The 72,089-nt window shown below is 45.4% G+C and overlaps 1 protein-coding gene across 1 annotated transcript; it reads left to right on the forward strand.

Annotated features, from left to right (window-relative positions):
- Positions 1-2,547: 2,547 nt before the first annotated feature.
- On the forward strand, positions 2,548-52,375 carry ISX (intestine specific homeobox). The gene is made up of 4 exons (XM_084811735.1): positions 2,548-3,929; positions 33,774-33,925; positions 46,047-46,163; positions 50,882-52,375. The coding sequence occupies exons 1-4, from the start codon at positions 3,722-3,724 to the stop codon at positions 51,110-51,112; spliced, it is 708 nt and encodes a 235-aa protein (XP_084667861.1). The 5' UTR covers positions 2,548-3,721; the 3' UTR covers positions 51,113-52,375.
- The last annotated feature ends 19,714 nt before the right edge of the window (positions 52,376-72,089 follow it).

Below are 72,089 nucleotides of genomic sequence, written 5' to 3' on the forward strand. Positions count from 1 at the left end.
AATTCCACCCCAAGAGATACAGTCACATATCTAAAGTACTCCCAGTAACCCCCCTGGGTCCCTCTACCTCATATCTATAGCAAAGCTAAAGCAAGAATGGCTTTGTGCATATACTCTCTCTGGGCTGGTTCACATATCCATGTTCATGAGTAGATGATGGTAGCATCAAGTGGTGTCTTGCATGTTGTGTGAATGAGCCATCACAGGTCAAGTCCTTTGAATCATTTGAAACACAATGTTTGCCAGTGCAGTTAGTTCACATATTCAGTGGCAAGTCTTCAAGCATAGAGTGATCAAGCGTAGAGTGATCAAGCGATCAGGAAGAGGATTTCAGTAACTCTGCAATAAGAAAAGAAAAACCAAATCTGCTATTCCCATTTATAATGTGGGAATCTGAATCAGCCTTAAAACTGGAATAGGGTCACTAAGGGAGCAATCCTATGGCCTCTAGTCAGCGGCTAGATGGCCATAGGATAGGTCGGTCTCTGGGAACCGACCTCGGAGCCCGGACTCCCTGAGTCCAGTTCCCTGAGAACTGAGCTCCACTCCCTCCCACGCTGCCTTGTAGGCAGCCCCATGCTCTGCGCCCATAAGAGGAGTGTGGAGCAGTGAAAATGGGGCATTCCTGGGGGTGGGCTGGGGTGGGTGGATGTACCGTTCTGATGCTTCCTATGTGCCATCTGGCATCTCCCCCACCCCCGGCTCCAACTTCCAGCAGCTAGACAGCTAAAATCAGCTATCTAGCTGTGAATGCAGGGCAGCTGAAGCATAGAGGGGAAGATCCCCTCCATGCTGCTCCTGCCCTGCATTGGATAGGCAGTCGCCTCCGAGTTTGGAGGCGGCTGCCTATCCCAATAGGATTGTGCCCTCTGAGGGCAATCCTATGCCCTCAGGTTGAGGCCTCCAATATCGAAGGCTCCAATCTACCCAAATCCCTGCTGGGGTCTTATCAGCAGGGCAAAAGCCAGGGAGAAGGCAGAGTTCCCTGCTCTTTTCTCCCTCCATGGCCAGAGAGAAGAACAGAGCAGAAATGAATTTATAAATGAATGGATGAATTAATGACATGAACATTCCCACCCATTACAAGCAATGGGAGAGAATACATTTAGAGCAGTTCTTGAGCTGGTCTAAATGTTCCTCTGCATTAGGAGCATGGTTGGGGGCTGAGAGGGCTGTGGATCCATGTCTTCTCCCTCACACCCACGGCTAAACCCCCAACATGTCTCTCATCCCTCCTCTTTCAGCCTGGGATTCCTGGGAGGGGCCAGGAGGGGGCTCTGAGGTTGGAAAAAACCCTCCAAGGTTGGAGCTTCATCTAAGAGCTCAGAGGAGTTTTTCCAGTCAAACCTATGGGACGTGCTCAGGACAATAGGATTGTGTTCTACCAGTGTTGTCCCTGTTGGTTTGTACTCTTCGGTTACTACTTGTTTTTATGTTTTGCTTGCTGGTTCATATGGTGTTTGAGTATATTTTAATTTAATTTAATGTATTTACAAGTATTTGTAAGTACCTTGTGGGCCTCTTGAGCCAAAAGGTAGGCTTGAAATCATCATCATTATATAATATAGTTTGTCAAGGGGCTCCCAGGAATTTTAGGCTGCAGTCCTATATGGGAGTTACTTACTTTTGAGTAAACATGCATAAGCTTTGGCTGTTAATGTCGCACAGCTTTAAAGGTTCGCTAAACCATAAAATTCCAAATGAAATTATCTTCAAAAACACTGATAAGCTCTACTTTGGTTATCAGTCTGAAAGATGGCCTGTCTTGCCTCCTAGGGGAGAAATGTGATGAGTACATTCAAGGTGTACTTTGTGTTTCTGCAGAAGTAAGGCCAGCTGCGTTGAATGGGGTTTAGTCTCAGGAAAGTGTGTATAGGATTGCAGCTTTCAAGCGAAAGGGCTGTAGCTCAGTGGTAAAGCACCTGTTTTGCATTCAAAAGGTCTCGGGTTCGGTCCCCAGCATCTCCAGGTTTATCTGGAAAAGACCCCTGTCTGAAACCCCCAAGAGCTGCTGCCAGTCAGTGTTGACAATACTACGCTAAATGGGCCACTGGCCTGACTCGGTATTAGGCAGCTTCCTATGTTCCTATAAGCCAGGTGTGGGGAACCTGTGGCCCTCCAAGTGTTGCTGGGCTCCAATCCCCATCAACCCCAGCCAGCATGATCATGGGTGATGGGATAAGTAGTCCAAAACGTCTAGAGGGCCACAGGTTCTCCAACCCTGCTAGAAATAGACATGGGTAGGTTGGTACTGTTAGGGCGCAATCCTGCACACACCTTACCTGTGTAAAAGCCCTACCGTACACAGTGAGAATTACCTCTGAGTAAACATGCATAGGACTGTACTGTTAGATAATTACAAACACCCTGATATGCCTGACTGTAATAGGTTAGAGCTCCATCAACTTTTCTTTCCCTGAGCAGCTGTTTCACCAGTCCTTGGAAAAAGCCAACATCTTTCATCTTATCAGGTGTGTTTTATTGCCACCTGGTTACACAGTAATTTCAACCTGAGTTTTACAAAGGATCATGTGATGGTATATCAGTTCAACAGTTGTCAGGTAATTGGACAAATGCGGAATGGTCTCTCAGTACAACTGCAGGATAAAGGTAGCAAAAGACACTGCAGTGGGAGAAGAAGCCAAAAAGAACAGTCAGGAAGGTAACATTCAAAATGGAAGCGAAATCTTAGGAGACTTTACTGATTTTTTTAAAGGCACTTTTTTCGAGTGCACCATTTATTAAGTTTAAAGTAAGTAACAATAGGGATCAAAGGGAGAGGGAGAAAAAGACGGACCCCTCATGTTCTTCCTGGTGGAGGCGACATGGAACGGAAGACCTAACCTTTCGGATGTTTCTCAACTGGAACTGTTCTATTATGGAAAAGAGGACTGGGGGGGGGACAGAAAAGTCTTTCTAGATTTCTTTTTCTTTTTGTAATTTCCATTTTATTAAATGCTGGTTGCAAGGCAACAATCTGGGAACTTTTCACAGAGTTCTAAAGCTTACAGAAGATAAAATCACCAAATAGTTGCAGAAGGGATAATAATGGTGGTTCCAAGAAGCTTCTTCATTTAAGCTCAAGACTTTCAAGTATTTCTAAATAACCATAAATAATAGCATTTAGCCATATATATGGCTGTGTATATATATATATATATATATACACACACACACACACACACACACACACTCACTCTCAAGTCCCATACCTCCTATCATTCCAACAAGCAAATGCTGGTGCTTGTGTGCTGATCTCTTGGGAAGGACAACAAAGAAAGTAATTATACAGATTTTCTTTCCTACCCATATCGTATCAAGCTACTCTTTATTGGGCCTTTCTAGCAAGATCTTGGATCTGCCGAGAAGAATACTCCTCCTCTTGGGATTGTAATGAGACTGGATGTATGAAGATCCTTACAACTTCGAACACCACTGGAGGGTGGGATGTATTGTTTTTGGTATGGGTGGGGCTGCACACGCTACTTTTATTTGGTAGTCACACTGTTGCTTATGACTCAAGACTTTTCTAAACCTTGTAGTGGATTTCAGGGACCAGAAACAGAATGTGGGTTTCATTCTGCCTTCTGTCTTTTGAATGAGTCTGATAGGTTTCAGCAAGGAGAGGAAATCCTACTTGTCTTCCCCTTGCATACAATGAACAGCAGAAAGAGTGTGAAATATAGAGAGTATATTTTGCTTACCATAACACATACATTTGATGCTGAGTTTCCACCCTCATCATGGAATAAAAATGAGCAGTTCAAAGGAATGTCGTAACCAGGAGAGGCCCATTTTGTCTTTCTCTATTGAAGAGATCTTAAAAAAACCATCCTCTGAAGCCTGCTTACATAGTACAATGATCTGCAATAACCAAGCTGAGGCTGCTCAACCCCTCGGATCAGGGCCACTTTTGGAAATGTCTATGGGTAAGTAGCACATCTTCTAGTTTATGGAACTTATATGAGCCTTGATCCTCTTATGATCTTGATTTCTTAAGATGGCCACCTGCTGCAATTTATTTAACTGGCCTTTCAATGTGATCCTTAATATCCGCACATTCAAAGTTAATGTCTTTACAGTGCAATCCTATACATGTCTACTCAGAAGTAAATCCCATTGAGTTCAATGGGCTTTACTCCCAGGTAAGTGTGTATAGGATTGCAGCCTTACAGTATCAACATTGCATGCTTTGGACAGGGTGGGTAGGGGTGAAATTAACATGCATTATCCATGCAACAAAGCACGAAAATAAGGGCGCAATCCTAACTAGATAGGCAGCCACCTCCGAACTCGGAGGTAACCACCTATCCTAAGCAAGGCAGGAGAAGCACAGGGGGGTTTGTTCCCTCTGCACCTCCCCTACTTTGCTATTTTTCTCTAGACAGCCATTGTTGTCTGTCCAGCGGTGGGGGGGGTCAACCAGGAGAGGAAGCCACCATACAACACGTTGCCATACAACATGTACGACACACTCTCCCCCCCCCCGGAATCCCCCCCCCCCGGAATGCCCACTTTCAGTCGCTCCGCGCTCCTCTTCCGAGCGCGGAGGATGGTGCGAGGACTTCAGGGGAGGTTGGATTTCTGAGAAAATACTTCCAGAAAAGAGCATATCCTATGGCCCTCTTGACCTGACTAGCCTTTTTTTTATTTTTATGGAGACAGATGTGCACAATGGACAGAAGTCCAGCAGGCGCAGCTTTTTTAGCATGCAAATGCATTTATGGCATCCCTTCTATTAAGCCTTCATTAAAAAAAAAAAAAGACACACAAGGGACATTGAAATTTGTGTCATCCCCCTGCACACACACATACACAAACACACACTTTTTTTAAGGCAAGTTTGCAATCGATTATATCTATTCTATCCTGGATTTACTTTGATGAAATTAGGTTTTTGATGCCCTTTATTTTAAGGGACATACCATCAAAGATTGTCTTAACTTCTTGCATAAATCCACATCCAGAAGGGCAGTCGTATTAGTCTGCATGCAGCAAAAACAACCAATAATCTTATGGCACCTTTGTTAGGTTTATTGTGGCATAAACCTTTGTGGTCTAGAGCAGTGGTCTCCAAACTTTTTTCATCGCACACCCCTATCAGTAAAAAAAAAATGAGCACACACTCCCCAATATATGTATATTTATTTATAAATTATATACATGTACTACTACTATACTAATATATTATGTACATTATAAAACATACACAAAAAATAGAAATAAAAAAGGATGTGATAAAGATGAAATAAACAATATTTTAAAAATATTAATTTATTAATGGTACAAAAACAGTACCAAAAAAATAACATTTTTTAGTAAGAGCAATGTGATTGAATATGCTTCATTATTTTTGAATATCTTTGTTTAACACTTTGTGATAGAGTGATTCAAAAGTCTGGTTCCAAGTTCAGTTTATTTCGATACTTGGTTTTAATGGTTGTCATAGCTGAAAAAGACACCTCATAAAGATAAGTAGATGCAAATGGAAGAAGTGCATCTTTGGCTGCTCTTACTAAATCATAGAATTCATTTTTTCAATTCCATCCACCAATAATGCAAAGGGTTTTGCTAAAATTCAGCTAGTAAATTTCCATCTTCCCTGATGTCAATCAGTAGTTCTTGCAAACTAATAGGAAGGTGTTGCATGTTTATATTTTTAACCAATGGGTTCAAAACCTACTGAAACTCTTCATTTGAAAGGTTTTTAAACAGGTTAGAAAAATCTGTTTCCAAGTTTTTTAGGATGCAATCCTATGCATGTTTAGATAGAAAAAAAAAAAAGTCCTACAACTCCCAGCATTCCTTATCCAGCCATGGCTTGCTGGGGTATGCTGGGAGTTGTAGGACTTTTTCTGTCTAAACATGCATAGGATTGTGCCCTTAACTGTGCAGATATGAGAGTTTTTATAGGTGACACACCTACATCATTTTCGGCAACAAAATATGGAAACATTTCCAAACATCCATTCTCAAAAAGCTCTCTCCATAGCACGAGTTTCTTTCAAAAAGAAGTTACTTTCTCACTCAGTGTTAAAATGTCACCTTTACCTGGAAGGGACAGCTTAAGTGTGTTTATTTTTTCAAAAATATCTGCTAGGTAGCATACTACTGACAGTCACTTGTCATCACAGAAAAGGTCAGAAAATTTGGAACAATACAGAACAAATTCACTCTCCTTCAGCAGGATTGCAGCTGCTTTGGTGCCACGGCCCAGCAAGAAACTGCACCTTCCTGTGCTGTGCCTGGCAGAGACTGGCGCAGTTGCTCTTGGTGGTTGCAGCAGAGGCAGGATAGGACTGGATGCAAGAGAGGAATACCATGGAGCTTCCCTCAGCTCCCATCCCATCCTGCTGCCTCCGCCACCACCATCATTGCACACAATGACAGCTTGTCAGGACTACAGGAGGCTGCTCAATTATCAGGCAGCTTGCATACCAAAATGGATCATCTTGCACACCTCCTGGGGCATGCGCACCCCACTTTGGAGACCACTGGTCTAGAGCCCACTTTCATCAGATTTGTTGTTCAGTCGTTCAGTCATGTCCGACTTTTCGTGACCCCATGGACCATAGCACGCCAGACCTTCCTGTCCTCCGCTCTCTCCCGGAGCGTGCTCAAGTTCATATTCATTGCATCCATGATGCTATCTAGCCATCTCATCCTCTGCCGTCCCCTTCTCCTTTTGCCTTCAGTCTTTCCCAGCATCAGGGTCTTTTCCAGGGAGTTTTCTCTTCGCATTTGGTGGCCACAATATTTGAGCTTCAGCTTCAGTATCTGTCCTTCCAATGAGCACTCAGGGTTGATTTCCTTTAGGATGGACTGATTTGACCTCCTTGCAGTCCAGGGGACTTGTAAGAGTCTTTTCCAGCACCACAGTTCGAAAGCATCAATTCTTCGGCGCTCAGGTTCCTTATAGTCCAGCTCTCACAGCCATACATTACTACTGGGAAAACCATAGCTTTGATTAGATGGACCTTTGTCAGCAAGGTGATGTCTCTGCTTCTTACTATGCTGCCTAGGTTTGCCATAGCTTTCCTCCCAAGGAGCAAGCGTCTTTTAATTTCATGGCTACAGTCACTGTCTGCAGTGATCTTGGAGCCCAAGAAAATAAAATCTGTCACAGCTTCCATTTCTTCCCCTTCTATATGCCAGGAAGTGATGGGGCCAGATGCCATGATCTTAGTTTTCTTAATGTTGAGTTTCAAACCAGCTTTTGCACTCTCCTCTTTCACCCTCAACAAGAGGCTCTTTAGATCCTCTTCACTTTCTGCCACTAAGGTGGTATCGTCTGCATATCGGAGGTTGTTGATAATTCTCCCAGCAATCTTAATTCTGACCTGTAATTCATCCAGCCCGGCATTTCTCATGATGTACTCTGCATATAATGATGTACTCTTCTTAATCTCATCTGCTTCTGTTAGGTTCCTGCCTTCTTTGTCCTTTATCATGCCCATCTTTGCACAAAACGTTCCCTTGAGATCTCCAATTTTCTTGAAGAGTTCTCTAGTCTTTCCCATTCTGTTGTTTTCCTCAATTTCTTTGCATTGTTCATTTAAGAAGGCCTTTTTGTCTCTCCTTGCTATTCTCTGGAACTCTGCATTCAGTTGGATATATCTTCCCCTTTCTCCCTTGCTTTTCATTTCCCTTCTTTCCTCAGCTACTTGTAAAGCCTCATCAGACAGCCACTTGGCTTTCTTGCATTTCTTTTTCTTTGGGATGGATTTCATTGCTGCCTCCTGAACAACAAAGGATGGAAATGTAAACATAGGGTTGGGATGCTCGAGAGCCAGTATGGTGTACAGTGGCAAGAGTGTTGGACTAGGAGCTGGGAGATCCAGGTTCTAGTCCCCACTCGGCCATGGAAGCTCACTGGGTGACTTTGGGCCAGTCACAGACTCTCAGCCCAACCCACCTCACAGGGTTGTTGTTGTGAGGATAAAATGGAGAGGAGGAGGATAATGTAAGCCACCTTGGGTTCCTTGCAAGAGGAAAAAAGGCGGGGTATAAATGCAATAAATAAATAATCTAGGAATTAGATCTTGCAAATTTCAAGCAAATTGACCTGATGGGCACCTCCTGTATCTATCCATCAGATTTTGCTCTTCTCTGAATGTCACCAGTAGATTGACACAGGAGATAACCTTTTGGTAAAAAAAAAATTCTGCAGACTTATTTCTTTAGTAACCCCTGAAGAAGGCCTAAAATAAGAAAAAAAAGCTGAAACGCGTTGGGCATCTTATAATAAATTTTATAATAAATCTTGCATCCTGAGAACCTGTTTCTCTGCTTTGTGACATGCTAAATTAACACCAGGAGTGAGAGATGGAAGATCACAGAACTTCATGCAAAGCACCCCATCATTTTGCAGTGCTTTTGGTTAAATCTTTGAGCTGGCAACCCTATGCTATGCACACAGTTGCTGAACCGCTGGGCAGATGAAATGACAAGGTATGGGGAGAGGTTGGGGGATCTGACAGTATATCCCCACATGACATAACTGTGGTGATTTGGAATATGGAATTACAAACCATTTTGCTCCATGTAGACATTGCAAAACTGTCAGTCTAGGATTTCAAAGAGAAGAGGTGCTGGGAACTGAAGGGTACTGTGCCGACCCGACACACACCAAGCAAAGCAGCTGCACTTGCTTTGTGAACTGGAAGACTTCAGATGCAGTCCTATACATGATGAGACTGGAAAAAGTGCTATAGCTCCCAGCAACCCCTAGCCAGCTTTGCTGGCTGGGGGTTGCTGGGAGCAGTAACACTTTTGTTGGTCTCAACATGCATAGGATTGGGCCCTTAAGCTAATTTCTAATGCTCTGAAGATATACTTGGTCCAATTGCTATGAGCTCTGCTACTACGCAGAACGTCTGCCACATCCGAAGCTGCTATATATAGGGGGAAAAATAGGTACACATGAGTTTAATCTATACCACCATCTTGCGTGACTCCCATTCATTTTAATGAGGGTTGCTCAGGATAGTTTACCTGCAGAGGCCTGTTTGTTGGGCACGTACGAAAGGGCTTTCCCCAATGTTGCTCTCAAACTGTGGTATGCACTCCCTCAAGAACTACGATTGGTGCCCACCCTTTTGGCTTTCAGAAATGGTGTGAAGACATTAATCTAGCTGTTTTAATGGTGTAGTTTCATGTTTTAATCTTTTAGGGCACAATCTTATGCATGTTTAGACAGAAAAAGACCTACAATTTTCAGTATGCCCCAGCCAGCATGGCTGGTTGGGGAATGCTGGGGGTTGTAAGACTTTTTTTTCTGTCTAAACATGCATGGGATTGCTCCCTTACTGTTTTTAATGTTCTTGTTTTTAGATTTGATTGTTATAAGTTATTATGTACAGCCTTGATGGCTTCTTAGCAAATGAGGCAGTAAATAGATATATAGATATATTTCATAATGAATTCTGGTTGAAATCCCTTGTAAAGTTTGGGACTAGATTAATTTAGGGCTTTTTCCACACAAGATTATTTTCCTGCACAGATAAAACTCAGTGTAGGAAAAAGGCATGTGCATATCATGTCATGTCATCATACACCATAACATATTTGTTTGTTTGTTTTGTTTTAAAGATATTTAATTCACCTTTCAGGGCATGCTGCCCTCACGAGGCAGCTTACAAGACTCTAAAACACATGAAAATATCATTATAGCATCTAAGGGTGCAATCCTATCCATGTTTAGACAGAAAAAAGGCCTGCAATGCTGGCTGGGGAATGCTGGGAGTTGTAGGACTTTTTTTCTGTCTAAACATGCATGGGATTGTGCCCTAGACCACTTTCTTTTTTAAACAGCAGCAGGTCAACGTTTTGACAGGTACAGCACAATTCATCCAAATGCAAACTGGAATAAGTGTGTCTTCCGAGTTTGGTTTGAAAGCCAGCACTGAAAAGGCCATACATATCTCTCTGGAGATGGTGTTCTAAAAGTTTGGGGTCACTACTGAGAAAGCTCTGTCCCTAGACCCACCAGCCTAATGGTGCTTGCCAGAGGGCCAAAGATCAGGGCTTCTGACATTGATCTTAATGCTTGGGTAGGCTCACTCAGGTGTAGGCAGTGAGAATATGAGAAAATTCATTTAGTTTGCACATTTATGCCAATACACCAAATCTGCACTACTCAAACCCATACACAACCTGGAATACTGTTCACTGTCATTATCACACTTTTCTGAAATGTGTAATCAAAGTTTGCACATAAAAATGCATATAAAGTATGCATAGTCCAGAAAAATGTGCATGAAGTTTGATTTTAGTCATTTTCTCATTTTTTTCAAAGTTACATTTGTCCTTCTGTCCCATTCCTGCGTCAGTTTGTGATTTTTTCACAAAGTCTGCATGAATATTTGTACATATATTTATGTGCCTATTTCAAAATGAATTCACCATGAGTGCCTTTTTCTTTTCTTTTTTGGTGAAAAGGCAAGATATAAATAAAATCAATCAATCAAATAAATAAGTTATACGTTTGGTTTGCATTTTTGTACTCGTTTTTCAAATTATATGTATTTTTGCATGTTTTTTCTCCTAAGACGTAGCATTCTTTACTATTTAAAGTTTTTATTAGTTTTTCATACAATAAATGAACACCAACCAGTTTCCCCACCCCACCTACACCTCTCTAAAATTATCCCTTCCCCACCCTCAATAGTAATCCTGTGTCCTTAATTCTTAACATGTACTCTTGTGCACACATCTGTGCAATCTATACATTTTGGGGGCACATGTTTCTGTACTGTATGCAGTGCATGAACACATCCAAAGTATGTAACCTTGACTGCATAATCGGGGACCCTGTTTTTTACAGGTGTTCCAACTGTGTACAAATCCTACATACTTTCAGCTTGGAAGGCATGTGGCACAAAATCAGCTACCACAATCCCGCTCCTCACATCCATGTGTGGTCATACTACACTGATGGTTGCATGAAGAGGGCTATAAACATTAAGATAACCATTGTAAGTTCAGCTCCAGTGAAATTTGAGAATGGGCAATTTTGAGCAGAGAAATAACAGGGGGACTTAATCCTTTCCCAGCCCGGCTGCTTCTCTTCAAATTGCTCCCTCCCCCCAACCTCCTGTGAGGTTCTAAATATGTCTTTAAGCCTCACAAATGTGTTTTGAACCTGTAGGTGAAAACAGCTGCAGAGGGTGCAATTTGGAGTGGAAAAGCAGTAGACAGGGAAAGGGTTAAGCACATGCATACATACAACATACAACACTTTTCTCAAAAATTGTCTCCTCTGAAGCAGCTTTTCCTAACGGGAAAAAAATGAATGGTTGGGTTTGGATACATGTAGTTAGGTCCTCAGTGTCTACAGATTTGGCTTCACAAGTTTGCATAATTTAGACCCCGCATGACTCATAGTTGAATATGTGAACTGCCTGAAATATTGTGTCTGTAGGGCTATGAGGCAGGGATGTTAGAGAAATCCACAACAGAACCAAATGAGTTCAGATTTTTGTGCATCTGAGCTGCTTTTCCCCTCTCGGGTGGACTTGTGGACCATATTTCTAACCTTCAGTAATTTTGTGCAAATGTCATTGTAGAAAAATAAGCAAACAATTAAAAAATCCGGCCAAAACTGCACATTTGCCCCATAGGGTAAAGTGTAAAAATGTGGATTTGGGGGGAGATTTGCGCATTTTTGCACATGTGAATTTGTGCAAATAACAAAACAAAAAAACTTCAATTTTGTCAATGGGTGGCTGATGGAATGAAAGATGCCTGACAATCCGTGGAAGACAGATGGAATGGATTTTATGCAACACAGACATCCATACTATGAGGTGACATGGAAAGTTTGTCTTGAGCATGTTCTGTAATGGTTGCCATTGCCAGCCTGTGCAGATATTCTTCTCTAGATGTGGAAGGATGGAGGGATTATGCCTGTACCATACTCAAAACAAATTCCTGGACTCAGGATTCTTGAATACAGAAGGCAGAACAGGCATTACTTTAAATCCATATTGAGCAGTGATGCCTTTTTTTCATTTCTACTTTAGAGTAAGTGCAAGGGACCAGATCTGGATCTTAAAATCTGCCCTAGGGTCCCAGTTCAGATCAGCCCCTCTGCGCCTATGCTAGAGTAAAAATGAAAAAAAGCTGTAGCTCCTAGATACAGACTTAAGAGTAATGTCTGTTTTACCCTCTGTATTCAACAATTCCCCCTTCATGGATCACTGCCCTGTTGTGGTGAAGGGGCTTGTGTAACTCAGTGAAGCCATAAGCTATGCTGTGCAGGGCCACCCAAGACGGACAGGTCATGGTGGAGAGTTCTGACAAAATGTGTTCCACTGGAGAAGGAAATGGCAACCCACTCCAGTATTCTTGCCAAGAAAACCCCATGGAAAGTATCACAAGGCGAAAAGAGATGATGCCAGAAGATGAGCCCCTCAGGTCGGAAGGTGTCCAATATGCTACTGAGGAAGAGCAGAGGGAATTTCCAAGTAGCTCCAGAAAGAGTGAAGCGGCTGGGCCAAAGCCGAAAGGACACTCAACTGTGGATGTGTCTGGTGGTGAAAAGAAAATCCGATGCTGTAAAGAACAATATTGTTTAGGAACCTGGAATGTAAGATCAATGAATCAAGGTAAGCTGGAGGTGGTCAAACATGAGATGGCAAGATTGAACATCGACATCTTGGGAATCAGCGAACTAAAATGGACAGGCATGGGTGAATTTAATTCAGGTGACCATTATATCTACTACTGTGGGCAAGAATCCCTTAGAAGAAATGGAGTAGCACTTGTAGTCAATAAAAGGGTGGGAAAAGCAGTACTGGGGTACAATCTCAAAAATGATAGAATTATCTCAGTACGAATCCAAGGCAAACCATTCAATGTCACAGTAATTCAAATCTATGCCCCAACCACTGAGGCCGAAGAAGCTGAGGATGATCAGTTCTATGAAGACCTACAACACCTTCTAGAACTAACACCAAAAAATGATGTCCTCTTCATCACAGGGGATTGGCATGCCAAAGTAGGAAGTCTAGAAATCACCGGGATAACAGGCAAGCATGGCCTTGGTGTACAAAATGAAGCAGGAAAGGCTAATAGAGTTTTGCCAAGAGAACATGCTGATCATAGCAAACACTCTTTTCGAACAGCACAAGAGGCAACTCTACACATGGACATCACCAGATGGTCAATATCAAAATCAGATTGATTATGTCCTTTGCAGCCAAAGATGGAAAAGCTCAAAGATGTATAGTCAGTAAAAACAAGACCTGGAGCTGACTGTGGCTCAGATCATGAGCTTCTTGTTGCAAAATTTTGGCTTAAATTGAAGAACATAGGGAAAACCACTAAACCACTCAGGTATGACCTAAATCATATCTCTTATGAATATACAGTAGAGGTGACAAATAGATTTAAGGGATTAGACCTGATAGACAGAGTGCCTGAGGAATTATGGATGGAGGTCCGTAACATTGTTCAGGAGGCAGCAACTCAATCCATCCCAAAGAAAAAGAAATGCAAGAAAGCAAAGTGGCTGTCTGATGAGGCTTTACAAGTAGCTGAGGAAAGAAGAGAAGCGAAAAGCAAGGGAGAAAGGGGAAGATATATCCAACTGAATGCAAAGTTCCAGAGAATAGCAAGGAGAGACAAAAAGGCCTTCTTAAATGAACAATGCAAAGAAATCGAGGAAAACAATGGAATTGGAAAGACTAGAGATCTCTTCAAGGAAATCGGAGATATCAAGGGAACGTTTTGTGCAAAGACGGGCATGATAAAGGACAAAGAAGGCAGGGACCTAACAGAAGCAGATGAGATTGAGAAGAGGTGGAAAGAATACACAGAAGAACTATACAGGAAAGATCTGAATGTCCCTGATAGCCATGATAGTGCGGTCACTGAGCTTGAGCCGGACATCCTCGAGTGTGAAGTCAAGTGGGCCTTAGGAAGCATGACTAACAACAAAGCTAGTGGAGATGACAGTATTCCAGCTGAGCTATTTAAGATCCTAAAAGATGATGCTGTTAAAGTGCTGCACTCAATATGCCAACAAATTCGGAACACTCAACAGTGGCCGCAAGACTGGAAAAGGTCAGTTTACATTCCAATTCCAAAGAAGGGCAATGCCAAAGAGTGTTCAAACTACCGTACAATTGCAGTCATTTCACATGCCAGCAAGGTGATGCTCAAAATCCTACAAGCTAGGCTTCAGCAGTATGTGAACCGAGAATTACTGGAAGTACAAACTGGGTTTCGAAGAGGCAGAGGAACTAGAGATCAAATCGCCAACGTTCGCTGCATCATGGAGAAAGCAAGAGAATTCCAGAAAAACGTCTATTTCTGCTTCATTGACTACACTAAAGCCTTTGATTGTGTGGATCACAACAAACTGTGGCAAATTCTTAAAGTGATGGGAGTACCAGACCACCTTATCTGTCTCCTGAGAAACCTGCACAAGGGCCAAGAAGCAACAGTAAGAACCAGACATGGAACAACCGATTGGTTCAAAATTGGGAAAGGAGTATGACAAGGCTGCATATTGTCGCCCTGCTTATTTAACTTATATGCAGAGTACATCATGAGAAATGCCGGGTTGGATGAATTACAGGTCGGAATTAAGATTGCCAGGAGAATTATCAACAACCTCAGATACGCAGACAATACCACCCTAATGGCAGAAAGCAAAGAGGATCTCAAGAGCCTCTTGTTGAGGGTGAAAGTGGAGAGTGCAAAAGCTGGTTTGGAACTCAACATTAAAAAAACTAAGATCATGGCATCTGGCCCCATCACTTCCTGGCATATAGAAGGGGAAGAAATGGAAGCAGTGACAGATTTTATTTTCTTAGGCTTCAAGATCACCACAGACGGTGACTGTAGCCATGAAATTAAAAGTCCGCTTGCTCCTTGGGAGGAAAGCTATGGCCAACCTAGACAGCATAGTAAGAAGCAGAGACATCATCTTGCCAACAAAGGTCCGTCTAATCAAAGCTATGGTTTTCCCAGTAGTAACGTATGTCTGTGAGAGCTGGACTATAAGGAAGGCTGAGCGCGAAGAATTGATGCTTTCGAACTGTGGTGCTGGAAAAGACTCTTACAAGTCCCCTGGACTGCAAGGAGGTCAAATCAGTCAATCCTAAAGGAAATCAACCCTGACTGCTCATTGGAAGAACAGATACTGAAACTGAAGCTCAAATATTTTGGCCACCTAATGCAAAGAGAAAACTCCCTGGAAAAGACCCTGATGCTGGGAAAGATTGAAGGCAAAAGGAGAAGGGGACGGCAGAGGATGAGATGGCTAGATGGCATCACCGATGCAATAAATATGAACTTGAGCACTCTGGGAGAGAGCGGAAGACAGGAAGGCCTGGAGTGCTATGTTCCATGGTGTCACGAAGAGCCGGACACAACTTAACGACTGAGCAACAACACAATTCAAGAATTCAAACTCCAGGAATTCAGCTGGTGGGCCTTTGGGTTCTAGTAAAAAACAAAGGAGACCTGGGAAGCCTGAAGTCTGCTTATCCCTGCCTTACATGGATATCTGCATAGGATTGCAGGCATCAAGTAATGAACACAACAAATTTATGGGAATGTATGTGACTTCCCTGTTACATCCCAACTTCAGGTAAGGGCCATAGCGCAATGACAGAGTACATACTTTCCAGGCAGAATGTCCCAGGTTCAATCCCTTGTAGGGCAGGGACAGACCTGTGTCAAACCCTGGATTGCTGCTGCCAGTCAGTGTAGGCAATGCTGAGCTAGATGCTGAACATACAGGCTCTTTCTCTGCTATGTTAGCAGAGGTAAGCAGTGGAGGCTGGTGACTCCGATGTCAGTGGGGCAATGAATCCACTCCAGGTTTCAGTCAGAACTCTAAGGGAGTTATCCAAGTACAAAGCCTTGGAAAGCTCCTTTAGCATTCTGACTGGTTCTGATGGAAACCTGGAACAGATTCACCACTCCACTGACATCAGAGCCATCGGCCTCCACTGGAGGTAAGGTATGTCCTTCTGACTAAAGACATTGTAAAATGCTACTTTTTCTAGAGAAAACAAACATGACCCCAGGGAATTCCATCAGCTGAGTAAAAATGTTGGCTGTTAAGGAATAGTGTGAGGCATCTTCAAGCCAAAAAAAGAAAGCAGTTGATTTTCTGCTTCTGCCATGTGCTCAATGAGCATTATTGCCAGCATGGTGCAGGGCAGCCTCAGATGCATTTTATATAAGAATAATACTTTTCACTAGATCCAATAATTAAAAACATAATGCCATAGATATTTCCAGACCAGATCAAATCACTTATAAATCTTGAAAGCATTGATGAACTTTTTTTGACGTTTCCACCATTTATTTGGATTTTGTTGCCATTATTTTTTTCTCCCAAATTTTGACCTTCCAAAACAAAATGAAATTTTGGAAGTAAAAGAGATGTGTAGGATAGACCATAGGCCTGCAGAAGCCCTAAGGCTGCAATCCTATACCCACTTACCTGGGAATAAGTCCCACTGAATTCCATGGCACTTACTTCTGAGTAAACATGCGCGGAACTGTACTGTAGGCGAATCTTTTAAATAACCCTTCACTCCAGTCTTTCCCTTTCTCTTACTCCACTCTTTCACCTTCTGTAAAAACAAACTTCTTTAAAAAGGAAATTGTAATGTTAATTGTTTCTGTGTTTATTGGCTAGAGTTGTGTGCCACTTTTCTGCCAAAGTAGTCAAGGAGGTTTACAGTTTAAAATAATGGCAGAGGGAGCAATACTATGGGCCCTAGACAGAGTCCAGAGGGGCCATAGAATTGTTCAAGTTTGCAGAGCCGAGGCTGTAGACAGTGCTATGACCTTGGAGCTGGGAATGTGCTCTGGGCCCCCTCCTCCAGCCCCTCACAGCCGGTGTGGAGAGAACCATGCCAGCTGCCTCTCTGAGTTCACAAACATGAGCTCATAGGGGAGGGAAAGGGGGCAGTTCTGTGGGTGGGGAGGGGAGGAGACCGAGGCAGCTGGCTTATGGAGAATCTTCCAGCTGCCCCAGCCTCCTTCCCTCCCTCTCCACACAGCCCCAGCTAGAAGGGCAAAATTGCCCATCTAGCTAAAATGCATAGGATGCATAGCATGCTAAAATGTATAGTGAACAAGCACCCTATGATAAAATGCATAGGATGATCATAAGCCTCCGAGTCCAGGGGCTTATGATCATCGAGGGCGCAACCCATACAACTGTGTCCTTACAGTCTAAGAAACAGGATACAAAAGGAACATGGAGGGAAGAGGACAACCAATCCATTTTAATTTTGAAATTGCACCATGGCCCACACTGGGACTTTACTACCATGCTTCAACCCACCCACCCCGTTCAGGGCTCTTTTGTTTCACACCATATCCAACCTGAAGAAGAATGCTACAAAGCTTGCTGACTGTTCTGTAACTTTTTGGTTGGCAGTAGCCCTGGTCCCACACTCCCTGGGACTGATTTCCCAAATTACTATGGTGCTTTTTTCCATCCCACCAGCTGTGCCTCTCTCCGGGATGGGAGTTCTTTTGAGATCATGTCATAGGGAAGCATGAATTTCTCTGTCTCTCAAACTACCGGTAGTATCTAACATTAGTCCTATGTAGAGTAGACCTATTGAAATGAATAGGACTTAAGTTAGTCATGACTAACCTATGTTCCATTCATTTCAGTGGGTCAACTCTACATAGGACTAACGTTGGATACTACTACCCCACAAGCTGTAGTTTACCCACACAAGCACACTCTCTCCATTCTAGAAAAGGGCCTAGGCGAGCAGCTCAGTGTTCAGAAGGTGTCTTGTTCTTCTCTAGCACTTGCTCCAGCAAATTTCACAAGAACTGAACAAAGATACATAGATGTTGGAAAATAGGGCTGTGCAGGGACCCCCCGATCTGACTCGGAAGCTGCTTTGTGGCTTCAGAGGTGGGCCCGATTTGGCTCGGGCTGATTTGGGGAGGGCGACCCAACTCAGCCCCGAACCCAAACCCAGATTTGGATGGCCAAATCCTGCTTCACACACACACCCCTTGACACTTCCATGCAAAGCCCCAGCTCCTTACATGGGCGGCGGTGGCAGCGGCATCCCCCAACCCCCCACCCCACCTCCTCCTCTTCTGCCACTTCCTCCTCCTCTGTCGCTATCATCACCTGTTCCGTTGCCACCGCAGCAACACCTCCATCACCACCACCTCCTTTGCCACTGCCACTGTCATCGCTGCTGCCAGCTCCTGAGGCCTGGATGCACCTCAGCTCTTATTGCAGGGAGTCGCCATGGCAACTCCCTGCAATAAGAGCCGAGGCATGTCCAGGCCTCAGGAGCTGACGGCGGTGATGACGGCACCGGCAACAGCGGCAACAGTGGAGGTGGCGGCAGCCATGACAGTGGAAGTGGCAGAAGCAGAGCCAGCGGCAGCACTGACAACAGTGATGGGCGGCTCGTGTAGGGACCTTGAGGCACTGGCATAGCTGGACCGCGGCTGCCAAAGCTCCGAAGCACACCGAGGTCTGTCAGAGAGCCCCCAGCCCACTCCGGGTCATTTCGTGCCACTTCTGCTTCACCTCAGGAGGGGCTCAAAGTGGCCCGAAGCAGCCCGCTTCAGCTCAGGCTTCAGGCTGAAGCAGTGCACAGCCCTACCAGAAAATAGGCTCCCACAAATATCCTCAAGCATGATCGGCCATTTAGCCTTAATTTCCTCTCTCTCGTGGTAATGGGGTTGCTGCCTGGGCTGGGGTCCCCTGAATCTCCAAGCCCCAGCTGACTCTACCCTTCCCCCTTCCCATGCTTGGCACCTGAGGGGATGAGACAAATAGCGGTTGGTCCAAGCTGATGGAGGAGGCCTTGTTGTGGAATGCCGCCACTGCTTCCGTTCAACTTTGATCAGTCATGGATTGAGACGCACCCATTCAAGACCAGTGGATTAGCCAATCCTGGGTGAGGTGGATCACTGGCTATGGTCAACACTGCACACAGCATTCTATAGGCCTGGCCAGTTCGCGATCTGCCAAGTCAAGCCCCCCAGCCATAAACTGGGGCCAGCTTGTTGCTTGACATCTCTGTTGCCACCAAATATACATTCAGCTGCAGCCAATCACAGCTCACTGTCAAGTGTACATATACAATACATGTTTGTCATATTCATATTATTAGATGTGCACTGAAAACATTTTGGATGTATACCTAAAAACAGAATGCATGAGGTAGTCCTTAGATCTTTGTCTGGGTGTGTCCTTGCTTCTTTAAACAGTATTCCGATAACAAAAGATACGTTATTTTTCGGTGCTAAGCAGTACTTACGGCTTCCAATTTTGCATTTGGCTACAAGACACTAGTTTGTTTTGATTTGAACTAATGTTCCCAGAAGTGAGTTCAGCCATTCTACCTACATTTTTCCCCTGCATCTTGCTACAAATGCTGAAGCCAAGGCAATTTGAAACAAACCTCCAAGCCATTGCTCAACTGATTAGTAATATTTCTCTCAACCTGCGCTGGGCTAAATGTCACCATTCTTAAAGTCAAATGCTACATTTACCAAAGAAAATGTCATCCTGGCTCCAAAGCCCTCCTCTCCCCAACCCATAATTCCTAGCATTCTGTGTTTTACTGCTCTGCTTTTCCCTTTGCCAGAAAGAGCATATTTTAAGGCCTGCAACAGAAGTTAACATTTTCTTATTCATGTTTTAAAACCTTGTGGAAAGGAAGTGGCAGAAAAATGGCTGAAGATACTTGCATCTTAGTAATAGTGATGAGTTTTAATTGATCCTGGATTTGTTTTACGGTTTGGCTGATCTATCAAATTCATTTTTAGATATATGTTGTCTCTGTGTATACTGTCTGTGAGGTTTTTTATGCTTTTAAATTTTGCATAGTGCATTTTTTAAATATTTTCAACCTTTGTAAACTGCCTGGAGAGCTTCGGCTAATCAGAAAGGATGGATGGGAATATGTTGGGACACATCACAGGAGCTTTGTAGGTTTCATAGTCAACGCCGACTTATTAGGGTCACCACTTTATTTTCTAGCAGGCCTCCTGTTGGAGCACTACAGCAGAAATTCAAGAGTCAAAGCTTCTCACTGCATGGAACTGAAGCGTCTGGGTTATTTCTCTCAAACTAGGAGTATAGCTCCCTTACTGAGCGGGGCAGCTCAGAATGGTCCTCATCAGCAGCGTCTCTGAGTTTGAACAAAAAGCAGTGCTCAAACTATCCATATATATTAATGCACACATTTTTACTTAAAACTTGTTCTAGGGTGGTCGTGCACGCATAACCAAAAAACAAAGGAAAAGAAAACAGAAGAGGACACCAATTTGCATAAAATGTGCATATGCTAGTAAAATTGTATAGATGCACATTTAGAAAGAATGACTATCATTTCAATAGAAATACTGTCCATCTCATGATACCGGGGAAGATTTTGACCAGGCGACCTCTGTGTGCCTCCTTGGTCTGTTGTCTAAATGCTAGACAGTCAGATGCTAAGTGCCTCGTCTCCTGCAACACCGGCCACCCATTAAGGGCTGCTGCTGCTGGCCACGACAGCAGCAGGAGAGTGGGGCGGGGGGGAGGGGTGCTGCCACCATTGTTTACTTATGGGGCAGGGCAGGTGGCTGGTTTGTGCCAGTTTTTAGGATTTATCACACAATCCTATGCACGTTTACTCAGAAGTCAGTGCCACTATGTTCAATTGCCAATTGGGTTTCTCCCAGGTAAGTGTGCCTAGGACTGCAGCCTTGGCAGCCTTCCCAAGATCTTTGTAAATTTAATTCAAAATAAACACCCATTGGATTGCACTGTTAATTCTTGAACATTAATTTCTACAGTAAGCAGAACTGCCAAATGCAACCTCCTCTGTCAGCTACACTTTTTGGTACAAGGCTGGCATGTATCTGGGCAAACAACCCCTGGTGGAGGGAAGGGAAACAGAAAAAAATCAGTTGGGGGGAGAGGAGAAAGAAGGTGTGTGTGTGTGTGTGTGTGTGTGTGTGTGTGTGTGTTTCAATCCAGCTGGGTATGTGGACATTTCTGTTGCAAGATGGGAGATATATAATGAAGAAGCTTAGGAAAAGCTAATGGGTAATGCTGGGGCACTAAGGGAGTGTGCAAAGGGTCTGTTTAAATGAGAAGGGATCTGTCCATGAGGGCTGAGTTGAGAGGGTGAAGCTTCCATAGGGTATCATGTTTTGAAAACCTAAAATGTTTGTGTGTGAATGAGTGAGTGAGTGAAAAAGATTTAACATCCCTGCATTTTTTCTCATACATCCCACTGAAATACCCTTGCCTTACTCTCAGCTGCACTGTTCTTGGATCCCAGTTGAAGGCTGTATATAGTACAAGGTTGCACAATCTTAGAAGGGGGTGTGGCTGTGAGAGGGCATGGCTGAGACTGTCACAAAGGGACCCTGCACTTCTGAATTTGCCACTACACTACTGATTAAATCCCTCCTCTACAAAAACAATATAAGCAGCCGCATTTAGTTTCTAAATCCCTTGTACCCCAAGAAGAAATGCAGTGATGGGGAAATCTTGATCTGTTGAATTTCTGCCTATCACACAGCTCTTAAAGGTGTAGAAGCCCCTTCTGGAAAACAGTTGCATTTGTTTATTGTGGAGGGATGAAAGCAGTCTTAAAAAGTAATCTGTATTAACTTGGCAGTCAAACCAAGAACACCATACAAAGCACCTGATTGCCAAATGCAAACATTTACTATGCAGGTGTTACACTGTGCACTGGAAGATCAAATGGACACCCTTCTTCTCCACCATGCACCTAAAATAATACCAGTTGTGGCCACATAGACATGACTGCACAGTATGTGCAATTATTTCCCCCTTTGGAGGGGGGAAAATAGCAGAAATTGGGCCATCATGTATATGATCCTATTGCGTAGAGTGCTCATGTCAGGCATTGCATGATGCTCAATGTGACGGGGAAGACGGGCATGCCACCCTCCACCATGCAAACTGGAATGCCATTCCCATAAATATCTAAACCAAACCAGACCCATGGAGAATAATGCCGTGATCCTTCTCTATTACCTCTTGCCAACCAGCTTTCTCTGTCTCACATTGGCAGGAGGAGCCATTGGTATGAATGTGATGAGCATATCTTTTTTGGGTAGCAGAGGAAAAGCATGTTGTGGCTTTATGTCATTACACTACAATGATCTGGGACCTTTGGATGATCCTGGCAGGGTGATGATCATGAGGTAAGGAATAGGGCTGCCTGAGGATTTTGTTTGGTCTGCTTTCTAAACAAACTGCCCCAATCTGCAACTCCTGGACTCATGTGTATCAGAATGCAGTCATCCTTGGGACTGGACGCTTCTCCAAATTGTGCAATGCAGTCTGCAGCTTAAAAAAAAAAGGTATCAACATTCATATTGAACATGCATATCAGGGTTGCTCCCTAACAGTGCTGGGGTAATATGTCAACACTCTCACTCCAGGACTGCTCTCTGTGGTCCAGAAATCACTCCAAGTCCTGGGCTGGTAATTGTGGTGCAGGCTGTGGTATTAAAATTGCTCCTGATCCAGTCACCTATCCCACATTGTGCTAGGGATGGGTGAGCTCACCAGAGTCCTGATCATGCACCGCTCACTGGACCCCTGCCAGCTGCCCACCCCTTTCACTGCACCGGTCCGTGTCCCAAGCCGGGCAGTCCGTGTGCACCCAGCAAGCATCGTGGAGCCACCCGTTTCCTCGCCGAGCTGCCATTTTACAGGAAAACTGTAGCTCGTCCTTGTCCGTAAAAATCTATCTGCACAAATGGTGGCCGTAAAGGGGCCATTCATGCAAAACTACAGGGGTAAATGGTCCATTTATGTAAATGGTCCATTTATGCCTGTAATCTTGCATAAATGGAACCTTTATGGCTGCTATTTGCACAGATGGACTTTTATGGACAAGGGTGAGCCACCATTTTTCTGCAAAATGGTGGCTGGGCAAGGAAGCGGGTGGCCATGCTCTTACCCGGCTCAGAGAGCGCTGAGCTGGGCAAGTGTGGGGATTCACGGATTGGCATCCAGGGGGCCAAGCTGGTGATTTCTTGCTGGGCTTCATGCCCCAGCTGGACACCCACAACATCCCTAAGTTGTGCCTCTTCACCTGAGCCATCACCCAAAGCAGATGACAGAACCTCAGACGGAGCAGGGCATTGTCCACCTGGCTGTTGCTTTAAGTGACAGGAAGCCTATTTCGGTGGGCTTGAAGCTGTAGTTGACATGTTTATCTTGTTGCTGATACCTTACATGAGATTTAAGGCTGTCACTCTTTATTAATCTAAGAACAGTCTCATGTCTTAATTCCCGGCTGAGGAGACCATGTTTCCTGCCTCAGCATCCTGGGTGGTGGTGGAGGAGGGGAGGATAAGTCCCAAGGACTGCCATTGCTGCCAGCAGAAAGTACACCACTTTTGTTCCCTTTTGTATTTCTACCCCAAATCATTCAAATGACAGTCATCCCCCTCCCTTCACACTACAATTTTCTTGTCTGTGAATGGGGCACTTTCCCCTTCTTCCTCAGCCACTAGGGAAAAAAATCTAAATAAATAAAAATGCATCTTTGTTTATTTATATGCATGTTCTATATATGTTTCATAGAGCATTCGAGTGGACCAAAAGAGATACAAAATGGAAAATACATTATCTTCTATTGGCGTGACATTTGTCATCATTGTAATGATATTCATGCTTTCAATTTACAGAGATGATTAAAAACAAAAATTCCATAGTCACTAATGGCTGTCAAAAGGAAAAGGCTCAATTAGCTTCCCCATCCAAACAAGTGAAACATCAGTCCACTTAATAACTATTATTACTCTCGCCTTTCCTATTCATTTTGGAGCCAGACTTGGACCAAGCTTCAAAAAGGTCAACACATTTGGGTTGTATTTAACTGTGTTTAGAATCTCACAGATTTGCAATCAGGTGAAAAACTAAAGTGTGAACAATGGTTAATGGACTTGTGTAATTCGCAAGGTTATTTTCTTTTTACTTGGAATTTCTTTTGGTATTTGAATTACAGGAAGGGGGGCAGAGGGGACATGCCCCCTTACCTTATCTGATAACTCCCTTGGAAAAGCCCATGGGGACACCTTTTGTTTTACATATACGATGTTCATTCATGGAATGTCATGTCCAAGGACTTCCTTCTGGACCTACTTAGAAAGTGAGAGAGGGGTGCTGTACTTTCTAGCTTCTTGATGTGGCTTTTACTTACAGAAGGATTTTTTTAAAAAAGAAGAAATAATGGAGAAAAATCCCGTGGACCACCTTGTAACTGTAGGTTTAATAAGTAGCAGCACACACACAAAAGTCGATTTTGTGTCCACCACCACTGAACATTACCAGTTCTTTCCCTTCATCTTTGTTGGAAACCAAGGTCTGATGAAGGGGGGGGGGAAGAGACCTGTGCACAGCCCTAAAATCAGTGTATGTAATCTAAACCACAATGTGCCACAGCCACAGAGGAGGCTGCCCGCAAAAGCGTATTGCGTCAGAGCAAATACCCCCAGATGCCTGTACAGGTTCATTCCTCTTCTCCTACATTTCCTTGGATCTGAGATACACAGGTCACATTTTATAAGGCTGCCAGGCAAAGTTATTATCAGGGCTGTGTAAAGCTTCTGATAATAGACCCTGGGTTATGGGACTGTTTTATAAATTAATAACATTGTTGTCCATTTCCTCTCGAACATCTTTTGTGGCTTTATTGGCTTTTCCCAAACTGATCGAAGAACTTGTCATTACAGTCTAAGGATTTAATCTCTCTCTCTCTCCCCCCACCCCTTTATTGTTATTCTTTGACTAAGAATTGGGGGCATGCCTTTTATCTTTTGTTTTAACAAGAGTTTTATCTTATATCAGTAGAGAGCAGAGGCCAGAATACCAAGGTAATGACAGAATTATATTGCAGGAGCAGAACAAGAGCAGGAAGCCTGGCTGAGACAGAGCTGTTAAAAGGCAACAGCTTCTGTGTGATGCATAGAGTTTTGTAGGTACAAGTAAAAACAGATAGTAACAGGCAGCTTGTAAATGGTCTGCTAGAGAAACTTATAAGAACTCAAAGTACCCTCTATAGTTGAAAAACACAAGTATCCCAAAACAAAAGAGCCCGACTGGATTGGACCAAAGGACCCCCTGGTCCAACACTCAGCATCCCACATGGGCCAACCAGATGCCCCTTGGAAGCCCACAAGCAGGATATGAAGCCCAAGGACATGAGGAGGGATAGATTCTGCCTGCTAGCCACACCCCTTTGCCACCAGCACATCCATGGGCTATCCCACCCCACAGAAGAGACATGTTTGGCAATAGTCCAAAAGGAGCAGAATGGGAGCCTGGAGCACACAGACGTATGTGCACAGAGCTCTGCCATGAGGGAGCAACTCCTGGATGATCAGTGTTTCCACTCATGAGGAGGAGCCCTACATACGTGCATATGTAAGCCTACTTTCTGACTGCTGCCAAATATGCAGAAACCCATGGGGGAGGGCTATGGGGGATGTGGTTAGTGAGCATGATCCCACTCATCCCTTAGACCAGGGATGAGCAACCAAAACTGGGGCAGATGACCACACACAGAGCCCTCTGTGGGCTGAATGCCATCAAAGGAGTGGGGCCACATCCCCTGTCATCATTTGGTCTCTGGCAGAGCTCTTGCAAGCACTGGGTGACTCTGGAATCTGGCTTCACTTGTCCTTCACCTTTCCCGTGAATGAAAGCACTTGTCCAGTGCTTGCAAAAGCTCCTGCAAATGTCAGATGGGTGCATAGCTGCTGCTTCCACAAGGGAACCCCTAGTTATTATTTCTGATCAGAGATCAGAGCTAACAAGGAGATTCCTCTCCTCCCTCCCCCAGGCCAGGGGCAGGGCTTGGGGAGGGGAGTGGGCAGGGCCTGCAAGGTGAGCCCAAACCTCTGCAGGCCAGATGGGTAACTTCCATAGGCTGGAGGTGCCCACCCATGCCTTACACATTGCATGAACTTGTGGTGAGGCCAGGGTGGATCTGAAAAGGGTGATGAGCACAAGTACAGATGTCCATCGTTTGCAAATCTGGCCCTTTGGGGGCCTGATGGATTCCCACTGCCTGCCCAGCTCTGCTTGCATTCATGAGCTGAGCCACAGGTGGAATCTGGGAACTTTTTTCAGGGGGGGGTGGATACAAATCTGCACAAATTGCAGGGGCAATTTGTGTAGTTTGCACAAATTGTGACTGTGATTTGCGTAATTTGCACAAATGGTGGCTGTGATTTGCATAATTTGCACAAATTGTACACACAATTTGTGCAAATTACACAAATTTCAGGCACAATTTGTGCAATTATGCAAATAATGCCTGCAATTTGTGCAAATTATGGGGAAAAATCCGGAAAATCCACAAACTGCCCCGACTCGATGCAGATTAGGTTGGGCCAGCTCGTGGGTAAATGAGCCAAAGTCCAGGGCTAGGGGCAAGCAGATGAAAGCTCAGCAAGCTTTATGCCCCAGATGGATTCCTCTGACATCCTTAAGCACAAGTTAATCAAGGAATGTAGAGTCAGTGCTTACCCATATATAACCCACTGTGGGAGATTGGCCTTGACTCATGACATATGAACATAGAACTCATGATATATTTGGACATAGAAATTAGCCATACTGTTTGGCCTGTCCTGGTTTGCATAGATCTTTACTAGTATATATGATATACTAGTAAAAATATCATACTAGTAAGGGAATTGCACACATTATGCAAAGACAAACCCAGGTTTTGTCGTCAACTGCAGCCATCAACTGACAATTACAGTTCCCTGATGAGTGGCCCTACATGCCAGCATTCCCCAAGCTGGTGCCCTCCAGATTGTTAGACTACAACTCCCAGCATGCCCCAGCCAGTGATGCTAGCTGGGGCATGCTGGGAGTTGTAGTCTTAACACATCTGGAGAGCACCAGATTGGGGAAGGCAGTGCTGTTTGCTATACATGTTTGCAAACACATGTCTCATTCATGCTTCAATCTGCAGGTATGCACACTTAAAACATCTTAAGCATTCACCCAGCAGTGTGATGTGCACAGAGGACCTGTACCATGAGCTCCAAATCTGTATGGGATTTCCATAGGACCATGTATGGGAGGGAACACAACAATGGTTAGTTAATTTCTAAAGGTGATAGCAGAGCTCCGGCCTGACAAAAACCAACATTCTCTGCCCTGAAAGTGCAGCGTGTGCAGAATATATGGCAGCCAACTATTAAAATACTGCTTTGTTTACCACCCTGTCTGTAGATGCAACCTATCCTTACCAGGTTGCTGTAATTTTTCCAGAAGCAAATCAATTCCCACCATATTCATTGCCATCAAATTCTTGCTGGCAGTGGCTTCGATCTCTTTTTGGCCTCCTGAGATCTTTTCTTCCACACGGCATTTGCTTTCGCGACATTGGCAGCTCAGCAGGAACTTCCTCAAAATGTGGTTAGCATTTAATAGTGTGTGTGTGTTTTTTCATGAGGATGGGGTACTCCCCACCCCCATGCCCCCCCAAACCCAACTCTTGTTGTGATTCTTGTTGAAATATATTTTTCAACCTCCTTTTTTATCTTTCATTTCGCTGTGCTGGAGGTCTTCCGCTTTCCCTTCATTCCAGACATCGTCTCTAATAATTAAGCAACTGTGATTGGTGTCTGGGTGAATGCGGCTTTTGTGTGAAAGTTCTGGACTGAGAGAAATGAAATGGAGCCTTTAAACAGCCCAGCATCCTGCTGCTCTCTTTCTGCAGAGCCTGAACAGATAGCAGCAGGATGCTAAATGCCGTCCTTCAGTTTCAGAAGGCTCTACCCTGAGCAATTTGTATGTACCCAATTAGAACCATTCTCCCTGACTACGTGAGTCCCTTTTAATAAAGGGTAAGAAGCTCCTCTAATAAAGATTAGCCGTGGCACCATACTCCCACCTCCAAGTCTCTCCACAAGCGCTTTTAAATTGGTAAGAGGGCCCTAGAGTAGACACGTCTCCTTATATATACAAGCAAATTTAGTTTGCTCCACTGAAGCATGACAGGCCAACATGCTTGCTTCTTTATTGTTCTTTTTCAATGAACAAGCTGACCTACGCTTTCATGGGAGGGCCAACCCTTGAAAAAGACTTGCTGTATTGTTCAGACACCAATGGCCATGAGATGGAGCACCTGTCTGAGCTAGTAAAGCTGGCCTAAGCATCATAATCCCAATCCCCCACCTACTAAGTGCCATCGCGATTCTCCAAGTGCTACTCCTTATGTAGCCAAAACTGCACCAGTCGTTCACAGGAGGAAGGTATCAGTAGGTCTGGGGGAACTCCATAGCCTATAGAATCGAAAACAAAACCTTAAGGAAAAGGCCTTGGAGGGGGGGATGGCCCAAAACAGCCCAATGAGGACTGACTATGACTATGGCTTGCCCTGGTGGAAGTGGACTTTCCCTCTCCCGCCTTCCCATGGCAGCTCCTCCAGCCAGACCCCTGAAAATACTATACAGAGACTAGGGAGACCCTATTTATGAATGGGGTGAGCTGTCATGTGGCAGGGAATGGAGGAAATTGGAGAGAGGGACCTTCCACAAGAGGAGCCCTTCCACTTGCAGAAGGCCCCTTCCTCTCACAGAAGGGAGATCCTGGATCCAGCCCTGAGTCTCCATTGGAGAGGAGAAATGTTTCTTTGTTTGTTTGTTTATTGCATTTGTATCCTGCCCTATGTCATTAAGATCTCAGGACAGTGTACAGATATAGAAATGGAAAACCATCAGAGGTGAGCATTGAATGGACTATCCTGGAAAAGGCCATGGTTGATTGGCCAGGACGCTGAACAGGAGCACTCCTCATGGCAAAATTCTCCTGGACCTCTCAGTGGTTATTAGCACTGCCTGAAACCCTGAAAAGCTGCTGCCTGTTGACAGTAATGGCTTTAGATGGACCAATGGTCTGATTCGGTATGACAGCTTCCTGTGTTTCTGTGGCCTTTGGAAGCAGTGGAAGTGCCACTCCACCTGCGCACACGCATGCGTGCACGCACGTGCGTGCGCTAGGGATGTGCGAAAGTCACTTACCTTTTCGAAGGGGTGATTCATGGGGGGGGGGGAGGCGCTCCGCACCTCCCCCTGAAATCCTAACCCGGCTGGCTCCGCTCTGTGGCAACTCTGCGGAGCCGCCGGCTGGGTGCATTTGCAGGCGCGCGGAGCCTGCGGACGCAAATGGCGGCTACGGCGGCCGCCATTTGCGGTCCTGTTTTTTTGCCGTGATAGGCTATGTAAATATTTAAGTAAATATAAAATATTTAAATAAATATATTTATATTTAGCCTGTGGAGGCCGCGATAGGCTACGTAAGTATTTATGTAGCCTATCACAGCAAAAAAGGGAACGCAAATGGCGGCGGCTATGGCGGCCGCCATTTGCATTCCTGTTTTTTTGCCGTGACAGGCTATGTGAATATTTACGTAGCCTATCATGGCAAAAAAACAGGACCGCAAATGGCGGCCGCCGAAGCCGCCATTTGCGTCCGCAGGCTCCGCACGCCTGCAAATGCACCCAGCCGGCGGCAGGAGATTTCAGGCAGGAGTTTTTGCAGCCCTACCTGGAGATGCCGGGGATTGAACCTGGGACCTTTGGCATGCAAAGCAGGTGCTCTGCCACTGAGCTATGGCCTGTAGCTTAGAATTGCTCCCATAGTAGATTCTGAAGGACTTTCTGTTCTGGGGTTGATCTTCTGGTTATATTTGCTCTTAAGAGGGCATTTGGAAGCAACCAAGTACCAGAGGCAAAGGAACCATCACAGGCAGGAGGTGCTGCCATAGTATGCTTTCTTCCCATTGTTCATAAAGATCAAGCGATGGTCTCCAAGTCCAGAGGTGGCAACACTAGCAAAAATCCAACAGCATGATAAAGTTGCTCTTTGTTAAATGAAGAGAACGGGACTTCTGCAGGAGATCTGAGGATCACATCTAGGAGAAGGACCTGCACTCCTAAATCAGTTAAGCTTTTATTTTGAATGACTTCCCTGCAGATATGTATGATTTTGAACATCCCAAGCTTTTGCATATGGAAACATTTCAAGAAAGAAATGTAGCCTTATTTCCTCAGGGACCCTGAAGCCAAATTTGTAAATCCAGCATTAGGCATAACATTTTCTCACCTTCTATCTTCCTCCCACATCCTTTATTAGACTGTAATTTTGAGTGCTGTTGTTTGCTATTGGATTGCTTAAGTCGAGATCCCAAAGGCACTTGCAAATATTCAGAGCTACAGTCAAAGAATTTTTCACTTTCCGGGGATGAATGGTAATGAAGACTCACCACTTTTTTTCCTACCCATCTCCCACACCCCATCTCACTCCTTTTTTGTGGAGGGTGGGGGGGGGGGACAAATAGAATTACTGATTAAGTTTAATAAAAAATGCACCATCTCCTTTTCCTACCAGCGAGTTCTTGATTAGCTCACTGTAACTATATCAGCAGCAATTTCATGTGGAGCTGAAATCAAAGCCAGTCCACTCAGTCTCTGTTGGCCAACAGCTGACCTCAGGTTATTTTATTCTTATAATTTGATGAGTTCCAGCTTTGAAAAACTAATCTCAGCAGGACTGGCACTAAAAAAATCTCTCTGTGTTGTTGTTGTTGTTGTCCCTCTGCAACACACATATCAGAAAACACTTTGCCAGGCCAAATATAAGAAGCAGCAAGTTCGAGGTAACATCAACAATATTGTTTTAGAACTATGATAAGAACATAGGAATGTAAGAGCCATGCTGGATCCATCCATCCAAAGGTCCATCTAGTCCAGCATTCTGTTCACACAGTGGCCAACCAGCTGTTGACTGGGAACCCACAAGCAGGGCATGAGTTCAACAGCACCCTCCCACCCATGTTCCCCAGAAACTGGTGTACATAGGCTCACTGCCTCTGGAGCTGGAGGTAGCACACAGCCATCAGGGCTAGTAGCCATTGATAGCCTTCTCCTCCAGGAATTTGTCCAACCCCCTTTTAAAGCCATCCAAATTGATGGCTGTCACTACATGTTGTGGACATGAATTCCATAGTTTAACTATTTGCTGTGTGAAAAAGTCCTTCCTTTTATCTGTCCTGAATCTCCCACCAATCAGCTTCATAGGATGGCCCAGGGTTCTAGTATTTTGAGACACAGAGAAAAATGTCTCCCTATCCACATTCTCCACACGTTGCAAAATTTTGTACACCTCTATCATGTCTCTCCTTACCCTCCTTTTTTCCAAGCTAAACAATCCTAGCTGTTGTAACCTTCCCTCATAGGGGAGATACTCCAGCTCCTTGATCATTTTAGGTGCCCTTTTCTGCACCTTTTCCAGCTGTACAATATCTTTTTTTAAGTGTGGTGACCAGAACTGGGCACAGTATTCCAAGTGTGGCCACACCATAGATTTTTATAGGGGCAGTATGATATTGGCAGTTTTATTCTCAGTTCCTTTTCTCATTATGCCTAACATCGAGTTTGCCTTTTTTTACAGCGGCCGCACACTGGGTTGATATCTTCATTGAGCTGTCCACCACCACCGCAAGATCTCTTTCCTGTTCGGTCACTGCTAGCTCAGATACCATCAGGCTATACTTGAAGTGGAGGGGGGGGGGTGCCCCAACATGCTATGATTTAAGTGCTTTTAAAATACAAAACAGCACAGCCTCATCATATTTCTTTTTTAAAAAATCAGGGTTGGCAAACTGTTTTGCTGTTGTTCTAACATACCACGATTTTGAAGCCATTGTAAAACATGGGATGGCAGTTCAGTGGGGGAGAAAGGAAATGTTAGCTGTGTGCTTCACGACTGAAATCATACACAAGGCTGTCTAACCCTAGCCCACCCCTTAAATTCAGGGTCTAAATTAATTAGCTGCAACACTGGTTGCATTAACTGCAGCACTACAAGTTGAAACTCGAGGGCAGGGCCAGGGCCAGCCCAAGACATTTTGCTGCCTGAGGTGAAGGGCAAGGACAATGGTGTCCCCTCCCATTCCATGTACAAGATCTGTCTGGACTAGCAGAAGAATCTGTCTTCAACACTAATGATGGGACAATGTCCTCCACTGTACCTGAAGGCAGCAGGCTCACTTAAGGGGTGCAGAGTAGGGTGCAATCCACATGGTTCTCTCCTTGAACACCTGGTGGCTGGCTTTCAGCATCTGCCAACTGAGGCTACTACCTCACCCTACCTAATGGTAGGGCTGGCCCTGGGCAGCCCCTTCCTTCTGATGCTGAAAATCAGTGATGTTGATTGACTGCAGCAGGCAAAGGGAGGCTATCTTCAGACCTACCCTTTGCCTCTGCCAGTTGATGCTCTCTATGGTGGCAACAAAAATGGCAGATGGAGGCAGTTCTTGGCCCCTCCCAGTGAGATTTGGCATTCTCTGTGCCAGCATGCACTTAGACAGCATGAACCCATTAGTTGGAAATGAGTTGGCAAACATGCACTTCCTGACAGATCCCCTTCAAGGGAAGCAGCCCTGGTAACTCTAAGTGCATGGCACCGACATACAAATCTGTGGGGTTTGGGTTTTAGCTCCATCAGCTCCTGACCCCCCCCCCCGCCTTTCATAAACATTAGATAGGGCCCATCTTCACGATGCATATTTGTTAGCAGCATGCTACACTGGGATTTTTTCCATAGGGGAGCCTCCTAGCCACGACACATGAATAGTCCCTTCTTCTGCAACAATAGGCTTCAACAGGATCACAGTTTCCATGACTCCTGCCTTTGATGTGCAAAGGAAATTTTGCTCATTGCTGATCCCTGCCCTAGTAGTGTCAGCAAGACTCCATCTGACTGACTTGTACTCCCTGAGGCTACCATGAGAGCTGCATCTAATGAGTTGTACTTTGATATGCTAGTTAAAGGTCTAAGGGTTCTAGATGGAACTCTCTGGTACATAAGCTTCACCCATTCAATCAATCTGACCCTTCCATCTGAGATGAGCTTCTGATGACAGTCTATACACAGACACAGATGCTCACATTTCTGCCTAACTGGATCCACTTTAAAACTGTTTTGGGAAGGATTGCCATCACCAAACATCTTCTATTTCACCACTGCCAATGATAAACATATGCAGCCTGCTATATTTTGGAACCAGGGGGATGGACCATTTTCTTTACTAGGAAAGGCTACAAGTGGCTTACCAGAGCTTACCAGCCTGCTTGCTGCTGCCTTTCAGCCATACTTCTCTGGAGAGCCAGACACCAGCCCACCAAGGGTCTCAGACTCCCTATCAACTTGATGGCCAGCTTGAAGGCCCATTGCTTCTCAGCTAGATGAGCTGCCAGATTGGTTCTCGTTTTCCTCCAGGCTCCTGTACCAACTCTAGAACTAGCGTTCAGATCTCTGATCAGTCATGAATGGCACTAGGTAACCCTATTCACACATTGCTTCCATATATTTGCTGTACAGGTGGATGCTAGAGCAAGGCTGTGCTTAAGAGCCCTACCCACAGTCACTCAAGGACTCAAAGCTGAATGCATGAACAGCTTCCACTGAAAAGTATCCCTGAGATCTGTGAGCATCATCACCTACACACGTTCTATATCTCCATCCATTAGATCCATGTGTTAAGTGTGGGTATCTGCAAAGGGCATCTATGCATGCACAGTTGCTCAGGCACTCCAAGCAATCAAGGCCCCTGATCATACAAGGGCCCCAGTCATATGGGCTGCTTATGTATGAGCAGCTGTTCATGCATAGACATGTATCACTTCAAATACTCAGCTGTCCTACAGATGTCCTCTCTTAAGATATGTTTCCCCCCTTCTTTCTACAGATGAGAAGAAAGGGAAGCGTCGGATCAGGACAACATTCACAGCAGAGCAGCTCCAGGAACTAGAGAGGATCTTCCAAGTTACACACTACCCAGATGTCAGCATCCGCAATCAGCTGGCAGCAAAGATCAACCTTCCAGAAGCCAGGGTCCAGGTAAATTCTGCTTCCTTCTGATGTAGGACATGCCCAGCAGGATGTTAGTTGCTCAGTTATTGCTACCCATAGGCTAGGAACGACTAGCAACAATAACTGCCAGATTACAGCATTCTTTATAGTGTCATATATTTCCCTTTGCCATCTCTAGAAAGTAATGGTGGCTCTTGGTTTATGAAAGATTCTGGTGATAGTTGTTATGCAATCATGTCAACAAACTAGATACTCACCAGTTATGATATATCACAGAGATCCTTATTTTTTTATTATCCTAGTTGTACTGAAAAGTAAATTTACTATGACAAAAATGGATTTCCACATAAACAATTGCCAGTGCCATGCATTTGTAATTGAACTCATTTTCTTGGAACGAGGAAGTTTTCTTTAGTTGCAAAGCCATATACTTGATAAAGAGCAAAGTTCTAAAGGGAATAGTCCAAACTTCTCTACTTCCAGGTACAGATGGGCAAACTCAAGCTGGCCCACACAGGATTGGCTTAGAGAATTGGTAAATTTCCAAAGCAACCCTAATTTCCCCAGAGTCCTTCAAAGCAGTCCCCAGCAAAACAAGAGAAAAACAGTTCTCTGTGGCAACTGAGCCATAATTTCTTAGATAGGATGAAATGTCTCAGCCTTGTTTAAACAGTCAACTCAAATAAGGGCCATTTCATAAATGATGTTTTTCCTACACAGGTGTATATACAAGTGTAGAAAAATTGTAGACTGGTATACACCATACTTATATTTCCCAAAAATTTTACATTTTCCAAATTGGCAGGATCCGAAATTTGGATTTTCTGACCTCAAAATCCTTTTTATGTAAACTGCCATTTTACATAGCACGGTGGCCATAAATAGGACAGTTACACAAAATTGCTGGTGTAAAGGACCATTTTTCCTGCAAATGTAAATAGTTTATTTATGGCTATTTACGTAAAATGGTGATTTATGTAAAAGCTTACCTATGATTTTTTTTTTTTTTTTTTGCGAACTGGCGGCTCATGGGTGAACAAGATGCCATGAGCTCTTGCTGGGCACTTGCCAGGCCATACAGCAACTCATCCCATGTGCTTGTCAGGATTGGGCAAGTGGCAGGAGTCTGGCGAGTGGCATATGGTGTGGGTTCATCCATCCCTAGCTGTGGATTCCACAGCAGACCGGCTTTTTCCAAGTCACATGGACTTTGCAGACTTGTGGGCTGGCTTTTTACTTTTGGGGGAGATTAATGCAATTTTGTTAATTTGCAAATGTGCAGTTGCACTAATCTGCATTAGCACTAATGTGCACTTGCACTAATGTGCATTAGTGCAAAATGCGCATTGAAAATGAACAAAATTATTGTACAAGAAATCTATTCCAACAACGAGCAAACAATGGAACAAAAGACACCTACAAAACACAGATGGAATGGATTTAACAAAATCTGTACATTCCTACCCTGAGTGCATCCCTGTAGAGTAGACAAAAGTCACGTGTGCAGCAGTCCTGTTACAATATATGTGTCTTACATGGATGGAAGCACATAATGTACATGTGAGCCAAGCACATATATGACGTTGCTGAGCTCTGGGCACTGAAGAAAACCTAACAGAACAAAAAGGAATTAAGTCAGGGACCACAGGCCAGGTCCTTGAAAGCAATTATTTGTTTATTAAAGAAGAATTAAAATGATCTTTAATCATACATCAGGGGAATTGGAATCATTTATCCAAAAGACATTAACACTGAGAAGGTTAAAAGATAACAAGCTTTTAAAAATCAGTGGTACAGTTAGATACAGTGAGATGCATAGAAAAAGACTTGTAAAGCAGTGTTTAATGGAAACTAGCCCTTAAAGGGGGAGGCAAATGCATGCCCAAAATACCATGGAGACCAAATATAAGTCTGTGAACTTAGGCATGCCTTCCTAGCTGTCAGGGCCCAGCTTCAGTACTGCAGTGGGCCTTGTAGGTTATAGACAGGATTTGAGCACACTCCGGGAGAGAGCGGAGGACAGGAAGGCCTGGCGTGCTATGGTCCATGGGGTCACGAAGAGTCGGACACGACTTAACGACTGAACAACAAAGCCTGGAAGGGCTTAGGTAGGGATGTGCGGAACCCCTACCTTTTGTTCTGGGGGGGTTCCACGGGGGGGGAGGCAATCTGGTCTTCCCCCTGGAATCCTCCTTGGCCTGCTCCACTCGGTGGCGATTCCGCAAAGCCACCGGCCGGCTCTGTAGCTCGAGAGATACGGCCGCCATTTAGCTTAATCTAAGAGCTTTATGGCCACAAATGGCATAGCGGATGCCATCTGCGACTGGAGTGAGCCTTCAGCCAGTGATACAGCATGAGAATGGTGGCTGTATCACTGGTGCTACGGAGCCGGCTGGCGGCTCCGCATGATCACTGCAAGGAGGATCCGGCAGAGGAGGGTTCCGGAGGGTGGCGGAGGTGAGTTGTGCCATTCCTCCATGGACTCACTGGGTCCGTGGCAGAATTCTCTGCCATCCCTAGGCTTAGGCCTATTCAGTTTCTGGAATGTCAGAGTTTGTGTGAGCTTATCTCTATCAGTGTTCTCAGAGCAGAGCCAGGGGGAGTCACCCACCTCCCCGTCCACCTGCTGGTCTGGTCTTGGCAGGCAGGGAGGCTGGAAGCTGTCTGTGAGAACCTGACAGAGGTGGGGTGGGGTTTGCAGAAGAGTTGCCCAGGTTAAAGTGTCACTGCTGAAGGGCTGAGCAGTGACACCCTGTTCAAACAGGGGCCTTACTGAAAGGCTAAAGGCCCTTGTCTGTCCAGGGATCTGGAGGGGGTGTCCTACAGTCACACCTTCCCTTTTAAGCTGATGCAAAGGCGAAGAGCCTTTGCTAGGAAGATCTCGTCTTCATTGCCCGAAGCCTTCTCTGTTTGGATCCATCATCGTCTGGGCTTTTGGAGGCGCTCTGCACATGGACTGGAACTTTGGATTGTTAAGGACCTGCCATGAAAAGTACTGTGAGGCTTTTCATAGACTTGAACCCTCATTGCTGTGGATTGTGTGTCTGTGTTTGTAATCAGCTCAGTGTATGGCAGGCTGGGTTTGATCTACGACTTTTGGACTTCTCTCTGCCAGAACTCATGCAGCATGGAGTTGCCAATGTGAAAGTGGTGGCCTGGAACTCCTTGCATGTGTGGATACGCCCTTCCCTTGATCTTGATGGACCTTGACCATGTAGCCTGGAGTTATCAACAAAAGATTCAAAGTTGGACTTTCTATGGGGGTGGGTTGTTAGGCCTTTCAAGAAGTTATCCCCTGATTGCCTGATGGGTTCATTCCAGGAATCATTCCCTTTCCATATCCGGAAATATGGCTGGAGCCCCATGAAAGGGGTTAGGTCTGGGTTAGGTACCCAGGAACCCAGAGTCCCTTACCTTGTGTTCAGAACTGTGGTGATGGCAACGGAGAAACCATGTTAGGGATTTCAGTCACGGTAATAGTGTTTAGCTTTGGACTGTTCTGGAATTACATAGATCCTATAGCTACCAACCATCAGCTATATGATTTCTGAACAGTGTAACCATTAAGCTTTTGCTGTAGGATTCCCTGCAATAAAGAAATCTCACTGATTTGGATTTCCAGTGTCAGATTGCCTGAGCGTGTATGCTGGGGGGATCGGGAAACCTGACATTAGCATAGTGTGTGTCTGCCTAACTAAGGAGGGCAGGGATGGGGAGGGAGAAGAAAAAAGATTTCTGAGAGGTGATTTTGGATCCTGGGGTGATTTGAATGGGGAAGAAATGGGCAAGGGTGGCATGGGGGGTGTTTGCAGGGGTTGGTGGTGAAGCAAATGAAGGGGTCTGGGAAGAAAAAGAACAAGAGGGAGCTCCAAAGCCAAGGATGGCTTTAGCTTTGGATAGGTGATGGGGAGGAGGGGTTGCAGAGAGGCAGAAGATAATCTGGCAAGATCGCAGGCAGGAACAACCCAAGGACAAAGTACCAAAGTACCAGAAACCATACAGAGGAAGTGCTAAGGGAGAGAGTAGGGATGGCGGAGAAATCCGCCACGGACTCCAATGAGGCTGGATTCTTTGGAATCTGGCCCCCCGGAGTCTGTGGGGGAATGGACTACCCCCCCTGCCACCCCCCAAAATCCCCCCAGGACGGAACCTACCTGGCGATGGCTGGTCCAGGTCGCCTTCTTCGTTCCGCAGCCATCCACTGCTGGTCTGCAGAACAAAATGGTGTCCAGAGTAGCAGACGCCATTTGCGTCCCTGCCATTGGCCGTGATTGACTACGTAAATATTTACATAGCCAATCATAGCCAAGGGAAAGGACGCAAATGGCATTCCCTACACTGGATGCCATTTGCATCCACAGACCGGCCACGGCCAAAAGCCCGGCAGTGGCCAGAGCCAGCCAGCGGCTCCGTGGACTCCCCGCAGAGTGGAGCCAGCCAGGGAGGATTCCGGGGGGAGGACCGGATCTCCTCCCCCTGCCTGCAGACCCCCCCTCCACGGACCCCAGGTAAGGGGATCCATACATCCCTAGGAGAAAGCAGAAAGGGAGAAATGGTTGGGAGAAGGTGAGCCACAGTGAGAGCTTCTGTTTTGGGTAGAGAAGATCAGGGGGTTCATCACATGGAGGTTTTATCCTGCTATTGAGATGACTCTCTCTCAGAAGTTTGCACGCTCTTTAGGTGATGCCGTTACCCTCCAGGGTGTCTCCCGCCATTTCTTCCAGCCTATTTCATGTTTTCCCCAAAGACAAAAAAATGTGGTATTTTTTCCAGCCCACGGAACAGGAGCACCACGACCTCCGTGTGAAATTTTCCAATAGCGGAAGAAACCACTGCGTCTGCCTGCTGTGGGTGTTTCTTTTCAGTTCTTGGGGGCGCAGTCAGGATGAGATTTGTCAGGAGTGGGTAGGGATGTTAGAGAATTCCACCATGGACTCCAATGAGACTGGATTCTTTAGAAACGTGGTGGAACGGACCACCCACCTCCGCCACACCGCGAAGTTGCCCCGGAATGGATCCCACCTGCCACCGGCTGGGTCTGGCCCATCTGCTGCCGTCTGCTGCCAGCCTGAGGAAGAAAATGGCATCCGATGTGTTGTTGTTGTTCAGTCGTTCAGTCGTGCCCGACTCTTCGTGACCCCATGGACCATAGCACGCCAGGCCTTCCTGTCCTGCGCTCTCTCCCTGAGTGTGCTCAAGTCCATATTCATTGCATTGGTGATGCTATCTAGCCATCTCATCCTCTGCCGTCCCCTTCTCCTTTTGCCTTCAATCTTTCCCAGCATCAGGGTCTTTTCCAGGGAGTTTTCTCTTCGCATTAGGTGGCCAAAATATTTGAGCTTCAGCTTCAGTATCTGTCCTTCCAATGAGCACTCAGGGTTGATTTCCTTTAGGATGGACTGATTTGACCTCCTTGCAGTCCAGGGGACTCGTAAGAGTCTTCTCCAGCACCACAGCCCGAAAGCATCAATTCTTCAGCGCTCAGCCTTCCTTATAGTCCAGCTCTCACAGCCATACATTACTAATGGGAAAACCATAGCTTTGATTAGATGGACCTTTGTCGGCAAGGTGATGTCTCTGCTTCTTACTATGCTGTCTAGGTTGGCCATAGCTTTCCTCCCAAGGAGCAAGCGTCTTTTAATTTCATGGCTACAGTCACCGTCTGCGGTGATCTTGGAGCCCAAGAAAGTAAAATCTGTCACTGCTTCCATTTCTTCCCCTTCTATATGCCAGGAAGTGATAGGGCCAGATGCCATGATCTTAGTTTTCTTAGTTTGAGTTTCAAACCAGCTTTTGCACTCTCCTCTTTCACCCTCAACAAGAGGCTCTTGAGATCCTCTTTGCTTTCTGCCATTAGGGTGGTATCGTCTGCATATCGGATGTTGTTGATAATTCTCCCAGCAATCTTAATTCCGACCTCTGATTCATCCAACCCGGCATTTCTCATGATGTACTCTGCATATAAGTTAAATAAGCAGGGGGACAATATGCAGCCTTGTCGTACTCCTTTCCCAATTTTGAACCACTCGGTTGTTCCATGTCTGGTTCTGACTGTTGCTTCTTGACCCTCGTACAGGTTTCTCAGGAGACAGGTAAGGTGGTCTGGTACTCCCATCACTTTAAGAATTTGCCACAGTTTGTTGTGATCCACACAATCAAAGGCTTTAGTGTAGTCAATGAAGCAGAAATAGACATTTTTCTGGAATTCTCTTGCTTTCTCCATGATGCAGAGAATGTTGGCAATTTGATCTCTAGTTCCTCTGCCTCTTCGAAACCCAGCTTGTACTTCCAGTAGTTCTCGGATCGCATACTGCTGAAGCCTAGCTTGTAGGATTTTGAGCATCACCTTGCTGGCATGTGAAATGAGTGCAATTGTGCAGTAGTTTAAACACTCTTTGGTGTTGCCCTTCTTTGGAATTGGAATGTAAACTGACCTTTTCCAGTCTTGCGGCCATTGTTGAGTGTCCCAAATTTGTTGGCATATTGAATGCAGCACTTTAACAGCATCATCTTTTAGGATTTTAAATAGCTCAGCTGGAAGACTGTCATCTCCGCTAGCTTTGTTGTTACTAATGCTTCCTAAGGCCCACTTGACTTCACTCTCGAGGATGTCCGGCTCAAGTTCAGTGACTGCACTATCATGGCTATCAGGGACATTCAGATCTTTCCTGTATAGTTCTTCTGTGTATTCTTTCCACCTCTTCTTAATCTCATCTGCTTCTGTTAGGTCCCTGCCTTCTTTGTCCTTTATCATGCCCGTCTTGGCACAAAACGTTCCCTTGAGAGCTCCGATTTTCTTGAAGAGATCTCTAGTCTTTCCCATTCTATAGTTTTCCTCAATTTCTTTGCATTGTTCATTTAAGAAGGCCTTCTTGTCTCTCCTTGCTATTCTCTGGAACTCTGCATTCAGTTGGATATATCGTCCCCTTTCTCCCTTGCTTTTCGCTTCCCTTCTTTCCTCAGCTACTTGTAAAGCCTCATCAGACAGCCAGTTGGCTTTCTTGCATTTCTTTTTCTTTGGGATGGATTGAGTTGCTGCCTCCTGAACAATGTTACAGACCTCCATCCATAGTTCCTCAGGCACTCTGTCTATCAGGTCTAATCCCTTAAATCTATTCCTCACCTCCACTGTATATTCATAAGGGATATGATTTAGGTCATACCTGAATGGTTTAGTGGTTTTCCCTACGTTCTTCAATTTAAGCCGAAATTTTGCAACAAGAAGCTCATGATCTGAGCCACAGTCAGCTCCAGGTCTTGTTTTGACTGACTGTATGGAGCTTCTCCATCTTTGGCTGCAAAGTACATAATCAATCTGATTTCGATATTGACCATCTGGTGATGTCCATGTGTAGAGTCGTCTCTTGTGCTGTTGGAAAAGAGTGTTTGCTATGATCAGCATGTTCTCTTGGCAAAACTCTATTAGCTTTTGTCCTGCTTCATTTTGTACACCAAGGCCATGCCTGCCTGTTATCCCGGTGATTTCTTGACTTCCTACTTTAGCATTCCAATCCCCTATGATGAAGAGGACATTTTTTTTGGTGTTAGTTCTAGAAGGTGTTGTAGGTCTTCATAGAACCGATCAACCTCAGCTTCTTCGGCCTCAGTGGTTGGGGCATAGACTTGAATGACTGTGATGTTGAATGGTTTGCCTTGGATTCGTACTGAGATCATTCTATTGTTTTTGAGATTGTACCCCAGTACTGCTTTTCCCACCCTTTTGTTGACTATGAGTGCTACTCCATTTCTTCTCAGGGATTCTTGCCCACAATAGTAGATATGATGGTCACCTGAATTAAATTCGCCCATGCCTGTCCATTTTAGTTCGCTGATTCCCAAGATGTCGATGTTCAATCTTGCCATCTCATGTTGGACCACCTCCAGCTTACCTTGATTCATTGATCTGACATTCCAGGTTCCTAAACAATATTGTTCTTTACAGCATCGGATTTTCTTTTCACCACCAGACACATCCACAGCTGAGTGTCCTTTCGGCTTTGGCCCAGCCGCTTCATTCTTTCTGGCGCTACTTGGAAATACCCTCTGCTCTTCCCCAGTAGTATATTGGACACCTTCCGACCTGAGGGGCTCATCTTCCGGCATCATCTCTTTTAGCCTTATGATACGTTCCCTGGGGTTTTCTTGGCAAGAATACTGGCGTGGGTTGCCATTTCCTTCTCCAGTGGACCACATTTTGTCAGAACTCTCTGCCATGACGTGTCGGTCTTGGGTGGCCCTGCACGGCATAGCTTATGGCTTCACTGAGTTACGCAAGCCCCTTTGCCACAACAAGGCAGTGATCCATAAAGGGGGGCATCCAATGTAGCGGACACCATTTACGTCCCTTCTCTTTGTTGTGATAGGCTATGTAAATATTTATGTAGTCTATCACGGCAAACAGCAGGGACGCAAATGGCATAGTGGATGCCATTTGCATCCCTGTTCTTTGCAGTAATAGGCTACGTAAATCTTTACATAGCCTATCGCAGCAAACAGCAGGGACCCAAATGGTGTCTGCTATGCCATTTGCATCCCTACCCTTTGCCATGATAGGCTACGTAAATCTTTATGTAGCCTATCATGGCAAAGAATGGGGACACAAATGGTGTCCGCTATGCCAGACGCCATTTTCTTCTGCAGGCTGGCAGCAACCAGAAGTCCGCCAGCGGCCAGAGTTGGCTGGCGGCTCCGTGAACTCGTCACGGAGCGGAGCCAGCTGGCGAGGATTCCGGGGGGGAGGGACGGATCGCCTCCCCACCCTGCAGACCCCCCGCGAACTCCAGGTAAGGGGGTTTGGTACATCCCTAGGAGTGAGGGCAAGAATCACCTGCCAATTGCATCTCCTGAGTCCTGCCTCTGCATTTCTCAACTGGAGAGAAAAGAGGGTAAAATGCCTCCCTGAAACGAAGGAAGACACATCTGATCCCCCACCCCGCCAAGCTCAGAAGCAATGTCCTCTGTTGCTTCAGAGCACCCTTTTAAGTTCAGTGGGGCTTACTCCCAAGTAAGAGTGCTGAGGGTTGCAGACTTACAGGGTGATCTTATGTCTACTCAGAAGTAAGTCCCATTGAGTTCAGTGGGGCTTACTCCCACAGAAATGTGCCAAGGTTTGCAGACTTACAGCACAATCTTACATTTTATGTCTACACAGAAGTAAGTCAGAGGTTTCCTGGGGGCTGCGAGAAAACAGTACAGCAGAAGTTAAGCTACATAAACAAGACTCTCCCCGCCCCCTTTGCACACATGTTGGGGAGGGAGCAAGGCACTCCCTGGGTTCAAACCCTGTGGCTGCTGTGTAAAGGAGCGCTTCCTAATCCCACAAATAAACCAAAAGCAGGAAGCTCTGGAAAGGGTGTGGGTTTTTCCGGGGGATTTGCTTAATGTAGAAACACCCCAGGTGTTGGTGATGGGTTAGAATATTAGGGAAACCAGACAGCAAAAGAGCTAATTGGTTTATGGACCACTTAGGAAACATAGGACTCGGTGACATGTAAAGATGTACCTCTCCTTTTCTGCTGACTTGTGGGTACTGGAAGCTCTTCTGGGCTTCTTCAAAACTGAGAAGGGGAGATAGCAAGAGAAGAAGGGGGGCTTGCTCTCCTGAGCAGAGAATGAATGTCCTTCTTGGAATGAAAGAACCTAAAATGTAGAGACTTGCATAGATTTCTATCACATAAGAAACTGGTGGGATATATTTTAATAGCAGCATGAATGCTTCTTGCCTGATATCAGAAAGATCTACAAGGAATTTCAATAGCTAAGTGGTATACAAAGTTATGGGAAGTCACGTTAATAGACAAATTGACTCAAAAGTTATACATAGCAAAATGACAAAACAAAATAGATACTTTTGCTGCTGAGTGGTGGACTTTTATTGCATATATGAATAAAGATAGTACTACACATTCAGTTCCAAATGCCTTTAGCAATATTTGATTTAGGTAAGGCATAACCCTCCTTTCAATATAATGTTCATGCTTATTTTAATTTTTGTAATATCCCCCTAGGACTCCTACTTGTTTTTCTTGAGTATGTATTGTTTAAGACTCCATATATTGTTTGAATTACTGTGGAAATTTTCTTTTCTTTTTTTCCCTCTTTTTTCTTCTTTTCTTTTCCCTCTTTTTTCTATTTATTATTCTTATTTTACATGATGGATTTTGTTAATTATTGTTCATGGTGTTTATGTATATTGTCAAAACTATATAAATAATTATTTTAAAAAAATTTAGAGACTTGGGGTTCCTTTTATCCCTCCCCTCAGGTTTAGTAACTAAGATAATACAAAACTAAGTTCTTAGTGATGATGGCTCACCAGATCTGGAAAATTGGCGTCAGTCACAGGGAGAAAAAAAGGAGAAACAAAATGACTTGTCTTTCTCCTTCCTGGTGTGAGGGAAGGGAGTAGGAAATGGGTCTTACATTTAGCATCTCTGGACCTACCCTGGGCCAGATTCCCAACTTTTCACAGCAGGTCCATGTGAGAGTTAGATTGGACAGGAGGATCTTGGTGAGTGGGTTAAATAAGAGTGCAGAAGCCCCGGCCCACAGTTATTCTGCATCTAGATGGCTGAGGCTAGTGCCACCTCTGCAGACCCTTTGGCACTCCAAGCCCCACCCTCTCCGTAAGCCCTCCCCCAGGGGCAGGGAGAGTAATCCCCACTGTTATCTCCAATCTATGGTCAGGCTGGAATGGAACACCCCTCTGCAGTCATAGGTTACAGCAAGAGTTAGGGGTGTTTCATAACCATCCTATCAGACTGCATAAGAATATAAATTATCTCTTCCATTGGGTGGAGAAGGGCATCAACCTGGCTGCACCAGGGAGCACCAGCTCTTCTGGTTCTTCATGTTACCCTGTCTGTAGTGCAAGGAGAGGGGAGGGACTATTGCTGCACTGGATCTACCCCTTACAAACGTGTGTTTTCCTGGGTCAGCTCTTGGTGCATCTCTCTGACGACTTTTCCTTTTGAGATCCCATAGTGATTTACAAAGAAATACAAGCATCAATATCATCTTAAACACCTGCAATTCACCAAGCCCTGTTCACAAATTAAAAATAAGTCAGTCCCTGCCTTTGGGCTCACCCTATTAAATATACAATGTGAAAGAATGTGAAAGAATTATAATGTTGAAGAATGTTAAAAATGCAAAAGGAGGGAAGAGCAAAGCAAGCAAATCCAGGTACCATTTCTTAAGGTTACATCATCTCAGCAGTATCATCTGATTTGGATGCTTGGGCCTCCCTGCCTTTAAGTGCACATACAAGACAACTAACTATGGCTCACCAATTTCCTCTGCCAAATAACAGACAAATTCTAAGGAGGGGGGAGCATGGGCAGGGAGGTCCATGGCAGAAGATCTACCATTTCCTAAGTCCTGTCAATTCAGTCTGACCAGAACAGGAGGGTGGGGGTTGCCATTTTTCTCTCCCAATGGATCTTCATCTTCACTGATTTTCCCTCCCATTGAAACCAGTGGAAAAGCGGGGGGACCTGTGCCAGGACCAGTCTGTTTTCAGGGCCCACTGCAGGGTGCTGTCAGGAGAATGAAGAGGCTTTGGTTCTAGTGCATCCAAGGCTCCCCCCAACTACAGAATGCCATGTTTCAGGGTCCAACACCAGAGGGAAAACCTCTAAAGGTGCTCTTAGGCCTGGCTGCGGGGCTTTCTATAGGCACATTGGGAGCTTCTGCAGCAGATGTGTTGCCCCACAAAAAGAGCTCCTCTCTGCCAATCAAGTAGCACTCGGACCCCGTGCTAAACCCACTCAGCCAGCCTTCAGCATAGTTAGCACTGTGCTCTAAGAGAGGTTTGATCATTCTGACTTTCAGGAAACCTATCACAGAGCATAGAGGGACTTGTCATATCAGTCCAGAGCTACCACATAGGCAATAAGCTGAGGGGAACAGTGTGAAAACAAAAACATTTTCATACGTTTGGTTTGTGTTCCCCACCTGCCCTCCTAGCAGTCCCCATTATTTGTACTCCCACAAATGTTCAGATTTTAATTCACCTTGTTCTTTAATTTTACTAGTAACAATTGCCACTCGTAGATGTCAACATTTCTATTATTATTATTATTATTATTATTATTATTATTATTATTATCAATTTAATACTTAATTTCCTTTCTTTTCCTGCACATAGATATGGTTCCAGAACCAACGGGCCAAGTGGAGGAAACATGAAAGATTTGGCCATTTGGGGGGCTTTCGGCATCTCACTGAAGCTGATTTTATACCAGCCCGGAAGGCAGATATAACAGTGAGTATCGCTGTCAACTGTAAAGGCAGAAACTTGTTAAAGTGAAACCTTTTGTGTAAGTGCTAATAAAGAACAAACACCTTTTAAAAGCTGGTGTCCCGTGGAGGTAATAAAAAAACCCTAAAATGCTTCTGAGAGATGGTTTTAGACTAGGCACCATGAGCCATAGTTTTGCAAGGTGTATGCCATGTGGGCCCCTTCATGGATCACTGCCTTGTTGTGGTGAAGGGGCTTGTATAACTCAGTGAAGCCATAAGCTATGCCGTGCAGGGCCACCCAAGACGGACAGGTCATGGCAGAGAGTTTTGACAAAATGTGGTCCACTGGAGAAGGAAATGGCAACCCACGCCAGTATTCTTGCCAAGAAAACCCCATGGAACATATCACAAGGCTAAAAGAGATGACACCGGAAGATGAGCCCCTCAGGTCGGAAGGTGTCCAATATACTACTGGGGAAGAGCAGAGGGCATTTCCAATTAGCGCCAGAAAGAGTGAAGCAGCTGGGTCAAAGCTGAAAGGACACTCAGCTGTGGATGTGTCTGGTGGTGAAAAGAAAGTCAGATGCTGTAAAGAACAATATTGTTTAGGAACCTGGAATGTCAGATCAATGAATCAAGGTAAGCTGGAGGTGGTCCAACATGAGATGGCAAGATTGAACATCGACATCTTGGGAATCAGAGAACTAAAATGGACAGGCATGGGCGAATTTAATTCAGGTGACCATCATATCTACTATTGTGGGCAAGAATCCCTGAGAAGAAATGGAGTAGCACTCATAGTCAACAAAAGGGTGGGAAAAGCAGTACTGGGGTACAATCTCAAAAACAATAGAATGATCTCAGTACGAATCCAAGGCAAACCATTCAACATCACAGTAATTCAAGGCCTTCTTAAATGAACAATGCAAAGAAATTGAGGAAAACAACAGAATGGGAAAGACTAGAGATCTCTTCAAGAAAATTGGAGATCTCAAGGGAACGTTTTGTGCAAAGACGGGCATGATCAAGGACAAAGAAGGCAGGGACCTCACAGAAGCAGATGAGATTAAGAAGAGGTGGCAAGAATACACAGAAGAACTATACAGGAAAGACCTGAAAGTCCCTGATAGCCATGATAGTGCGGTCACTAAACTTGAGCCGGACATCCTCGAGAGTGAAGTCAAGTGGGCCTTAGGAAGCATTAGTAACAACACAGCTAGCGGAGATGACAGTCTTCCAGCTGAGCTATTTAAAATCCTAAAAGATGATGCTGTTAAAGTGCTGCATTCAATATGCCAACAAATTTGGGACACTCAACAATGGCCGCAAGACTGGAAAAGGTCAGTTTACATTCCAATTCCAAAGAAGGGCAACACCAAAGAGTGTTCAAACTACCGCACAATTGTGCTCATTTCACATGCCAGCAAGGTGATGCTCAAAATCCTACAAGCTAGGCTTCAGCAGTATGCGAACCGAGAACTACCGGAAGTACAAGCTGGGTTTCGAAGAGGCAGAGGAACTAGAGATCAAATCGCCAACATTCTCTGCATCATGGAGAAAGCAAGAGAATTCCAGAAAAATGTCTATTTCTGCTTCATTGACTACGCTAAAGCCTTTGATTGTGTGGATCACAACAAACTGTGGCAAATTCTTAAAGTGATGGGAGTACCAGACCACCTTACCTGTCTCCTGAGAAACCTGTACGAGGGTCAAGAAGCAACAGTCAGAACCAGACATGGAACAACCGAGTGGTTCAAAATTGGGAAAGGAGTACGACAAGGCTGCATATTGTCCCCCTGCTTATTTAACTGATATGCAGAGTACATCATGAGAAATGCTAGGTTGGATGAATCAGAGGTCGGAATTAAGATTGCTGGGAGAATTATCAACAACCTCCGATATGCAGACGATACCACCCTAATGGCAGAAAGTGAAAAGGATCTAAAGAGCCTCTTGTTGAGGGTGAAAGAGGAGAGTGCAAAAGCTGGTTTGAAACTCAACATTAAAAAAACCAAGATCATGGCATCTGGCCCCATCACTTCCTGGCATATAGAAGGGGAAGAAATGGAAGCAGTGACAGATTTTACTTTCTTGGGCTCCAAGATCACCGCAGACAGTGACTGTAGCCATGAAATTAAAAGACGCTTGCTCCTTGGGAGGAAAGCTATGGCCAACCTAGACAGCATAGTAAGAAGCAGAGACATCACCTTGCCGACAAAGGTCCGTCTAATCAAAGCTATGGTTTTCCCAGTAGTAATGTATGGCTGTGAGAGCTGGACTATAAGGAAGGCTGAGCACCGAAGAATTGATGCTTTCGAACTGTAGTGCTGGAGAAGACTCTTACGAGTCCCCTGGACTGCAAGGAGGTCAAATCAGTCCATCCTAAGGGAAATCAACCCTGAGTGCATTGGAAGGACAGATACTGAAGCTGAAGCTCAAATATTTTGAACACCTAATGCGAAGAGAAAAGTCAGTGGAAAAGACCCTGATGCTGGGAAAGACTGAAGGCAAAAGGAGAAGGAAACGGCAGAGGATGAGATGGCTAGATAACATCACTGATGCAATGAATATGAACTTGAGCACGCTCCGGGAGAGAGCGCAGGACAGGAAGGCCTGGCGTGCTATGGTCCATGGGGTCACGAAGAGTCAGACACGACTGAATGACTGAACAACAACAACATGCCATGTGGGAAAGCAAGCAAGGCTTAAAGCAGGGATGCAGAACCTCAGGGCTAGGAAATACAAATGCCCCCCCCCCCGGGGCCCTAGTATTGTCCTCTGTGGTTCTCCAGATGGCCAAGCCCTTTCCCTGGCCCCACCCACTGCCTCCCAACCGCCAGTGGTTTCCCAGTTTTGTGCAGTTTCTTCCCCATTCTAAAAGGTTGAGACCCCTTTCCTAAAGCTTAATTACTGGAAGTAAGAGCTTTAAGCTATAATAAGAACAGAAAAAGAGCCCGGCTGGATCAGACCAAGGGCCTGTATTTTGGCCCTTCTCCGTTTGCCTTCAGCCCCACCCACTACTGACATACATCTGCCCGCCGGGAGCTTTTCTAAAAGGGAATTTGGCCTTTGGGCTGAAAGAGGTTCTGCACCCCTGGCTTAAAGGTCATCCACTTAGACTGGACTTGAGCTGAGAGGCACCCAGGAGTCCAGCACACATTCTAGCCAGTAACACTAGAGAAGCCTTCCCCAACCTGGTACCCTCCAGATTTGGGGGACTTTTTAATTTACTTACTTACTTACTTACTTACTTACTTACTTACAATATTTATATACCACTCCCCGTCAAAGATTTCAGAGCGGTGAACAACAAGATAAAAGAATTAATAATAATTCTCATAATTAAAAAAATTAAAACATCTAAAAAGAAATAGATTCTGAACTTAATAAACCACAGCTGGTCACTCAGGGAAAGCCTCTCGAAATAGCTATGTCTTCAGGAGGTGCCGAAAGCAACACAAAGTTGGTGCCTGCCTGACCTCCAAAGGCAGGGAATTCCACAGGAACGGGGCCAGCATGCTGAAGGCTCTTTTCTTCGTGGACTGCAACTAGGCCATAGGTCCATGAGGAACCACCAGGAGCAAGCTGGTGGTTCAACATATATCTCCCAGCATCCCAAGCCAACACATCTGGAGGGCACCAGGTTGGGGAAGGCTGCAGGGGAGCATCAGAAATTCTGCCTCTGTTATCGATTCAGGCCTGGTGCTGCTGACATAACAGTAGCTATACCTCAGCAACACACACACTTTCCCTCATCCTCCATCCTCAACTCTCTCAAGCAATTTCCCCTCTTTTCCCTACCCAATGTTATACCATGGTTTAGTGTTAAATGTTGCACCAGTGCAAAACATGGTTAATGCAAATTGGAAACTGAAACCATGATTTGAAATGTGCAAACCACGGTTATGACCTTACCAGCCTTGAAACAGCATCTCTACATAACTGTTTTCTAAGGATGTGAGAATCAGCAAAACTTGAGCTCTCCAAAATTCACCAAATTCCATCTCGAAGCTCATTCCAACTCAAGTCCATATCAGGTTGCAAGCTTTGTTTGTTTTCATTTTGCATGAAAATCTGTGCATATTTCTGTGCATAATGTATGCATCAACTGTGCACATCTTTGAAATGTATTTTCTCCCATTGATTACAGCATATTTGTGCACATTTTTCAAAAGCACACATATTTTCATGCACATTTTTCAAATGTACGCATGCTGAACACAATTGTTTTGGTCCACAAATCACACTGCAAGGTCGGAAATGTACGGACTTCAACTGCAGATTATGTTCAAGTCCGTGTTTGATCTGGAAGTCGCAAACTGGGTAAATCCAGATAGAAAACCAACTCAAATTAATTTCTCATACGTCCCTACTATTTTCCTTTTTCCATTCTAATCCTAATGTCATTTTAAACTTGGATTTACATTTTTTTTTCTGTAAAGTCTGGAAGTGAAAGAGTTATTTGGTTGGCAAACAAGATTTCTGCCCCCACCCTCCCAAAACCTTTCCAATCATCAGAACTAAAGAGTTTCTTTTCTCCCTTACTGATTACCTGTCACTATATTTTAAGGACTCCATTTAGAGGTACTCTCTGAAACTTTGTTGCTTTTTTATTGCTAAACACTAAGGGAAATTGATGAGGCAAGTCCTGTGGTAGTCATAAATTGCACGCAGCTAAAGGCCTGCATGAGATTTTCTAAGATCTCTCTCTCTCCTTCTCTCTCTCATATCTTATGACAGAGTCCCTTCCTGATGCCCAGCAGCCTTGGTCTCCTTGCATGGCCCTACTCACCAATTCAAGGGCATTCCACATCTACCTGGCTACCAAACATGTTGCCCTGTGCCCCCTCGCACATGGACCCTGTGGTGTTCTCAAAGCCTTACCTACTCCTTGACTACCTCCCTCCGCACAGCCTCCCACCTCTGCCCCTGAAACCAGCCTGGAGGCATATCAGTGCCAATTTCACATAGCAGAGGATGACATCTGAAGAGCCCTGAGGTGATGCTATGGCTTTTTAAATAGATGGTTGTATTGCCACTAAGCCAGTGTGATGCAGCAAATGGAATATCGGACTTCTAGCATGCAAATCTGCTGTATTCAGATCCCCCAACTGGCCATTAAACTCACTAGGTGACCTTGAGTTCATCACCATCTCTCAGCCTAACCTATTTTGTTGGGTTGTTGTGAGAAGGAAAGAGGGGGAAATTATGTACATCTCCTGGAAGTCCTTGAAGGATGGATGAGATACAAATGTAATCACCATCATAATCACTGTGGGGAAATTCTGTTTAAGACAGATCTAAGAAGCTTCTGGTTGTCCCTGAAGGATGAATGCAACATGGCCTAAATGAGGAGCAATCAGTCGTATAAGAAGGTCAATGGTTCCTCCACTAAAAAGATCGTTCATCAGCACTAGCCCAAGGAAAAGATGGCATTCACTCTTCATGCCATGTACAGAAGCTGGCTAGACTGGCAAGTGAAACTTATTTCAACACCTGTGATGGATTGATGTCTTTCACCACCCATTGTGGCAGCAGGCTAGTTTAGGAGGCCCAGGACAGGTTGTGTAGCATACACAGCTCTATCCTCCAACTGCTGCCGCTACTGCTGCCCCCTAGTATCTGCTGCCAGAAGCCATCATTTCACTCTGCCTAATAGTAGGGCTGGCCTTGACTCCACCAACTCTGTAACCAAATAGTACTTTGCTTGAAATAACCTATCTTTCCAGGGCTGGGGGGAGTGGATTACAAAACCAAATGGATATTGCATCGCACTGTCTGTTGAAGAGCCTAGACTTTACATGGCCCTAAAACTGATGGATGACATTGTTGCAAAAATGGCCTGAAGAGATGAGATTTTATTGGGCGGAGTGCTGGTGGCATGGGACCACAAGGGACCCTGTGGGAAAAGAGTGGCTATTCCTTTTATCAAAATGGCCAATCTGAATTCCATTGAACTATTCACTCAGCATATTTTGTGCCAACTGTGTTTTGTAAGATTAAAAAGTACATTTCAGGGAAGGAGTGGAAACACCCAATATAGCTTTTGAATAACCTTATTTCTAGTAAAGTGAGGGGTGAGGGCATTTGCTTTATTGTGTTTTAAACTTGAAATAATGGCTTATGGATTAATGTAATAGATGGTGGAGAACGAGCAAGTTATATTGGATGAAATATTGGCTTGGTGTGTTAAGGGATTTCTTTAAATGATTAAAACATTTATGAGGGAAAGGCACTTTTTGTTGTGCTGGGAGGAGGGTTGTTTTTGTTTAATGCTGAGGAAAAGAAGCAGTGAACCTCAAGGGGGAGAAGCCATACTGGTGGGAAAGTACAGGAAAAGCGATTTGAATTCATTCACTGCTCAGCATGCACCAATCAAAAATGTCTGTGTAGTTATATAGGAACAGAGGAAACTGTCTAATACCAAGTCAGACCACTGGCACATTTAGCTCAGTATTGTCTACACCAGAAGTGACAATAACTCAGTACTGTTGACACCAGGGGTGGGGAACCTCTGATTCACCAGATGTTGGACTACAGCTCCCATCAGCCCCAGTCAGCTTGGCCAATGGTCAGGTATGATCAGAGTTGTCTCCTGGTCTACCCTGACTAGTAGTTGCTCTCCAAAAGGCTCCAATGGGAGCTTTCCTCCCAATGCAAATAAGCAGACCACAGACTGCAATGGAAAACAAAAGGTAAAGCCCTCTAGTCCCTGCTGTCAGGGGCCCAGTCCGGATCAGCCCCCTGCAGTTGATGCTAAGTCTAAAACACACACAAACACTAATTGCATGAATGGTCTCATGTCAAGATTGGCCCTTTTTTTTTTAGTCCAACCATCAACTGTGGTGATGGTCGTCATCATGACCATCATCATCATCATTTAGGTTTAGGTTATTCCATTAGTACAAAATGTTAGAAGGGGACAGATGGGCCTTCAAAACCATGGATAACTTCATTATATGAAAGCAGGGGCAGGGAATCTCCACCCTTTGGGCCAGATGTGGCCTGCGGGGCCTCCCACTCTGGCCTGTGGACTCCTCCCTGCTCCCCACACAGTAACTGGGCTGTTAAAAAGCCTCCATTGTTGCCAATGGAGGCTTCTTTAATGCCTAATTGCCATGCAGAGGGCATTTTTGGAGGGGTCACTGTCAGGGAGGGAAGAGGTGACCCTTCCCTCTCTGGGCACTGTGATCCCCCTTTGGACCACCACCCCCTTTTGCTGCAATTAGACTTTTTCAAAGCCTCCAATGGTACCAATGGAGGCTTTTTAAAAGCATGATTGCCACATGGGGGGGGGACATGCACAAGTGTTCTGTATGAAAATGTGTGTGTGTGTGTGTGTGTGTGTGAATGAATGAATGAATGGCTGTGTGTTATGTGTGAGGATGCATTGTGTGTGTGTATATGTATGAAAAGCATGTGGGATAGCCCTGCTCTCCTTAACCCCACCCTCTGCTCCCACACATTTTTGTGGGGCTGCCCATCCCTGGCATGTGGCTCCTGGAAAGTACCCCAAAAGGGATTGTGGCTCTCAGGTCAAAAACGGTTTTCCCCACCTGTGCATTAAAAGATGCACCTTAAATTGCCCGATGTCATTCCATCTCTAAAGCGAAGCCCATCTTATTTCCGAGACCTAGATGGGAGGCTGCTTGGGAACCCCCATGGACACCTCCTACATTTCTTGGAGAATAAATGAGATAGAAATACAGTCAGGGACAGAAATATTGGAACAAGGATAACTGTTTGGCAGTTGGCCTCTGTACACCACCACACTGAAGTTGAAAGGAAACACACCCAGATGGGAGCGAAGTCAGGACTTTCAGCTGTAATTCAAGGGGTTTGACAAAAGTGGGGCACTAACCATTCAGGAAGTACAGGTGAGATAGAAATAGAACAGATTGTAGTACATTTTGTGAAACGAGAACTTGCAATACCCCATGCTTCTCTGAAGAGTTCAGACTTGGGCCAAACTGGGGACACAACATATTTCATCTTCAGGTTGCATCTCTGGTAGCTGCTTTTGAATAATGGGCAGTTTAAAGCAGACTGACAACCATGATGCACTGAAGATGACTCATCAAGATGCAACTCTGATTGCCTCCATGACTGCATAATTCCAGACACCTTTCCAGAAGCAATAATAGATTGCATTTAGAGAGATGTTATGCACCCGAGACTCCAAAACCCTTCTAAAAAGGGACAAGAGGAGGAATGTGTTATGGACCTCTCCTGTTCTGTTTTACCATGAACCAAGATGTCTGAGCTCTCTAATACTAGGCCATATATAACGGATTAGGAACATAGGAAGCTGCCTTATACCGAGTCAAACCATTGGTCAATCATGCCCAGTATTGACAGCACTGACTGGCAGCAGCGGCTCTCCAGGGTTTCAGGCAGGAGTTTTTCCTGCTCTACCTGGAGATGATGGGGATTGAATGTGGGACCTTCTGAATGCAAAGTTGGTGCTTTATCACTGAGCTATGGCCCCTACCCTATGGCCCATACCCTTGAAATAGGAATTATATATATATTGTCAGGTTCCTGCTTATGACCTGGACCCCTGAGCAACTCCTTAAGGATCTCTTGCCTCATTAAGAGTCCCACCAACATGGGGTTTAGGCAGAAGATGTGGGGTGACTGACACACTAGACACTTGGGGTTTAACCACAACAGTTTACTGGTAAATTAAAGCAAGCAAATCACAACTAAAAGTATTTACACAATAGAGCTGAGTGATTCAAAGTACGTTAAGAACAAATAAAAGTTGCAAAATGCTCTGCCGGGTTCCGCTCGGGGGGGGAGGTGCTCCGTCCCTCCCCCTGGAATCCTTGCCAGGGTGGGAGGCACTCTGCGCCTCCCCCCGGAATCCTGGCTGGCCAGCTCCGCTCCGCAGGGGTTCCGTGGAGCCGCCGGCCAGCTCCGCCAGCAGCCGGACATCCGGCCGCTGGCTAGCAGGAACGCAAATAGCTGCGGCCGTAGCCGCCACCGTTTGCATCCCTGTATTCAGCCGTGATATATGTAAGTCTTTACATAGCCTATCACGTCTGGGTTAAAAAAAAAAAAACACGTACGCAAATGGCGGCGGCTACGGCCGCCGCCATTTGAGTTCCTTATTTTTGGCCGTCTTAGTCTATGTAAATATTTACGTAGACTAAGACGGCAAAACTAAGGGGGAACGCAAATAGCGTAGCGGACGCTATTTGTGTTCCCCTTTATTTTCACCGTCTTAGTCTACATAAATATTGACGTAGATGAGACGGCGAAAATAAGGGGGGACACAAATAGCGTCCACTACGCTATTTGCGTTCCCCCTTATTTTTACTGTCTTAGTCTATGTAAATATTTACGTAGACTAAGATGGCCAAAAATAAGGAACGCAAATGGCGGCAGCGTATGCCGCCATTTGCGTATGCGTTTTGTTTTTTTTAACCCAGATGTGATAGGCTATGTAAGTCTTTACGGAGCCTTTACGGAGCCTATCACGAATGGGGGGGGGAGACAGACTGCAAATGGTGGCAGCGGTGGCAGCCGGTCAGAAGACCGGCCGCCGCCGAAGCCACCGCTGGAGCCGCCGCCGTCTGGAACATCTTCCCCAGGTAAGTCTCATCCCGGGGGGGATCCGCGGGGGGCGGGGGGTGGCAGGCCATTCCGCCATGGAGTTCGGGGGGCCAAATGCACTGACATTCGGCCTCACCGAGATCTGTGGCGGAATTCTCTGACATCCCTACTTCAGGCTGCTTCTTCTGGCTGCCTCTTCAGGCTCTGGTCTCCGTGACTCCTCTCTTACTGGCTCTCTCACTCTCTTTATATACCCTCCTCCCTCAAAACTGAATGTACTGTTTCAAATCTGAAGAAATTAAACTTAACTGGGGAAATGAAACTGAAACTTAACCGGGCAAATGAAATAACTCCTCTCAGGGATACCCCCTGTCAACAGAAAAACCCAGGCCTCTACACATGACCATTTTTCCCTTTGCCTCTGTAGGCCTCAAACCTGTATGTGGGGGGGGGGGGGATTCAAATTATCTCCAGTGCAGAATGGCCACAATCTCTCTCAAAGTTAAACAGGCTGAAGAACATTGAGTTCAGTGTTAGTTTATGGTCAATGTGCCTCAAATATACACCAAGAGAAGTTAGACAAACTCAACCCCCAGGTTCCAACTGTGTCCCAAAGGCCTGCTAGAACAAGAATGTTTTAGCCTGCCTCCGGAAACACATCAAGGAGGGAGCCATCCTAGCCTCCCTGGACAGCAGATTGAGCACCTGGACAGCAGATTGAGCAAGACACGTAGGCTACCTGGCCAGTCTTCCACACTATGGTGAGATGGACTGTATTTCTATTTAAATTATAACCATTGTTTCTAAATGTTCATCTATACATATAAATTAGCATGTGCAAATTTTATGCAAAACAGCATCTGCTTTTTTGGTGATGCATTTCCTCTTTCTTGGTAATTCATAAGTGGGCACCCTAGCCAAAATACATCTAATTAACTCATCACCACCACTCTACATATCCCTGTTCCAGCAGTAGTCAGTTCAGAGTACGTAAATAAAAATAAATCTTTTTTAAAAATCAGCAAACCAGGCCAATATGTTGACAACTTGATAGGCAAAAAAAAAAATCCTTCTGGGCAGTGGAGGCTGGTGGCTCTGATGTCAGTGGGGCTGTAAATCTGCTCTGGGTTTCAGTCAGAACCCATTAGAACTCTAAAGAAGTTATCCAAGGTGCTGAACCCATTTTGGGGGTATGGTTCAGCACCTTGGATAATTCCTTTAGAGTTATGACTGGTTCTGACTGGAACCCAGAGCAGATACACAGCCCCACTGACATTGGAGTCACCAGCCTCCACAGCTTCTGGGCCCAAAAAGGTGAAAATGCTGTACTGATACCAGAAAGGGTGGACAGATACAGGAACTGGAAAGAGACTGGAGGCTGGATGGATCAGGCTTAAATAATCTGAACTAAGCTCTTCCCCCAGGGCTGAAATCAGCTTAATTTCTGGTGCCATCTGGTGCCATATATGCTGGGGCCATCTGTGCTCTGCAACAGTGTCCCCACCCAGAACCCTTCATGTCCAGGCATGAGAACAGCAATCTGAATGCAAAATGTAAAGATTTTAGTTGCATAAATGTGAGGCTTGTTTGTTCTGATATCTTTGCCTCTGACATGCAGCATCATCTCCAGAAATCACCAAGAACTTACATGGATGCCCTCTTGAACCCTTCCAAAGCAGAAGGGGCAGAAAGAGTTTTTCTGAAGCAACCCTTCAGCAGTTTTCTGTCCAACGCAACGTTTCAAGAGTTATTTTAATTCTGAAAGGGGTGGGTGAGAAGGGAAGCAATGTGCAGGCTCTTTTCATTTATACAATCAAATATGAGCCCAGTGTTGCATCTTCAGGGGATTTTAGATTAAACACTTTAAAGGAAAACTCAAATAGATTTTTTATCAGCTCCAATAAAATCTTCTACATCTGAAAAGTTGCAAAGAATTTATCATTCTGATTCTTGCTTTCATAAAAATTTCAAGGAGAAAATGCCCCCCCGTGGAATAGCAACAACAGCGATGAAATGCTGGTGAGGAGCCTTGGGCATGGTCCTCAGGAATAGCATTTTGAAGTGGTTTGTGTTGTGATCTTTCCAGCTACACAGTGATCTATTAAAAGAATCAAAGCCCACCGATTGGACAGGGCCCTTCCACTCGGAACCTTCAGCAACTGTGCCTCATCTCTGTTTTGCCAAGCCTGCTATCATCTCATCCCTCATCATGGTTCCCAGTGCCTCTGCCATGTCATCGATGTCAAGTTCATTCATTCATTAAACACAGGCCCTGCTACTTCCATCCCCCTAAGCCTAAAGCTTTGTTATTCTTCAAAGGTTTTAAAAACTTTCCATAGCTGAAATGGCCTGGCTATTTTAATGGCTCCCTGTACAATAAGAAAAGGCCATTGAACAATCCTGCATCTGCCCTCTTCTTTCTCTCCAGGAAACACATTCCCATCTTTTGAACGTTTATGCCCACTACTGAAAACATATCATTCGGGACTCTCGTTATTGTTTCCTTGTTGACCCTTATTTGTCCACTCTGGGCCAGCAATAGCTCTCCAGACCCATCTCTTGTTTGCTGCTTGTGTTAAGAGAATAACTGTGGTCAGCCTGGTGTGCGGGGAGGTTCCATTTTGTTTTACTTGCCTGGTTTCTATCTGCTCCTTTCAAATAAAGGGCTATATTGTGCCTCATTCTATAGGCTAGCAAATGAGCATCAGCTGATCTAATGTAATATAAAAAAAAGACCACCAAGCCCAGGTGGTTGACAGACATATGAGTGCAGGTCTCAGGTTCTTCACAAGATCAGAGAGAGGAATGAGGCTTGTTAGGACCAACACTATGAGAGAACAACACCCTTCCTCCTCACTCTTTGCAGGGGGAAATAGCTTTGTTCCACCCTTTGCTAATGAGATATGATGACTGGGGAGAGGTGGAGCTGTGGAATGGCAGGCAATAAGCTTGGGGTGGAGGAGAGGCAAACAGAGAGACATTTTTGGTTGCTCCTTCCCCTCCCTCTCCTTGGTGTAGAGCAAGAATGTTTAATGTCTTTCAGCCAGAAGGCTGAATTTCATTTTAGAAAAGCTTTTGGTGGCTGCATTCCAGTGGTGGCTGAGGCCAAAGACAAAAGCAGCAGAGGGCAAAATACAAAAAACAAAAACAAAAAAACATATTTTAGTTTAAAGCTCTTACTGCCATTAACAAAGCTTTACGAGAGGCATTTCAATCTTTTAGAATGGGGAAAAAACTGCAGAACAGTCAGGAAACCACCTAAACCTGGTGGTTGGGGAAAGTGGGTGGGGGCAAGGAAAGGGGGCACAGCTATCTGGGGAAACCTGGAGGGTTGGATTGGGACACCAACTGGGATGGATTTCTCCCCTGGGGCTGAAGTTTCATACCATTGGTGTAAAGTAAAGTGAAAACCCACCCACCTTCTCATGGTATAAAAATGTATGATTAGCTGTTTGCCTTTCACTGGGGCCAAGTAAAACTTTCTTGCTTCCTGCCAAACTGGCCAATTCAGTTGGGAATCTGTTTTATCCTGCTGTTGCCCGGGCAAGAGTTAGGGATAAGGAGGTGGAGGTATTCTGGTCACACAAGAACTAGGAGACACAGCACAGGTAAGGTAAGAAATATGCAGAAGATTATTGGTGACCACCTTGAGGCACCATAGTGTTGAAGGGAGGAGTCATCAAACCAGTCCCTTGAGGCTGATTGGCATGAGGCGAATGGGAAGGGCACTTCTCTTGGGCAATGGTAGTCTCAGCTAGGGATGTCCGGATTTTGTGAAATCTGTCCTGTGTGTGCTTTGTAGATTGTTTGGTGTCATTCGTTCCAGCATCCATTCACAGACAGATAATTTTTTTTTCCCATTATGCAGAAAAATATGCAAATAATTCTGTAAGAGTGTTTGCAACAATTTACAGAATTTACGTTAGTATGTAACATTTAGTGTGTTGTCCCCCATTCTATTTAACTTTTCCCTGCATATATTTTTCAGGATGGTATATGTCTCAGCAGTAGGGATGGGGGAGAATTCCGCCATGGACCCCAATGAGGCCGGATTCCAAGAATCCAACCCCATTGGAGTCCGTGGCGGAATGGAGCACTCATCTCCACCTCCCCCCGGAATCTGTCCAGGTCAGATCCCTCTGTGTGTTGATCCTGCAGAGCCGGCCACCTGCTCCACATCGCTGGCGATACGGCCGGCAGCCATTGCCATGCCGTATCACTGTGCTAAGTCTCCAGACGCAAATGGCATAGTGGGCACCATTTGCAGCCATAAAGCTTGGAGATTAGCATAAATGCAGCCAAGACGGATGCCGGAGGGAGGGACGGATCACCTCCCCTCGCCTCAGGACCCCCCCAGCCGGAACCGGGTAAGTGATCCGCCCATCCCTACTCAGCAGAAATGTGCATAGTTTCCTACAAATACATTTGTGTAAATTTCCAGAGGGGGGGGAATCCGAAAGTCGCTGCCTGTGAATTCCACAGGTTGGATTCTTAGAAATCTGCATTCATTTTAATCCATCTCAAATTTCTCCAGCATCCCTAGTCTCCACATCTTGAGGATGGCAATAATGGTAGAGATGTATGAATCCCCTTATCTGGGCTCCGCAGGGGGGAGAGGTGATCCGTTCCTCCCCCCTGGAATCCTCGCTGGCCAGCTCTGCTCCGTGGTCAGTCCCTGTTTTTTCACACAATAGGCTATGTAAATAGCTACGTAAATAAAGACACGTAGCCTATCGCAAGAAGAAACAGGGACGCAAATGGCATGGTGGATGCCATTTGCATCAGGATCACTTCCTGTTTCTCATCTGCAGCGATACGGACAGCAATGGCGGCCGTATCACGTGCGGAATGGAGCCGCTGGCAAGGAGGATTCAGCTCCGCAACCATCTGGCAGGAGGCGGAGGTGAGTGGGAACGTTCCACCACGGACCCCAGAGGCTGAATTCCCTGGAATTCGGCCTCATTGGAGTCCGTGATGGAATTCTCCACCATCCCTATATAATAGACAGAAACTTCTTGACTTCAATACAAAGCCAATACTTGGCTGCATGTCAAGACTATAACTGATCTGATGCTTGGAGTTAGGATGAGATTGCTCAACACAGATGCCAGCAGAATGTAAGCAGCCAAGTTCTCTCTTTAGAAGAAGTTAGGGATGTGCGAACCCACCCCTGACTGGGTTCTCCGGGCGTCCGCCCAGCCCCTGCCCCCGCTCGCCAGTCCCCAGACTGCACTTGAATCCCTCCTGTTCTCAGTGAGCAGCCACACTCACCCTGGCGGCCTCATCGAGCTCTGCGGTCACCATTTTTTGAAAAATAAAATGGAGATGGCAAAAATGTGCATATTTCCATATGTGCGAAAATGCTCATGTTTGCGAATGCACGTATTTGCATATGCGCAAAAGTGTGCATTTCTGCAAAGTGCACATTTTCACGCATATGCAAATATGCGCACTTTTGTGATTGTCATTTTATATTTTAAAAAATGGCAACCACGGAGCTTGATGAGGCCTCCAGGGTGAGTGTGCGGGCCGCTTGCTGAGTGCAGGCAGGGGGCGAGCGGAAGCAGGGGCTAGGCAAGCGGGGCTCAGGGGTACAGGCAGGGGGGGTTCCACCAGATTCCTGGACAGAATAGGGCTCCCATGCCATCCCTAGAAGAAGTAGCTGCATTGTGGCTGTGAGGTTGGTGTAGACCTGATAATGCCCATTACAGAACCATATGTCTATCATTCATTAATAGAGCTGTGGCCCTGTTTCCACACACATCTTGCCTCATGTCTTCTTTATGCATTGGGGCAATCAGTACTAGGTAAGTGGCAAAATGGAATGAGGTCAGAACCAAAACAAGACTGGATCCAGAAATAGGAGTCCAAGTAGAGGAATTTGGTGAAGCCAGAAATCACAGGTGAAAGCTTCACGGAGAGATGCAACCATGTGAATGACTTCTCACCATGATGTGTGGCTTTCCATAGAATTAAACTGGATACTCACATAATGAGAGCTGATTTTGACATCCCTGGAGAGAGGCCAAGGAGCAGGAGATCTCTGGGATGCAGCAAAAATTAACCTTATATTGTGGTAATGGAAAGGAAAGGAAGGTTTATCATGTGGAAAATGAAAATCTGATCCATTATTATTTGATCACATCCACAATTAACATAAAATTGGGTCTGATTGAAGCTAAAAAACAGCTTTTATTTTACTGGTCCTCTCAGCCCCTGACTGCCCCAAATGTGAGCCCTCTAGCAAGGGACACAGCAAGCTGGCTCATACCAGGTCAGAGCATCGGTCCATCTAGCCCTGTGTTACCTACTGGAGGGTCAAGACCCAATCCTGGGTTGCAGTCACACCTATAGTGGGTTGCAACTTGCAACCCACTTAGGGATGTCAGAGAATTTCTCCACGAATCTCGGGGAGGCCAAATGCCAGTGCATTTGGCCCCCCGAAATTGGTGGAGAAACGGTCTGCCCCCCCGCCCTCCCCAGGACGGGACTTACCTTGCTCGAATGTCCCTGGTGGCAGCGGCTCCGGCGGCAGTTTGGCGGAGGTTTGGCGGCTGCGGCGGCTGGTCTTCTGACCAGCTGCCAGCGCCGCCATTTCCAAGTAAAACAAACAAACAAACAAACAAACGTGATAGGCTACGTAAAGATTTACGTAGCCTATCACAGATAGATTTTTAAAAACACTGTGATAGGCTACGTAAATGTTTACGTAGCCTATCACGGCTGACTTTGAAAAAAAAAAAGTGCGTACACAAATGGCGGCGCCCATGGGCGCCGCCATTTGCATTCCTTATTTTGGCACATGTAGTCTACGTAAACATTTACGTAGACTACGGCGAAAATAAGGGCAACGCAAATAGCGTTGCCCTTATTTTTGCCGTAGTCTACGGAAATGTTTACATAGACTACACGTGCCAAAATAAGGAATGCAAATGGCGGCACCCATGGGTGCCGCCATTTGCGTACCCGCTTTTTTTTTTTCAAAGTCAGCCGTGATAGGCTATGTAAACATTTACATAGCCTATCACGGCTGACTGCCGGGATGCAAACGGCGGCGGCTATGGCCACCGCCATTTGCGTCCCGGCAGGAGACAAGGTTTCGCGGCCGGAGGGACGGGGCGCCTCCCCCCCGGCCAGAATTTCAGCGGGGAGGGACGGGGCGCCTCCCCCCCGGCCAGAATTTTGGCGGGGAGGGACGGGGTGCCTCCCCCCCACCGCGAAGCAATCATCGGGATCAGGTAAGGGACTTTCATCCATCCCTAGCTGCAACTGCAGCACTACCATTGTGCAAAAATGTGGCATAAAATTAAGAAATGGGTCTCCAAATGCATATTTGGGTCCTGGGTTTGAAAAGGTCTATTCTAACTTGCAGCAGCTCTCCTGGAACTCAGGCAAGAGAGAGCCTTCCTGATCACTTGCTACCTTTTAACACAGCAGAGGAAGGCCTTTTAAAGGGGAGGGGGTGTTCTTTATCTCTTCCCCCCTCCTAAAAGTCCTCCAGGCCAATAAGGCCTGAAAAGGATTACAAAAAGGCTGGCTAAAGCCCTGATCTGGAACGCCCCTCTTAGGAGCTGTGGATACACTCCAACAATTTGTTGCAGGTCTCACTTGTCCTAATCATAATACCTGATCTGTTTCTTATGTGGTCCCCTTTGTTGCTGTATGTGCATGTTTGTCATGCCTGCAGAACAGCTGCCACTGGAGTGTAAGCGGGGAGAAGGGATAAAGGCACATAAAATAAAACAGATTAGGGCCGCTTAATTAAAAGATAAACACAAGCCAGATCAAAGCAATCAATGGCAGCTCAACTCTGATTAAATTTTGTCTTGAACCTGGGCTGCTACTCTTCTCCCGCCTTCCTCAGGCTGACGGCTCCAGAGGGAAAATTTCCCTGAACAAATTTCACATTTAGTTGAATTAGTTTGGGAATGTTGCTTTTAAAAATAGTGGGGTAGGGGAAAGAAAGACAAGGAAAAACATAGATAAGGATTGGGCAGCCATGAGTCTTATTTTATTTGAAGGCATTCTTATTTGAAGGGCTGTCTGGTCCAAGTCTGGTTTAAAGATCAAGAACCAGAAGAAGGGAGAGCCGGCAGGGACCTTGAAGTTGTCCATCCACAGTGAACACACAGATCACCAGGTCACAGTCTTCCCCACAGTGGTGGCATGTATAGTATTTCTATTGAAATCGTGGTACTTCTAGCCCTCTTCATGCATTCTTCTGATCGTGTGAATCTTAAATGGGGGAAGAAAAGAAGACCCTTCTGTTTTCCCTTGCATTTTAATCTTAAGAAATTTTAGGGCACAATCCTATGCATATTTAGACAGAAAAAGTCCTACAACTCCCAGCATTAAGAACATCAGAACATGAAAAGAGCCATGCTGGATCAGACCAAGGGTCCATCTAGTCCAGCATTCTGTCCACACAGTGGCCAACCAGCTGCCTATGGGAAACCCACAAGGAGGACATGAGTGCAACAGCACCCTCCCACCCATGTTCCCCAGCAACTGGTGTACCTAAGCATACTGCCTCTGATACTGGAGGTAGCATAAAGGCATCAGGACTAGTAGCCACTGATAACCTTCTCCTCCAGGAATTTGTCTAACCTTTTAAAGCCATCCAAATAGGTGGCCATCACTATGTCTTGTGGTAGCAAATTCCACAGTCCAACTCTGCGCTGTGTGAAGAAGTCCTTCCTTTAACTGTCCTGATTCTCCCACCAATCAGCTTCATGGGATGACCCCAGGTTCTAGTATTATGAGAGAGGGAGAAAAATGGCTGGCTGGGGAATGCTGGGAGTTGTTGGACATTTCTCTGTCTAAATATGCATAGGATTGTATCCTTAAAGAGGAAGAAATCCCTTTGAATTTTGTGGGACTGAGAAACATGTTTGGGATGGCTATGTACATTGTTCCTAGGCCTCAGCATGAGAACTCTCAAAGCAAAGTATGATGTGATAGAATTATTCTATAGCAATGGCTCTACTTTCAGTGTGTCCACAAACATGCTTAACTTGATTTCGGAGGACTGAAGCCCCAACAGCAGAACCTTGAAATACCGATAGCCAGTGTCATCTTATTAACAATGGGTGGTTACAGCTGAAATAAATTTCAATGGTATGTTTCTTTCAACATTAAATCTTTGCATGATCAGATAAAAAAAAGCCAGCATATTTGGGTATTGGGTCCTATAAATACCACAGAGAGTGTTGTTGAATCCCTGTAGCAGAGTTAAAAGAACTGCCCAGAGAGCTTCGGCTATTGGGCAGTATAGAAATAAATAAATAAATAAATAGCACCTTGCCAGAAGGCATACCCCTTCACTCCATTTATACAGAGTTAATCCTGTAGAAGCAAGTCCAGCTGAGATTAATCCGGGTAAAGCACAAGATGTGCTATGTTTGCACTTGACCCAGGAGTGGAGACAAAGTATTTGCCTGAGGAAAGTCTAGAACTTTGTAGCTTTCTTTGCTGATGTGAAGTCAGAAGAAGCCCCTTGAAGAGATGTGTAGGGATTTTATTGTGTTACATTGGTATCCTGCGTGTGGCGAGAAGAGACACTGAAACACCTTGAGCCAAATGACAAGGACAGGAAAACAGGCAGGTGAGCCTCTAATACAAATATGTTGGGGGGGCGAAGTGGAAGCATTAAGACCATTAGGATGTAAAAACGGGAAGTAACACATTTGTGGGCCTAGCAGGGAATGTGAATGGCTACCAGTGAAAGAAGAAGAGGCACAGGAGGGGGGAGATTCTGAGGAGACGGAAGGTTGTAAACAGGGTCAAGGGTGCTGTAGACTCAATCAGTGTCAGAGATTTTGGAGATCTGATTCATGATGTCTCGGAATAGGGCCTTTAGTATCATAGCACCCACTCTCTTGAACTCCCTAGCACTACAAATTAGACATGGACCAATCCACCTGGGTTTTCAGTGCCTACTGAAAACATACTTTTTCCAACAAGCATTTCCAGGAAGGTATTATTATCTTCTATGTACAGTAATAATATACAGTGTTTAATACTGTATTTTTTGTGAATAGCTGGTTAAGATGCCAAACTGCAGACCAGAAGGTTGGCAGGACAGCAGTTAGAGACCCAAGTGCCGCATGACGGAGTGAGCTCCCGTCTTCAGTTCCAGCTCCTGCCAACCTAGCTGTTCGAAAGCAAGAAATTGCAAGTAGATAAATAGGCATCGCTTTGGCGGGAAAGGTAACAGCATTCCGTGCACCTCGGAACACATTCTGTGTACCTCGGCCGGCCACATGACCACGGAAGCGTCTTCGGACAGCACTGGCTCTTCAGCTTAGAAATGGAGATGAGCACCACACCCTAGAGTCGGACACAACTGGTTGGAGACACCTTTACCTTTTACCTTTTTAGCTTAGAAATGTATTTTAATGTAAGTGATTCATGAATGTCATTAAATACATACATACACAACAGAGGCTCAAGGAAACTTGACAATGTTGTGTTTAAAGATGTTCTTGTTATACAGAGCACTAGTGAAGAGTAGTGGCTAAGAGAATGAGCTACAGTCCTTGACTGAGGGCCAAAGCAGACATTGCTTTAATTGTTTGTCTAGAAGTACATTTTCCCGCTCCCTCATTCTTACTCTACAATACGTGCAGCGGCCCCGATCTGGATCAAGATCCTAGCGGGGGGTGGGGAGGCTTTTAAGACCAGATCAGGGCCCTTGCGCCTACTCTAGAGTAAAGATGAAAATCTGACACAGCTGCTAGACACATATTTAAAGGAATACCTGTTTGGGCCCTAAACCACTAGTGTCAAGGCAGCCAACTTGGACCATGATCCACCAGGAAGGTATCCTATTCTGCAAACCCCACTGGGAGTTGCACAAGAGCACAGAATTTCAGTGGAAGCTGGTGGCTCTGATGTCAGTGGGGCAGTAAATCCACTCCAGGTTTCAATCAGAACCAGTCAGAAGGTTGATTAGCTCATTTAGAGATCTGACTGGTTCTGACTGAAACCCGGAGTGGATTCAGGACCCCATTGACATCAGTGCCACCAGCCTCCACTACAGAATTTCATTTCAATGAGGCTTGTACAGTATGTCCTGACAGACTTTGCCTCTGGTATAAATCATTGTAATTTCCATCCTCTTCGAAAGACTTTTCCAGTATGCTCAGAAGATTTTGTGTCTGTAATAACTGGGAAGTGCTGTTCGATGAATTCCACCGTGCCTGGTTTTTATTTAAATCACAGCCTTTCCCCAATGCTGTAAAGTCACAGCATTTTATAAATGCCCTAAAATCACAGCAGATTTTACAAATGTTATAAATGCAGCTATACAAGGAAAGAAAAACATTCAAAGAGCAGCTCCACATCTAATAAATTACTAATTTACTGTGACAGCGCTCCTAGGACCACAATACAAAAAAGAAGTCAACAAGCTATATCAATGCACAGACAGTTGTAAAGCATCAACAATAATGCCAACAAATGCTGGTGGTGGTTAAAAGTGTGGCTCTAAAGGTTTAGAAAAAATGCATTGTGCTAAAAAGCCCTGGCTTTGGCTAATAGTTGAATTCCAAAGAAGAGAAACAGGTTCTCAAGATGCAAAGAAATTGGTCTGATCCAGCATGGCTGGATCAATCTGAAAAAAATCAATCTGCTGGTGACTCAGGAGACAATCTTTTGTGGAAAAAACTCTGCAGACTGTTTTCTCTACCCACCTGAAGAAGGCCTAAAAATAAGACAAGGGCCAAAACGTGTTGGGCTTCCCATAATTAAAAAAAAAAAAAAATGCATCTTGAGAACCTGTTTCTCTTCTTTGTGATTTACTTCGGATGCTCACCTCTTAATAGCTGGATCCCAAAAAATGCAGACATGCTCAGTTAAAAAGCAATACAACAATGAAAAGAAGAAGAAGAGGAGGAGGAGGAGGAGGAGGAGGAGGAGGAGGAGGAAGGAGAAGAAGAAGAAGACGAAGACGATGAAGAAGACGAAGAAGATCTAATTTGTCTAACTCTTGCTTTTAGTCATTACATATTCTCTGTGTGGGCATATGGGTAGGAGAACCAGCATTTTCAAGTTTGCCTAAATTCTCCAAAATTCACTTTGAAGCTCATTTTGGCTCACCCCCTTATTTATCCTGTTTTTTGATCCGTTTAAATCAGAAAAGTGCACATTACAAATAGGAAAAGTTCAAATTTCTGCGTGCATTTTTGAAAAAATGTGCACTTCCCCCCCCCATTGACTAAAGCATAAAAATGTGTTGTTGTTGTTGTTTAAAAGCACATTTCAAAAACACTTTTTGAACACAATCATAAATTTGGGAATTTGCAAACATTTCTCAGAAAAAAAATGTTCTTGCTCGTGTTCCAGAATGTGAACAGGGCAAGTTTGCACGATTTGCGAACAAAAGCGAAATTCTCATCGACCCCTATCTGGGCACTATGCCAGAATGTGATGGAAAGAGTAGTCCATTACCACTGAAGAAAGTTTGGATAATTCTAGCAATTATAGCAATCTCCAACAGCAACAGCAACAACCCAAGGCAAGGTGGGAGAAGAAGAGAAAAGGAGGCAATGGCAGAGAGGAAACAGCAGAGAGAAAAAATGATTGGAGTTCAGCAAGAAATTTTAGGGTAGCACAAAGCTCAGCCATTACCTAGGGCAGGCGGGCATAACTTTTTCAGCCCCGGGGGGCCATATGTGATGCTGGCTCAGGCGTAGCCAAACACATACAGACACACATATCCCAGCAATCCTGATACAGATCACTCTTTCCTCACTGGTAGCCAGCGAGGACAGAGAAATCTGTACGAGGATCTTTGAAGGGGGGGAGCAGAAAGCTTTCTCTCCCCCCCCCAGTGATCCTGATACAGATCACTCTCCTCACTGCTGCTACCAGTGAGGAAAGAGTGATCTGTATAAGGATCTCTGGGGGAGGGAATTTGGTGTCAGCAGTGGGGTGGGGGAAGGGGGCACCACGGGTGGATGCAATTAAGGCCTTGCGGGAGGGCACATGCAACACCCAGATCACAGGCTGGCCCACCTGATCTAGGGGTTGGGGAGTGTGATACACAGGACAGTGAGGGAGCATGAGGAACTGGGTTGCACAGTACTTGGCTGAGGAGGTGAAAGGAAGCAGGGCCACTCAGTCAGCTCTGCTCAGAGACCAGCTTCTCTGCGCACTCCAGCTGGTCTTAAAATGATTTTGTAACTAAGAATGTGTGCCTCATTGCCCTTTTTCCACCCTTCCTCCCAGTCCCCTAGATCAGGCTCTGCAAACCTGGCACCCTCCAGGTGTGTTGGACTGCAACACCCATAAATCCCAGCCAGCACATTCCCCATACTGCCACTCCCATATTTCCCAGGCAGCATATTCCCCATACTGCCACTCCCATAATTCCCAGCCAGCATAATCCCCATACTGCCGCTCCCATAATTCCCAGCCAGCACAATCCCCATACTGCCGCTCCCATAATTCCCAGCCAGCATAATCCCCATACTGCCACTCCCATAATTCCCAGCCAGCACAATCCCCATACTGCCACTCCCATAATTCCCAGCCAGCATAATCCCCATACTGCCACTCCCATAATTCCCAGCCAGCATAATCCCCATACTGCCACTCCCATAATTCCCAGCCAGCACATTCCCCATACTGCCACTCCCATAATTCCCAGCCAGCACAATCCCCATACTGCCACTCCCATATTTCCCAGGCAGCATATTCCCCATACTGCCACTCCCATAATTCCCAGCCAGCATAATCCCCATACTGCCGCTCCCATAATTCCCAGCCAGCACAATCCCCATACTGCCGCTCCCATAATTCCCAGCCAGCATAATCCCCATACTGCCACTCCCATAATTCCCAGCCAGCACAATCCCCATACTGCCACTCCCATAATTCCCAGCCAGCACATTCCCCATACTGCCACTCCCATAATTCCCAGCCAGCATAATCCCCATACTGCCACTCCCACAATTCCCAGCCAGCACATTCCCCATACTGCCACTCCCATAATTCCCAGACAGCATAATCCCCATACTGCCACTCCCATAATTCCCAGCCAGCATAATCCCCATACTGCCACTCCCATAATTCCCAGCCAGCATAATCCCCATACTGCCACTCCCATAATTCCCAGCCAGCATAATCCCCATACTGCCACTCCCATAATTCCCAGCCAGCATATTCCCCATACTGCCACTCCCATAATTCCCAGCCAGCATAATCCCCATACTTCCGCTCCCATAATTCCCAGCCAGCATAATCCCCATACTGCCGCTCCCATAATTCCCAGCCAGCATAATCCCCATACTGCCGCTCCCATAATTCCCAGCCAGCATAATCCCCATACTGCCGCTCCCATAATTCCCAGCCAGCATAATCCCCATACTGCCGCTCCCATAATTCCCAGCCAGCATAATCCCCATACTGCCGCTCCCATAATTCCCAGCCAGCATATTCCCCATACTGCCGCTCCCATAATTCCCAGCCAGCATAATCCCCATACTGCCGCTCCCATAATTCCCAGCCAGCATAATCCCCATACTGCCGCTCCCATAATTCCCAGCCAGCATAATCCCCATACTGCCGCTCCCATAATTCCCAGCCAGCATAATCCCCATACTGCCGCTCCCATAATTCCCAGCCAGCATAATCCCCATACTGCCGCTCCCATAATTCCCAGCCAGCATATTCCCTATACTGCCACTCCCATAATTCCCAGCCAGCATAATCCCCATACTGCCGCTCCCATAATTCTCAGCCAGCATAATCCCTATACTGCAACTCCCATAATTCCCACCCAATAGCCATGGTGTCTGGGAATTATGGGAGTTACAGTCCAACACATCTGAGGGCACCAGGTTGGGGGAGGCTGCCTTAGATGGTACACCCAAGGGCTGGGGCAGTCTTTGTAAGCTACTCTCCGAGTCTTTTTTGGCTGAAGAGCGATGTTAAAAATCCTTCAAACAAACAGTAAATACAGTTTGCCATAGAGCGCAACACTGGCAGACATTGTTCTGAACAGAGAATGTGCTATTTAGGGCAGCCTCACCCTTTTCAGGGCAGCCGTAGTAGTGGCATCTATTTGTCAGGTGGGGCAGAGTTACCTTTTGAGTGTGGTCTGGGTTTATTTCCCTTTCTCATAATTATCCCATAGCTGACAGCTTAAGTACATGGAGGGTGAAGAGAGAAGGATAAAAGCTAAACTGGTGAGTGCTCTGCAACAGAGGTGGGCAGAAGGTAGATCTCCAGAAATGTTGGACCAACTCCCAGGAGCCCCTACCAGCATGGCTAATGGTCAGGAATGCCGGGAGTTTAAATCCAAATCATCTGAAGATCTCCTTTCTGTCCACCCCTGCTCTGTAGACCTCCACATGAAGGAGACTCCACAGTCCACATGATTCTGTGGAAGTGGGGTGGCCCCACTGTCCCTAGCCATGGAGTCAGGCATGCCACTTGGGCATCCATGCACTGGCATCAACATCTGCACCAGACATCTGCAGCTTCTCCTTCATAGGCTTCCATGCAATTGGGACTCCTGTGTAATGTGGGGTCCCGATCACATGGAGGCCAACATGCAACAGGTCTGGATGCATGGGTTTCCCTATCGGGGACATCAGCACCAACACAGAGGTGTCCACAGCACAGTGCCACTGATGCACCTGATGCCAGAGGTTGGGTCAGCAGCACAGCCCCACTTAACACAGAGAGTCTCTTGGTAAGCATGTGAAGGGGGATTCAGCTAGAATCTGGAGATCTGTTTCTTGATCCTGCTCTTTCTTTGTTAGCATAGCTATTTCTTTGTTGTATTTATTTATAATGTTTTTTAGTTGCATTTCTACAATAAAAGTACCTAATGCGACATACAAAATGATTAAACCCATATGAAATACATATATAAGGCACAGAGTGTAAGAACAGTATAAAATCCAAAACTAAATATAGCAGCACTTCATTGTCAAATGGAGCAACACCAATGAAGCGGACTATTCCACAAAGGCCTGGCTAAACACCCCTTCATGGATCACTGCCTTGTTGTGGCGAAGGGGCTTGCGTAACTCAGTGAAGCCATAAGCTATGCCATGCAGGGCCACCCAAGACGGACAGGTCATGGCAGAGGGTTCTGACAAAATGTGGTCCACTGGAGAAGGAAATGGCAACCCACTCCAGTATTCTTGCCAAGAAAACCCCATGGAACGTATCACAAGGCTAAAAGATATGACGCCGGAAGATGAGCCCCTCAGGTCGGAAGGTGTCCAATATGCTACTGGGGAAGAGCAGAGGGTATTTCCAAGTAGCGCCAGAAAGAGTGAAGCGGCTGGGCCAAACCCGAAAGGACACTCAGCTGTGGATGTGTCTGGCGGTGAAAAGAAAATCCGATGCTGTAAAGAACAATATTGTTTAGGAA

This window comes from Heloderma suspectum, chromosome 7 (assembly GCF_057233095.1).
Source record: "Heloderma suspectum isolate Gila_16-S chromosome 7, 16-S_ref, whole genome shotgun sequence".
NCBI classification, from domain to species: Eukaryota; Metazoa; Chordata; class Lepidosauria; order Squamata; family Helodermatidae; genus Heloderma; species Heloderma suspectum.

Excerpts from the sequence above, each read along its gene's own strand:
- ISX (XM_084811735.1), top strand. The coding sequence starts at position 3,722 with ATGCTGAGTTTCCACCCTCATCATGGAATAAAAATGAGCAGTTCAAAG. Across the intron at positions 3,930-33,773 it reads ACTTTTGGAAATGTCTATGG|ATGAGAAGAAAGGGAAGCGT; the intron begins GTAAGTAGCACA and ends TTCTTTCTACAG. Across the intron at positions 46,164-50,881 it reads CCCGGAAGGCAGATATAACA|AGTCCCTTCCTGATGCCCAG; the intron begins GTGAGTATCGCT and ends ATCTTATGACAG.